The following is a 72,089-nucleotide window of genomic DNA, read 5'->3' as shown; positions in this document are numbered from 1 at the left end:
CTGCTCGGCCTCATCTTCCACTCCGTCTAGCAGTTCTTAGTGTGGTAAATAAAACTTCCTTTTTACGGCACCGTTGATCCTATGGCTTTGTCACTTTCTACCACAAGCAGTTTCTATTCACACAAGTTAGATCTCTCTCATACTGCATCTCATAACATGCCTAGTATATTCACTTATGCTTCACAAAGTAGATAGATTCCTCACTTGTACTGATCTCTGGATTCGTACAAATCTGGAACCAACTCCTTATCTATGAGTGAATGTCTTCGCACGATGAGGTCAATGTCTTCTAAACTGATTTATATTCAAAATCATCTGAGGATGCATATGACCTCTTCCCCTTCCCTCGCACCTTAATGCTGTCATAGGTACATGTCCGTGGGAGAATCCCTTGGTTCTCATAGTCTGCATTCATTTGCAGAATTCTTACAACATCATATAAATTCTCCTGAAGTAAGTTCCTGTTTGTCCAGTAAGAGAAAATCTTTGAAGCCTTTGAACGTGTTGAAGCCTTTCAGTTTAAAGTTCATGGCTTCAGAGAAATCAGCAAGGAAGGGTGGCAGAAAGCGTCATGGAGAAACATCTAGAGATCTACCAGATGACCTCTTAGAACTGTACAAGACAGATCCTAAAGAGGATTACAATCAGCGCAAGACCCGAATCCAATGGATTCGAAGATATTGGGCAGAACAATGGTTCAAATACCGATTTGTAACCCAGGAATATGCTGAGAAAAATGCCATCAAGAGACCGTAGGGAGACATCCTATACAAGAATCTTCAACCCAGGTCCAGAGATGAAGCCATTGAACAAGGCTTCTATCCCTGCATGGTCCGTGGGCCACAGCCTGTTGATGCACACCCATCGTCACTACTATGGTGTCGTGACGACATTCTGTTCAAGCGCAACTTCCAGTTTGCCCAGAACTCAGCGAAGCAAAACAAGAAGACATTGGGACTAGACTTCAACCCTGGTCCCTCAGCTCCAAGGGCTGATGGAACACGAGATGCAGAACCCAATGTCGTCGGTCCTTTCTACAACCTTGAAGGCCTCATCACCCATATCTTGGTTCAAGGGACTGCAGTGAATGAGCCTGCAGCTGACGCTGAATCAGATGAAGCGCCTGCAGCGCCGAAGCCAAAGAAGTTGAAGAAGCCTAAAGCTTCAAAGCCTGCCCCTTCACCAAAAATCTCACGAGCGAAGCCACTGGCAACTGCACCTCCTGAAGACAGTGTGCAGTCTGAAGATTTATCATGCATCTCCAAGCCCCAGAAGGTCAAGATGCCTCTGCCACACACCGGCCAAGAGCTAACAGCTGCTGCCATTCTGCGCAATGATGCCATTGATCTGTCAAGTGATGAAGATCTTGCAGATGACGCTCTTGAGCAACTCATCAAGAGCAAAGAAGAAGCAAAAAATTTCAATGATCTGCCTCTCTTTGATGTAACAATCATCCACAACTTCATTGATGAGTGGTTTGACACGCCAAACATCAGCTTCGAAGATCTGCAACTACCCATTGGCCTCAGTGTCGCCTTCCATGGCGCCATTGCTTCAGAACTAGCTATTGCCCAGCGCATTGTTGAACTGAAGCAGAAGATTGACTTTGAAAAGGCTCAGTTCAAGAAGCATATGGCCAAGCTCAACATGCAAGAAGTGAAGAACTTCAAGATTATGCTGCACGAGCTCAAGGAAGCCTTTCTAAAGAAACGTGCAGAAGCTTAGGGTTCGCGTGAGCGCATGAAGGTTCTGGCTGACAGATATGTGCAAGCCTACAATGAGGCTGAGAAGCGCAAGGCCCTTGGGTGTCCTGGCATCGACCGCAGGTTGGCCGCAAAGAAGAAGAAGAAGCCTGCTACGGCTGAACCTGACGCACCAAGGCAGGAAGCAGATCCCATTGTCTTCCCAACTAGAATGACTGGCTCGAAACCAAAAGGCCGGTCAACCGCTTCAGAGCTCAAGAAGACGAGGACTGCTGAGGCTGAAGCTAGGAAGAGAAAACATCCTGAAGCCTCTCCTATTGCCCCCTCCAAGAAGAAAAGGAAGACCAAGAAAGATCGGGCTGCTCCCACAGAGCCCTTGATTGTTGAACCCATTTCCATGGTTCACCCCGACGCCGATCCACAAGAACGTCAACTGACTGTCCATGAGCCTGCTTTCACAAAGGCTCATGAAGTTGAAGACTTTCCAGCAGCTGATCCCATCGCTGCTGAAGACATTGGTCAACATGACCATGTAGAAGATGGTGCAGTCCTTCCTCAGCTCGAGAACAGCGAACTCATCAGCATTGGTCGTCCTCTGATGCCAATCGCTCAGGATGCTTCATGGGCTGATCGCCCACAAGAGGAAGAAGACTTTGAGGCCCAGCCAACTCCAACTACACAGGCGTCGCCTGTGTTACGCAGGCTTCGCAAAGGACCTAGGCCTCCAGTCTCTGCGTCTGAAGCTGAAACTGCTGAAGACATTCCGGCTGCATCAGCCGATGAAGAAGTCCCACAAGCTGCTACTCCCCTGTCCCACCAAGAAGCAGTTCTCGAGGAGAACGTGATTGTGACCGACCCTCCAGCTCGTCAAGTGGAGGTTGAAAATCTTGAGGCTGCCACCACCACCACCAATGAAGCCACTAACGCTGTCATGGCTGAAGCTAATGTGGAGCCCTCCCCAACGGAAGAAGTCGGCGAAGCCACTGATCCCGCCACTTCTGTTCCTGAGTCTGCTACCGGTCCCAGTTCGACTATCATGTTGAGCACAGGCCTCAGGTACAGAAGCCAATCCCAAGATTGCCAAGGTTCCCAGGTCCTGCATCAGCACCTGGCTCCTTCAATATCAATGGCTTCAGAGCAGACAACATATTCTTCAATAACTCCAGGAACCCCTACTCAAGGGAAAGGATATCATCTGATCGGTTCTGGAGCTATCCGCAGCGAAGCTATTACTCCTGCATTCTATACAATCAAGGTCACATCTTCCCCCACAAGCGTCTTGACATTGAAGCTATAGCTGGTCTGCCCTATCTGGAAGAAGCTCTGGATTGCTTCAAAGAAGTTGGATTGTTGCCATTCGTCACTGACCAAGAGCATTGGAATGAAGAGTTGCTGCTCCAATTCTATGCCACACTTCACATCCGCGGGTATAACAGAGATCCGAAGACTTGGGTCCTGGAGTGGATGACAGGAAACGTTCATCACGAAGCCAAAGCCTTTGACATCATTGAGCTCACCGGTCTACCCACTCTCGGCGATCTCTACGAATCTGGCTGTCAACTTCACAGTGAAGCTGTGGAGAGCATCTTTCAGAAGCCTGAACCTAACATGAGTCAGATGCTCAGTATGATGAAGCCATTACCCCAAGATGCTGCATATCCCAAAGAGTTCTTTGTTGAAGACCTAGAGTATCTGCCAAGGACTATTTATCACATCATAAGGCGAACTCTCTGGCCCATCAAAGGGCACTCTCCACATGCCAAGCTTGAAGGTGAAATGAAGACTTTGGTCTTCTATAATCTTCATGGAAAATGCTTCAATGCACAGGACTTCTTCATTCGCCAACTTGCTGCATCAGGCTCTGATCTGTTTGGCTTGAAGTTCTACGCCCCATGGGTCATGCGGCTGATCAAACTTCACTCCACTATCTCATATCAGCCATCTGCTCGCAATCATCGGATTTTTCCGCCTGATGTGGATATGTCGATTGAAGCCATCTATCCTGAGCCTGCCAAGGAACCCCTAAGTCTTCAGAATGCAGAGCATTAGAGTTTTTCTCAGAACATTGAAGGAGTTGAAGCAGTCGCTCGTGTGTATCCTTTGGCTGGCACTACACGTGCACCGCATCCTGCTCTCACTGAAGCCACTGACAGTGCAACTGCTCCACGACCCAAGAAGCGCACTCGTGTTCTCAATGACCGAGAGCTTCTTGTGGCTCTTCATCAGAAACATGACAGGCATCATGACTGGCGGAAGCGTCAGATGCAAAGCCTCTTGGTGGATGTTAATCGCATTCGCAATCTTGCCACCAAGAATGCTTTTGTTGCCCATGAAACCTCTCGCCGCACGTGGAAAGGGCTAACGCTGATGTGTTCTGAAGATGATCTTCAAGAGGATGGCTTCACTGAGCGATTCAAGTTTGACTCCACACCTCCTCGAAGGGCAGTGGTGCGACGAACTCCATCCCTTGAAGACTCTGAGTTCTCTTCCTCTGCTGCAACTGTGAATGCCAGAGTGATCGAGGATGAAGACGATGCTACTTCACCGCCACCTCCTTCAGCACGCTTCGACTCTGCTCCAAGCTCTTCAGCACCGCCAAACACCACCAACGCCCCTGCTGCTTCACCTACTCCTCATGGGAACGAGTAGATGCTCTATGTCTTCAAACCTTTTTCGTCCTTACTGACAAAAGGGGGAGAAGCATATGAGGTTGATAGTCTTCAAGCGGGTCCATATGGGCGGGTGCTTTATATTTTGCTTCGTGCTTACAACTCTTGTTTTGCTATAGTTGGTTCTTTGAGTTGTAACACTTAAACTCGATGGTCGTCTGCTACGTATCTGCCACCTTGTGTTACAATGATAAATTCCGCACTTAGATCATTCTGCAGACGTCCATTTTCCATTATGCATGTCATTATCTTCATATACTTTCACATGCATAGTGGATTATCGTCATAAGTTGAAGTGGATCTCCACAAGTACAACCTGCCATGTGCATTTGCATTCCAAAAGCAAATTACTTATATGCACATCTTCAGGGGGAGCCCTTGCAACTTATGAAGACAATTCCTTATCCTTTACAATTTCACAGATTATATTCCCCGTTGAAAACTTCAACTAGTTTGTCATCAATCACCAAAAAGAGGGAGATTGTAAGTGCATCTAGTGCCACCCCTAGTTGGTTTTGGAGTATTGACGACAAACCTAGTTGAGGGACTAATGTGTTTGTGAGAATTGAAGGATAACACAGGTAGAAGTCCCTCATTGATTCGGTTTTCGTACCAGAGATGACCCCTAAAAATGTATGAAGACATTGAAGTCAAAGGTGGTATATGAAGATATTCACATTGAAGACTATGACAAGAGAAGACACCACATGAAGCCTATGGAGCTCGAAGACTTAGATCTTTCGTAGTTCTCTTTCTTCTGTGTTGAGTCATAGGAACCACCGTACTGCTAAGTGGGGTCCAAGAGAACCAGTCAGAATGACTGAAGTGATGCTTAAACAAAACCTATGTCTTCGAGTGAAGACTTTGAGAGCGAATCTTGTCCAGAGTCGGGCAAGTCAGCTTTGCTTGAAGCCCAAGTAAAGTTGCCATGTGAGTTTGAAATCTGACCGTTGGAACACGTGTTAGTTCCTTAGTGACCCAGGGTCATTTCGGACAAATCAGGTCGGGTTGCCAAGTGGCTATAAATAGCCCACCCCCTACAACCATAAATGGTTGGCTACTCAGATTCAGAGTACGGCTTTTGTCGTTTGTGAGCAACCCACCTCGAAGCCTTTGAGAGAGAATTCCTTGCGAGGATAAAGCCCTAACCACCCAGAGCCAAAGAGAATTAGGCATCACTTAAGTCTTCTTGTCTGTGTGATCTGAAGACTTATTACACTTGAGGACTGTGCATCCTCCAGCCGGTTAGGCGTCGCGTTCTGAGCATCCAAGAGACATTGTGGATTGCCAGTGAACGAAGTCTGTGAAGGTTTGGGAGTCTACCTTGAAGACTTACCTGAGTGATTGGGCGAGGTCTGTGTGACCTTAGCTCAAGGGGAATACGGTGAGGACTGGGTGTCCTGAGCTGTGTGTTCAGGACTGGGTGTCCGGGACTGTGTGTCCTAAGGTTTAAATACCTAGCCGCCCTAACCAGACGTACAGTTGTCACAGCAACTGGAACTGGTCCAACAAATCATTGTCTTCAGCGAGTCACTGGTTTCATCTTCCCTTCCCTTTACTTACTGTTACTCCTTGTGAAGTCATTGTATGTTCGCACTATCTTTTGTCTTCACTGAGTGACTGCGTGTTCTGTGTGGCTTCACAATATCTTCCTACCTGATCCTTACTACATTGCTGCTATCAGTCATTGTGCTTTCACTCTATTGAATACTTGACTATGGCTTGCCTAGTGTAGTCTACCTTCCGCTGCAGGGTAATAGGTTTATCTCTATCGTTTGTCTTCATAACTTCCACGTTTTGAAGACTTTCATAAAAATCGCCTATTCACCCTCCCTCTAGTCGATATAACGCACTTTCAGGGACTGTTGCGTTTGTGAGTGTACATAGGTCTATAAGTCTATGAGAAGTTTGATATTTACAGAGAAAGTCGACCCCTAAAAATGAAGTTCTTCGATTGAAGACTTTGGATTTCTGAAGACTTTGTAAGTGAAGAAATTGGTGCGACCTTGAAGACTTGGTATTCATTCGAGGAACATGGAGCGTGAAGAATTTTGTTTTCGTAGTTTCATTTTCTCTTTTTTGAGTCATAGTAAACACCGCACTGTTAAAGAGGGTCGAGGAAATACTAAGGAAAATTTTCCATGTGATGCTCAACTCAAAATCCTACACCTACCAATCCCTTCGAGTGAAGCCATTGAAATTCTCATACAGCTCAGTCAATTTCTTCAGTGACAGAGACGAAGTTCTTCTGATCTTTGAGGAATTTGTTCTGATTGAGGAGTTAGGAATTCGCCAGTGCGGATTGCCTACACAGTGAGGAACATGATAGCCCCGAGGAATTTGATACTCAAAATTTCGACCGTTGCTGTGCTATGTGCCAGCTGTCCCAAATTATCTACCCACCTAACGGTCATATCATTGAAGGGCATTTATGTCTTATCATGTCAGGCTGCTCCCTAGGCTATAAATAGCTGCCCCCTACAACCACTAGCTGGTTGGCTACTCCGAGAGAAACTGACACTTGTCATTTGAGAGCATCTCATCCTCCGAGGACTTTGAGTGAAAATCATCAAATTAGCAAAACCCAAACCCAAACACTTACAAACCCAAAGTGATTGAACATCACTGAAGAGATTGATCCTGCATGGATCCGACGCTTGTTACCTTTGAAGACTGTGCATCTTCCAGGCAGTTAGGCGTCATGGTCTAGAGCATCCAAGAGGAAATTGTGGATCGCCGAGTGACCAAGTCTGTGAAGGTTTGAAAGTCACCTGAAAACTTACCACGAGTGATTGGGCGAGGTCTGTGTGACCTTAACTCAAGGAGAATACAGTGAGGACTGAGTGTCCTGAGCTGCGTGTTCAGGACTGGGTGTCCGAGACCGTGTGTCCTCAGGTTTAAATACCTAGCCGCCCTAACCAGACGTACAACTGTCACAGTAATTGGAACTGGTCTACCAAATCATTATCTTCACCAAGCTACCTGGTTCCATTTCCTCAACCCTTTCATTTCCTCATTTCTGTGTTGTGTGCTTGTTCATATCTGTTTGAAGACTTTGACTGAAGACTTTCTCTATTTCCTCAGTTCAATTTCTTCAGTCTGTTTGTCTTATCCTATGTTATCCTGTGTTTACGCTTTCTGTACTATGTGCTTGTTTTCATTTCATCAGGAAGACCATGCTCATACAATGTTATGTTTACTTCTGAGTACTTATTCCGCTGCAAGTAGTTCTTCACTCAGGAATTTCCTCACCCTGAAATTCCTCAGTGAAGATTCATAAAAATCGCCTATTCACTCCCCTCTAGTCGATATAACGCACTTTCAGTTTTTCATGCAACGTTACCGAACTGAGATAAAGTTACAGGTCGAGAGTGATGGAGAGAAAATCGTTCGGGTGAAACCCCCGTCGGACCGAATGACGAGAGTGTGACACGGCAACGAAACGAGTCTCAAAATTCATACCAGAAAATCAGACGGGGATGAAGCAGTTCGGGCGGCGACGCCGCATACCAAACTCGTGTGAACTTATCATTTGGATAAAAATATGGTATTAGAGCATCTCCAACAGATTGTAACGCCCTCAATGCGGCTACTATATCTCCCATGTGTCGAAGCACGACTTAGAGGCATAACCGCATTGAAAGCAATGTCGCAAGTGAGGTAATCTTCACACAACCCATGTAATAAAATAGGGGAAGAAGATACATAGTTGGCTTACAATCGCCACTTCACCCAATTACATGAATAAAGCATTACATCAATCAGATACAATCAAGGCCCGACTACGGAGCCAAAATAAAAGAAGAACCCCAAATGCGACAAAAGGTCCCCCGATCGACCCCAACTGGGCTCCACTACTGATCAACTAGAAAGAAGGCAACACAAAAGGACAAGATCTTCAACGAGCTCCTCCTGAGTTGGTTGCGTCATCTGCACGGTCTCATCGGCACCTGCAAGCTGGTTTTGGAAGTATCTGTGAGCCACGGGGACTCAGCAATCTCACACCCTCGCGATCAAGACTATTTAAGCTTATGGGTAAGGTAAAAGGTATGAGGTGGAGCTGCAGCAAGCGACTAGCATATATGGTGGCTAACATACGCAAATGAGAGCGAGAAGAGAAGGCAAAGCACGGTCGATAAAAGTATGATCAAGAAGTGATCCTAACCAACCTACGTCAAGCATAACTCCAACACGTGTTCGCTTCCCAGACTCCGCCGGAAAGAGACCATCACGGTTACACACACTGTTGATTCATTTTAATTAAGTTAAGGTTCAAGTTATCTACAACCGGACATTAACAAATTCCCATCTGCCCATAACCGCGGGCACGGTTTTCGAAAGTTCAAATCCCTGCAGGGGTGTCCCAACTTAGCCCATGACAAGCTCTCACGGTCAACGAAGGAATAGACCTCCTCCCGAGACATTCCGATCAGACTCGATATCCCGGTACAACAAGACATTTCGACAGGGTAAAACTAAACCAGCAACACCGCCCGAATGTGCCGAAAAATCCCGATAGGAGCTGCACATATCTCTTTCTCAGGGCACACTCAGATTGTCCTAGGTACGGGTAGGCCAGCCCAGAGTTGCCCCTGGTGGTCACCGGCAGCTGACAGGTTGGACCAACACTCAGAGGAGCACTGGCCCGGGGGGGGGGGGAAAAAAAATAAAAAAGACCCTTGGGCTGGCCGACCCAAGGGAAAGAAAAGGCTAGGTGGCGAATGGTAAAACCAATGTTGGGCATTGCTGGAAGAGCTTTACTTAAGGCGAACTGTCAAGGGGTTCCCATAATATCCCAACCGCGTAAGGGACACAAAATCCGAGAACATAACACCGATATGACGGAAACTAGGGTGGCAAGAGTGGAACAAAACACCAGGCATAAGGCCGAGCCTTCCACCCTTTACCAAGTATATAGATGCATTAATTAAATAAGATATGTTGTGATATCCCAACAAGTAAACATGTTCCAACAAGGAACAACATCTCCATGTTCCAACAAGGAACAAACTTCAATCTTCACCTGCAACTAACAACGCTATAAGAGGGGCTGAGCAAAGCGGTAACATAGCCAAACAACGGTTTGCTAGGACAAGGTGGGTTAGAGGCTTGGTTCAACAATATGGGAGGCATGATAAGCAAGTGGTAGGTATCGCAACATAGGCATAGCAAAAGAGCGAGCAACTAGCAAGCAAAGATAGAAGTGATTTCGAGGGTATGGTCATCTTGCCTGAGATCCCGCAAGGAAGAAGAACGAGTTCATGAAGAAGACAAACGGACGTAGTCGAACGGGTCCTCACAATCACGACGTTACCGGAACCAACCCGAAGAAGCAAACACCGGAAAGAAGCACACAACATAGTAAACAACCACCACATAGACACGGCATGATGCGCAAACAAGTATGATGCATGTCCGGTTTAAAGAGGGCATGGCATGGCAAAGTGCAACAAGCAAAACTACAAATTAAGTGGAGCTCAATATGCAACGAGTTGCATATTGACGGAGCACCACATCAATTATTTAGTTCGATCTCGTTTATGTACCCAACAATATTAAATGTTGTTAAACATGGCAAGAGGGTGAAGCAAATGAAAACTACCTATCTAGGCAAGTTTAAATGAGGCCGGAACAACAAGCAACAAGTCCGGAAACTCCTCATGTGCATATTTTAGGTTTGGTGCTGTTCTGCCCTAAACCCAATTTTATAGTTGTTAAACATACAAGATGAGTGCACCATGTTAAACTAGGCAATTTTCTACCCCATTTACATATACAGTTTGTTAAAAACGGAGCTACGGTTATTTAGTTATGAATTAAATCATTTTAACATGGCAATAGGCAAATATAAGCAAACATCATTTTAAACATTTTAAACATAGATGAAAGTGGCATATTATGAAACTAGATGAAAAACTAATCATTTTACATATTTAAACCATTTTAAACCGATGCACGGTTCAAGAGTTATTAATGCATGAACATGGAGGGGTAAACTGTAAATATGCAGTTCTCTAGATAATAGGAAAATTCGTCCTAGCAGGAAAAAAACAACACGGGCCGAATCTATGCACTGTGCAAGCCCAGCAGCAGATGTGGGAGTGCAAAATAACAGAAAGAACTAAGCAAAAATTGGGGTGGCTGGGACTCGAACCCCAAACCCCTTGAATGGATAGAGGCTGCGCTGGCCACTAGGCTAGCTGATATGCTTGCTGTGGAACATAGTGGCAACTCTAAATAACCTCTACATGCCAGAACGGATCTAGGAAAAGATCGAAGCCTCGGTTATGGAGGAAGTTGCTCACAGCGGGAAAACAGAGGCCGGCGGCCATGGCGAAGCATGCGAGCAGAGGCGGGTCGAGGGACTTGGCAAAGCGGCGGTGGACTTGGGGACGAGCTAACTCCGGCGAGGGACTTGGCGGGGCGACGACTCCCTAATGGCGTTGTACAGCTGCAGAACTTGGCGCGGCGAGCATGGATCCGAGGCAGGGGACTCGAGGAGGACTTGGCGCTGGCCTCGTCCTCGAAGCAGAGGAAGCAGGTGCGCGACGGCACCGGGGACAGCAAGGAGGTGGCTCCGGTGGGTGGGTCGAGGGACTTGGCCGGCGGCGCGGCTTGGAGCAAATCGGGCGCGGGGATGGAGCTCCAGCGGTGCGCCTTGGGCTCCATGGAGGGCAGTGGCCGATGCTGTTGCCTGCTCGGCTTGGCCGGCGACGGCTGGCCGGAAGGAGGCGGAGATGAAGGGACACAGGGCCACGGGAGGAGCTCGAACGATTCCCTGCGAGAAGCTCGAGGGTTGCGGGGACGAAGGCGACCGTGGCTTGAGGCGCGTATGGACGACGGGGACGGGGCCGAGACGGCGGGATCCAGCGAAGCGGCGAGGTTCGGCAAGGACGGGGATGACGGGCTGCTCCGGTTGGCGGCAGCGAGGCGATGGAGCTTGTGCTCCTGGACGACGGGAGGCTCGGGGCATGAGCAGGGGAGGCTGGCGGCTGCGGTTGGTCGGCGGCGCAAATCCAGGGAGGTGGTCGGAGGTGCTGGTTGGGTGGAGAAGGATCGGGAGGGGATCCCGAGAGGATTTGGTTGAGTGGCGGCGCAGAATAGGAAGGATGGGACAGCTCCCTACGTTTTAGGGTTAGGGTCTACTTTATATAGCAAGGGGATTAGGGCAGGGGCTAAACCGTTCCTCCGATCGTAATCGGACGGTCAGGAAAAATAGGCTAGGGCGCCCAAATAAGAAAATGGAGACATTTTGTAGATGTTTGGGGATGATTCGGACACAACGGTAACGACTGTCCGGGTCGGGTTCGGGACAACTTTCGGACGCTCACGTGAGGGGTTTGATGCACTGTGCAGAGAGGGTTTCGGACCGTGCGATCGCATCGGGCAACTCCGGAAGCGAAGAGGGGAAGGAGGATGGACTAGGTGGGCTGTGCAGACGGTCTCGAGCTGAGAGAAGAGAAGAGAGGGAGGCCCGGCGACTGTTTCCGGAGACCGAAAACGTTCGACGTTAGACCGGCTACTATTGCCGCTATATTTATCCGTTGGGACGTCAAACGGACTCCGAATGCGATGAAACTTGGCAGGCGGTCTACTGACAACAAAACAACACCGCATGCCAACTTTCAACCCATTCCGAGAACATTTCCCGGCCACTTATAAAATAATATTTCGGACATGCCGCGGGCGCGTGCAAGTGGGGTTGGCTCAGAACGGACAACGGAGAGAAACTTAGAGAACCCGGACGAGTGCAAGTTTTGAAAACATGATAATGCAATGCACATGATGACATGATGAAATGCAACACGCAAGTAAATGACATGGCAACGATAGCGAATAACTGGAAGACACCTGGCACATCGGTCACGGGGCGTTACACAGACGCACAATATTAGCGTCGCGCCCAAAAAATCGCAAGTTTAGCGCGCGCAAAGTTAAAAGTAGCACTCCAGCGGACGCGGCATAATAAAGCACGCTGTAAAAAGTGTTGAGCGCGCCGGAAGAAACTGAACCGGAAGCTGGATATTTGGGGCGTGAGCTCCCGCGCACTGAACTTCTCCCGCGCGCTGAACTCCTCGCGTGCGCCTGCCGGTAGCCTCCTCGCGTGCGCGCGCCAGCCGGCCACGGGCAGGGCGGCGCGGCCACGGCCACGGGCGGCGGCGGGCAGGGGAAGAGCACGGGCGGCGCCACGGCGGGGCGGAGCAGGCCACGGCGGGGCGAGCGCGGGCGCGGCCACGGCGGGGCGAGCTCGGGCGCAACCACGGCGGGGCGAGCGCGGGCACGGGCGCGGCCACGACGGGGCGAGCGCGGGCGCAGCCACGGCGGGCGCATGCGCGGGAGCGACCACGATGGGGCGAGCAGGGGAGGAGCAGGCTACGGCGGGGCAAGCAGGTCACGGCGGGGGGGAGCGCGGCTGCGGGCCACGGCCACGGCGGCGAGCATGCCACGGGCGGCGGCCCGTGGCCATGACCATGGCGGCGAGCATGCCACGGGCGGCGAGCTGAATATGAGTGCGTGTGGTTAATTTTAGGCGTTTGCTGGAGATGTCATCTTTGCTAGCTGGGCAGTATATTTTTGGGCGTCTGTTGGAGATGTTCGGTCATGCGGCATGCTAAAACGCTATTTTGATGCTGTAAAAAAAATTTAGCGCGCGGCTTCGTTGAACGCAGGTTGGAGATGCTCTTAGATGTACTCACCAAAGAAAAAAAGTTCTAGGGATGCCCTTATCCTTCTCTAAAACGCCCACCCCGACTACCTCGCCACGGCCATTCGCTTTCTCGTCGTCGCGGAAATGCTCGTCGTCCCCCTTTCTCCGAGCTCACCCCTCTCCTTCCTCCCTGTCCCGAACCCCCGCCCTTTTGTCGTCTCCCCTCTTCGCCGCTACTGCCTCCACAAACACCACAAGCGCCGGCAATGCCGCGGTGGCAGTGGCCTACCACTCCACCTCCTCCACGCCGTCGCCAGGAGGCGAACGGGCATCGTGATCGACGTCGACGAGGTGAATGATATCGGCGACCGTGACCTCCCCGTGGACGTGTCATTCACTCGGAGGCTCCCGCCGGCGCTCACCCTCGTTGACGGCATTGCCGCACTGCGGCGGGCCGCCGAGGAGGTGAAGGCCAGCCCGCCTGCCGCCGGGAGCGGCGTGATCCGGTTCGAGGTGAGCGGGCGCAAGTTTGTGTAACCGAAACATAGGCTTAGGCGCGGTCGCTACGTGTAGTGTTCTTGGAATTCACTAGTTGATTCGGTCAAGAGCAGCGCTGCATTTTGATTGATTATGAAATATGAATATGACGATGTTTGTGAGGTTGAAAGACTACAAGCAGCTTCTCCCTAATTACGTTTACCAGCATTGTGAACCTGGTTGATTTCCCTTCACCTCCATGAACACACCAGCAGACCTAGAGGAGATGATTAATTGAACACACAAATGCTGCAGGTACTTGTTCCACCCAGTACGAAGGCACTCAAATGGTTATGCTCTCAGTTTAGGAGATCATCATTGTTCCCTCAGTTCTATCTATCAAGGAAGCTAAGCTCCAATCCGTCAGTTCAACTTGAAATATCTGGTGTTGGTTCTGCACTTTACTTGCATGGTTCCTCTTCTCAAGTAAAAGATGGATATGATATGATATCAAGGTGCCTCTCTCGTTCTCGTGCACAGATGCTCCCTTTCGCGAAGCATTCGACACCTTTTCTAACCAAATTAGACATTTTCGTTCCTGCAGATATATTTCATTTGATTCAGATTTGATGGGAGCTTATGGAGCAGTTGGCATGAAGTATAACGAGGAATTATTGTCAATAGAGGAGAAAGCTGGTTCATTTTACTTCTTTATTCCTCAGGTAATAACCTGCGCTTTTCCGTGGGTGCAGAATTCTTATTACCTTGGTGTGAGATACGCATTTCATGTAGAGGTCATTTGAAATTCAACAGAAAAATTCCTGCACTAGCAAGTTATGTGATATTATGTGTGTGACTAGATATTACTTGATCTCTTGTCCGTGATTAAAAGGTGGACGCTCAAGCACACTCACATGCCTGAATGCGTCCCCTTCAGACCAAGACTACAATTGACAGATGTCAGGATAAATCTGCGATCTCACAGAGTTCCTACTAAGGCCCACTCATGTGTGCAGAAGATGGGTTGGTTGAGCCTGTTAAGGCCCTGTCCGGTTCACGGGAAATGAAAACAAGGGAAGATAGAGAAATAGAGGAATAGGAAAGGAACGCTCCTGTAAAACAGAGGAATGACGAACATCGGAAACGGCAGAGGGAACCATGCGAAGGAGTGTTCGGGTTGATGGAAAAAAACACAGGAAAGCATCTTACGCGTGTACAGCTAAAAGGACATTGCTGCAGTTTTTTTTATTTGCCTTGCCTTTGACTAGACCTCAAACATCTCATCCCATGGAATATTTTATTAGGGCTTACATGCCAGCCGTGAGTGCTTTACCTCGGGCTTCCGCCAAAACATTGGCTTGGGCTGGATTTTTTCAATCCTCTGGTATCGGTGGGAATCTGCACGTGGAAGGATTTTTTCCTGCAAAATACTGTTCAACTTTCCTTTGTCCCAAATGCTGTTGATGATAACTTTCCAGAGGAAAGTGTTACCCGTGAAATTCCTGCAACTTTCCCGTGAACCAAACAGGGCCCAAGTATATTATATCTCCTCTACCTATCAAATTGGTCTTTTGGGATAGTTCGAACAGGGCCTAAGTATATCATATCTCCTCTACCTATCAAATTGGTCTTTTGGGATAGTTGGTTGATAGGAATATCTAACATGGTATCAGAGCTGAGGTCTTGGGTTCAAGTCTCAGTCCCTGCATTTTCCCCAATCGTTTATCCACATCAACGTCGGGAGTGGGGGGAGGTGTTGATCATTCCATATCCACATACGATGTGAATGGGGGGGGGGGGGGTGTTAAGTATATCATATCTCCTCTTCCTATTAGATTGGTCTTTTGGGATAGTGTCTCGGTTTCAAGTCTCAGTGTATATATATATATATATAAGTCTATTCATCATCTCGGGTGAAGAATAAGTAATTCTTCACCCTGGTGTAAACTCTCTCTACACATGGTTTCTTTTGAATGTTGTAATTTTACCTCACGCATGTCGTAATCTTACCTCACCGACATGTTGTAATCTTACCTCACATGCATTGAATTCTCACCCGCATGTTATAATATTTCTTCATCTCAAGCATGCATGTGGTAATCTTATCTCACACGCCTGACACATTTCTTTCTCACGGTGGGTGTTAAGAAGACCTTAACTACACACCATAATATTACCTCACATGCATTTTGGTTCTTACGGTGACTATAGGGTGCGTGAGAAGGTGGGGTGAGGAATAAGAATTCTTCACCAAGGGTATGTATGTATGTATATATATACATATACAAATGTTTCCTACAACCCGGTGGTAGTTACCACCACTTGAGTTTTGTATGCTGTATGTTGTATCTATCAAATCGGAGAGTATGTACGCGTAGTATGCTGTATGTAGTATATCATATCGGAGAGTATGTACGCGTAGTATGTAGTATATAAGAATGTTTAGGTAGTATACATACTACTTTTTTGGTAGTATGTACCGTATTTTGAGTATGCTCCTTTTTACGTACAAATATGTACGTATTTCACAAATATAATAAAAACCATGGGCCAACTTGCAATTTTTTCATGTAACTCACTTTGAAATATCTTATATATGGACACACTTACAATGAAAGTAGTATATATATATACTACTACATTTTTGTATATGAGACATGAGAGTAACTACCCCCAGGTGGTAGGATGTATTTTCCCTATATATATAACATCCTACCACGTGGGGGTAGTTACCCCACATGTCCCATATACTACCATATGGTACTATATATACTACTTTATCATTTTAAATATGTCCATATACTATATCTAAGATATTTTGAAGCAAGCTATACGAAAAAATTGCATGTGAGTCCATAGTGTTTGTATATTTTGAAAATACCTTCATATTCATACGTATGAAACAACATACTAAAAATAGTACATACTACCTAAAAAATAGGATATATACTACCCAAATATTCTTATACATGACATACTACATGTACATATTCTTGGTTTTGACAGATACTACATACAAAACTCACGTGAGGGTAACTACCACTGGTGGTAGGAAACATTTGTCCTATATATAATTATATATACACAAGTTACCACCACTTGCATCTTGTATGTTGTATATAGTACATACAAATCAGAAAGTATGTACGCGTAGTATGCAGTATATAAGAATATTTAGGTAGTATATATACTACTTTTTTGGTAATATGTATTGTATTTTGAGTATGCTCTTTTTTAGTACAAATATGTATGTATTTCATAAATATAATAAAAACCATAGGCCAACTCGCCATTTTTATGTAACTCACTTTGAAGTATCTTATATATAGTATATGAACATACTTACAATGATAAAGTAGTATATATACTACTCCCTCCGTTCCTAAATATTTGTCTTTCTAGAGATTTCAACAAGTGACTACATACGAAGCAAAATGGGTGAATCTACACTCTAAAATATGTCTACATACATCCGTATGTTGTACTCCATTTGAAATGTCTAGAAAGACAAGTATTTGGGAACGGAGGGAGTACTACATAATAGTATATGAACATACTTACAATGATAAAGTAGTATATTTTTATGGTAGGATGTGTTTTCCCATATATATAGTTTATGTAATGTTTGGCAATGGAACACATGCTCTGTGACCAAATTTGGCGATCGAGCGTTCATATTAGAGATCCTGATTCAGTGGCTGGGTCACTGGCTGTACACCATTTATTTATTGTACATCTGAAGTGCTAAAAACGGAAATCAGCTCTGATGAGGAACATGTAAAAGCTAATGAATCATTTTCCTTCGTGATGGGGGACATGTAAAAGCTAATGAATTGTGTTCCTGCACATTTATTTTCTGCAAACAATCCATATAACAGGCTCTGGCAATTTACAGAACTGTTTTTTGGGTATTATTTGCAGGCATCACATAGATATTTGATCTTGTAGCATTCGTGATGCTCAGCAACATTGAATTTACAGGTTGAGTTGACCGAATTTGTTGGCTATTCTGTGCTATCATCAACTATGGTTTGGGATCATTTTGTATCTCATACATTTGAGGATTCGGTTTGTTTGTTTGAATCTTGTTTCAATCAGGTATGTGAAACTAAGCACAATGATGATAGATCTTCTGCGTTGCTTAACGTTCTTAAAATCATAGAATGTCTGCATATATCTTCTTTACCACTGGACTTCTTTTTTGTGCACCTTCACCTTGTAGGTATGTGGTAGCTATGATTCTGCAGCTAGCAGCTGTTATGAAGGCATGATGACGAATTACATTGGAGAATCACATTTGTTAGAGACTGTGAATGCTCAGTTGGTAAATATCTCTGTATATTAACTACTTTGGTGATGATATAAGTACATACTCTTGCCTATTTATTTCCCATGTTAGTTCCTTCTGTCATGATGCCGCAGTCCTGTTAAATATTTATACCACCATTAGCTATTTCAGTTATTCCAATGTGCTAGCTCCTTTATCCTAATTAGTTCACGTGGCTTTGAGACTGAAATAAAATTTAGCTTCCTCATTTGAAGATAAGAAGGGCAGGGTCTTACTTGTTACCGCTATGATAGTACCTACTTATCGGTTGAAGTTTGCAATACTGATTCTTATTTATCTAAAGCTATCTCTTTCATCCATTCTTATGATCAAAAAACCTTTGTTGCAACAGAATTTTTGTTTGAAATATGAAGCGTCTGCATTTTAAACGAGAGATAAAACAAGCCGGCCTCCAATAATTAGCTTATGACCAATGCTAAAGTTAGTCGCTCATAACCTATGCAAACTTTTGGCCATTCATCTTGAACCAGTCTGACAGTTACTGCAGTGGTTATTGTATTTCCACAATACTCTAATATTCCTATTATCATATAAGACCTTAGTCTTAAGTTTGAATTTACTGGACCCGCCTTTCCAGGTATACTTGGATGGCGAAGTTCTTGTCAAAGTAGATGCTGAAATCAGCATGCAAAAGGTATCCTCTTAACCTTGGTAAGTTACTTGAAATTAACTATTTCTTGCTTTGGTTTTAAAATAACCTTTTCCTGTGTAAAAGATTATTGTGCTTCTTTCTTTGTGGCTTCTTGACGTTGTCCTTATCTTGCTGGAAAGTACATATCACGATTTTGCAATATTAATTCGGGATTAGGTTTTGGTCCTTAGACCATTGATATGGCTCCAAAGTATTTCTTCAGTTTAAAGACCCGTCAAATTTATAGATTTTATGAGTCATTAAGGTGGGAGCGGAACGAATTAGTAGGTGCCCCAGTGTCAGTATCTGTAAATAGACTTATTCCTGAAATTGGCAGACCAAAAAGGTAAAGTTAAGTTTACACCTAAAAATGAACACCGAAGTTGGGCAAACAGAATTTCTATATCAATTTTTCTTCCTTTTGAATTTTTCTGTAGTTTATACTCTCTGTTAAGAGTGCCTTTGAATTATTGTCCTGACCAGAACTGCCATTTGTTCTTTGTAGGAGAAATTTCTGATGTCCGAGCAGTCATTTATTCGCTTTTCACCACACTTCTTATTTTCTGCAAACATGGTAAATTTCTACCTGAGTCTCCTTTGCAACCAAACCGCCAATGAATTATCATTTGGAAACATAGCCTTGGCGTACTAACATTTTTTGTAGCAATTTTCAGCTCTGAGAAAGAACACCAAACATAATCATACAACTATACAATGACATAGACTAATTAGATATGAGAACTGCCATTTATTCTTTGTAGGAGAAATTTCTGATGTCTTAAGCTGTCGTTAACAAATGCTAAAACTGTTCTCTCGCGTCCTGTAGGACCTACGCTCAGAAAGCAACAAAACCGAATCTTCTATTAAGAGCTGCTCTAACATTAATTCGGCATGGGCATCCCTTATAGTTGAAGAGTGTGTCAGGCTTGGTTTCACGGTAATCTTAACACACTAAATAGTTTTGCCATGTCTACCATGCCTCTGATGTGCTTTGCCTTAGTACTTTTGTATAGCTCCAGGGTCAAGGTCATCCCCACTTGCACTTTCTGCCACAGGCCACCCTTTGACAACTTGCATATCATGTTATGATGAACGTTCACTTGGATTTCATGCTCTTGGCTATGGGAGAGGTTCTAGAAAGCCTGCAATAGTAATTACATCATCAGGAACTGCTGTATCAAATCTTCTCCCTTCGGTGAGTGGCATATTTCACTTTCCTAATTTCTTTTCTTTTCTTACTGCTGCCAGCTTTCTACATCATCAGGAACTGTTTATCATATCTTTTTTTATCGAACCATGCGCTACTGCCAACTTTCAGAAGCCCTCTGGCTAGAATGTATGGCTTATGAAGGCATACATATGATCCCTTTGTGCTAATACATGTATTGTATGCTGCATTTTTCAAAGAGAAAAAAAAAGTCTATAATATTACTAATATTCAGTCAAGTTTCCCATCTAGGTGGTGGAGGCGAGTCAAGATTTCGTACCAGTTATCTTGCTCACAGCTGATCGTCCTCCCGAGCTGCATGATACTGGAGCCAACCAAGCGATTAATCAGGTGCTTATGATCAATCAATGTTTAAATACAAATTTCTTGATGCCAGCTGCTCCTTTTCTAAAACTGCATGATTACTTCGGTATTTTGGCTACCTTTTGATAGCCTTAAATTACTTAAGATTTACCGAAAAAGGCTTTCGCCCGCTTTATATTATAAAGCAAACCGCCCAAGCCAAACATCCAACAAGGTCCAGACACACACACACACACACAAGTCTCACACACACACAAGGTAGCAAATAGGGTTAATGCTGAGGGCACAGCTCAACAAGCCCTGGAAACAAAACAACACACTCACACACAGCAACCCGAACAGCAGGTCTAATCGGGCTCCGGAGGAGGGGGCGGCAGCGGGGGCGCCACGTGGAAGGCCATCGAGCGAAGGTCGGCGAGGAGGGTGTTGATGGCGTCCCGGTCCCGGGAGCGGCTAAGCGGCCGCCAGAGTTGCAAGTAACCACACATTTTGAAGATCGCGTCAGTCGCACGTCGAAGAGGCGCTTTCTGAATAACAAGCTTGTTGCGAATAGTCCAAAGCGTCCAGGCGAGGACCCCAACGCACAGCCATCTAATATGGCGCTAGCGAGGGGGGGGAGGCGTGAATCTCTGCAAGCAAGTCGGGGAAGTTGGTGTTGCACCACTGTCCACCGACCGTCTCGCGAAAGTAGGACCACATGAATTGGGCTGTGGGGCAAGAGAAGAAGATGTGGTTAGCATCCTCCACCGTGCCGCACAGGGGACAAATCCCATCTCCTGGTCCATTACGCTTGAGGACCTCTACCCGAGAGGGAAGGCGTCCCCGGATCCACTGCCACAGGAAGATCCTGATCTTTAGAGGAAGGCGAATGTCCCAGATCAGGCTAAAGGGCTCAGGGGCCGATGAGGGTGCGATGGCCGTGTATAAGGACTCAGTGGAGAAGCGGCCGGAGGGCTCCAGTCGCCAAGAGATGAGAGTCAGGGGACCCTCGACGTCCATCGGAAGAAGAGCGATGTCCTGGAGGAGGGTGTCCCAAGCGGCCACCTCAAGGGGGCCGAAGGGGCGCCGGAAAGTGAGACGCCCTAAGTCAATAAGGGCCGTCTCGACAGAGACCCGAGGGTCAACCGCTATGGCGAATAGATCCGGGAATCGAGCGGCCAGGGGGGAGTCCCCTAACGAACGATCGAACCAGAACATGGTTGAGGACCCGGAGCCAACCGAGATGGACGTGCCGATGCGGAGCACGGGTAGTAGCTGAATCACAGCTTGCCAGAACTGGGAGCCACCAGAACACTGACAGAAAGCTAGGGGTTGGCTCCGAAGGTACTTATTTCGGATGATGGTAAGCCAGAGGCCTCCCTCCACATTGGCGATTCGCCAGAGCCATTGGGTCAGGAGAGCAATGTTCATGCGCCAAGAAGACAAGATCCCCAGACCACCCTGGTCCTTGGGTTTGCAAATATCGGGCCAGCTCACCATATGGTACTTCTGCTTGTCACCCTTGCCTGCCTAGAAAAACCTGGACTGGTATTTGGCGATCTCCTGATGGAGCGTCTCATGGAGGCTGTAGAAGCTCATGAGAAACCATAGGAGGCTGGCAAGCGAGGAGTTGATTAGGAGTACCCGGGCCGCCTTCAAGAGCCACCTCCCCTTCCAAGGCTCTACCCGGTGCTACATCCGGGTCACTGTCGGGCGGAGGTCAGCCACAGTGAGTCGCGAGTCACTAATGGGTATCCCCAAATAGGTCGTGGGAAAAGTTTGGTTCCGCGGGTTGGCAGCGGAGGCGCGCCCGTGTTTCCACAAGTTTGCCCTCAAGGATCTCGCGGGCCCGAATGGCCGCAATCTGCTTTAAGGGGGGTCCAACTTCCCCCCTGAAGATGATGGCCGAGTCAGTGGCCACCTTGGCGAGGTGGCCAAGGGGAATGGCCTCTAGCACGGAAAAGGAACAACTGGAAGAACTGGGGGGGGGGATGGAGTCTGCACCTGGCTCGAGGTTCCTGGCCACCGCCCGAAGCTCAACACGCTCGGGGACGGACGGGGCCGGGGAGTCCGTCGGACGGGCCGCATCGAGGCGGGCACTGCGGCGGGAGGCTGTCACCGGCGTCGAAGTGGAGCGGGGCCGCCGGGCGTACGCCACCGTCCGTGGGGGTGCGCAGTGACAGGGGTGGTCACGACGTCGGGCACCCCCACGACCAGTGGTCCTGGAGAGGCGAGTAGGTCGTCAGGGGCCACCAGGGGCCACCAGAGGAGGAGGCAGGGCGGGGGGCTCCAGGGTGCCCCCGGCCGAGTCCTCGGCGGGTGGAGGAGCAGGCGGAGTCGCGGAGAGCGGGCTATCACCATCGCCGCCCATGGGAGCTGAGGAGATCGGTCCAAGGGGGGCGAGGGCGGCGGGCTCAGCGGAGTCCGGTGCAGGGCGGAGTCGGCGGACGGGGAGCGGGGCGACGAGGGCGGGGGCCGAGCAGGCCCACACTGAGATGTCACTGGTCGCCTCCGACGAAGATGGAGAGGCCGGAGGAGGGGCGGCCAGCCGGAGAGCGGCCTCGAGGGCGGAGGCCCTCACCCGGGTGCGCCCGGCCCCGGAGCCACCACGACCCGGAGGTGGGTTAGATGGCTCCCGGGAGGGGGAGCGGGAGTGCTCCGACAGGTCGTCGTCGTCCTCCGGGTCGTCGTGGCGAGAAGGGCGAGGGCGCCGGTGGTGGGAGTCGTCGGCATCATCCGGCCCACCCCCCTGGTGACCATCATCGGAGAAGCGGGGGCGGCCGACATGGTTCGGTGGCTCGGGGCAGATCTTGAGGTCAAAACCCTTGTCGTTGAAGAACACGCGGACTGTGGCGCGGAGCTTGGAGGAGTCCAGGGATTTCACCTTCACCCGGATGTCCTCCTCCTTGCAAAGTGAGAGCCAAGCACAGAAAGATATGTCATGCTGTTTCATTCACAATATTATAATTAAATGCATTTCACTCAGAGGTATCAAGGACCATAGTGTCTGTTTTATCACATAGAAGTGAAACCCTATATATTGCAGAGAGTGTGAACTTGGACTCTTTTGAGTTATCAGGACTGCTATTGGAGTTTACGCATTTCAATTATTTTACTTTATTTACTTGCTTTCTTCGCATCCTGTTTGTACATAAATTCATGTTATGGTTGTATTTTTCAGTTATAATTGTGGACAACGCATCTCAACACCCCCCCCCCCCCCCCCCCCCCCCAAATCCATTTTGCAGGTCAATCATTTCAGTAACTTTGTAAGATATTTTTTTAATCTCCCTCCACCTGGTGATAAGATTTATGCAAGAATGGTTCTTACAACAATTGATTCAGCAGCCTACAATGCAATGCAAGCACCACAAGGTCCGGTGCATATAAACTGTGCTTTTAGGGAACCACTAGATCACAGCAATCAAAATTGGAGTTTTGATTGTTTGAGAGGATTGGACAGGTGGTTTAGAAATGATGAACCATATACTAGATACCTAGAAATGAAAATGGTCTCTGCATTTTGTAATTATTCTTGTTCAGTAATAGAGGTTCAAGATATCATAAAGAAGGCAAAGCAAGGGCTTCTATTAGTTGGAGCTATTCATAAAGAAGATGACATGTGGGCTGTGGCTTTACTAGCTAGACAACTTTCCTGGCCAGTTGCCGCTGACATTCTGTCTGGACTGCGAATGAGGAAAGTTCTAAATTCATTTCCAGGATTTGATAAGAGTATTTTGTTTATAGACCAAATAGATCAAATTCTACTGTCGGACTCTGTCAAAAGCTGGATAAATCCAGATGTTATTGTGCAGGTTTAGCTCCTCATTTGATTCTATTCCTCTGCACCACTTACATTATCTTTGCATTTCTAGGTATTATGTGATATATATTTTTTGTTCTAACTTTCTGAAGCTTGGTTTTGTTCAACTGGCAGATTGGAAGCCGGATTACTAGCAAACGCATGGAAATGTTTCTCGAGTCCTGCTTCCCATCTTCATACATCTTGATTGATACACATCCGTGCCGCCATGATCCTTCACATGTTGTCACTCACAGAATCCAGACTAGTGTAGCTGACTTTGCTGCTAGTTTATGCCAATGTAATTTAGAAAGGAAGACAAGCAGATGGAAGGATATTTTGATGGTTCTAAATTCAGCGGTATGAACCAGAACATGCTAACTACCTTGAAACGATGCAATGAAATAAATATGGTCATATAATGGATAGATAAGCATAGCTTCTCCATATGTACAATCAGTTCTCTATGGACTTCGTCGTTTCTTGCAATCCTTCACTCCAGCATGCTTTTATATGTTACATCTAGGCTATAACAATGAGTACTAGAGTTTGCCACTCGTTGAAGCTTGAAAATAGTATCGACACTTCATACGTTTTCTATATAAACTTTGTAGCTAACATGAAATAATTTAATATTATCACTCGAGAGATGAAAATGAAGTAAACAGCAGGCTGTAGTTAATTTAGTTCTGCCCATATTGAACAGAGCTTTTACTGGAGCTCCATCTCCCTGGAAATGACTAATAAACTTCTGATTGGTTTCAACTGCCTTTCGTTTTGATAACTGCTTCTTATTCCAGGTTTCACAGGAAATAATGTTTCATGTACATGCGGAATTCTCGCTTACAGAACCATATGTTGCACATGTAATTGGAGAGGCACTTTATGGTGATGCTGCCATGTTTGTTGGGAATAGCATGGTCATTCGAGACTTGAACATGTTTGGGAAGGGCTGGCTTGACCATACCACCAACGGAGATAACATGATGATGCATAATATTCCAGATTTTATTGGTGCAACAGTGTCTGGGAACCGAGGAGCAAGTGGTATTGATGGTTTGCTTAGCACAGCGATCGGATTCGCTGTTGGGTCAAACAAGCATGTAAGTCATTTGTCCAGCTCATGAAGCAGCATGAAAACTCCACAGATATCATGTGTGATTGAATTGGTTATATTAAATATGAAATGTGGAGTTTTCTGTACTAAACTAGGGATGAAGAGTGAAAGAAAATGTAACTCCCCAGAGATGATATTCCTAGTTATATCCTAGAGAGAAAGAGATAAATAACCTATCATAGTCAGCAGTCAGCAGTAGTTCTCAAACTATTCTGAATAGCTGATAATCTTTTCTCGTGCATTTTCTAGTCAACTTTGACATAACCTTAACATAAGGGTACTTCTCATAGTACTAAATTTGAGTGAACTGTAGCATCACATTCGTTCATTTGCTAAGACATTTATGCTGAACCTTTACTGGAGAATACCAAATGCCATTGTAGGCTTTCGGCAAGAACTTGACTATAGCTGCATTATTGCCAGGTATGCTGTGTGGTTGGTGATGTATCTTTTCTTCATGATACGAACGGATTGTCACTTCTCAACCAAAGGTTTGCAGTTTGAACCCTTCTCTGCACCAGTCCCTTTCCACCCTGCAAAGTTTGAACCTTTCTATCCACTATCGCAGCCAGTGTCCTTTCCACAATTTATGTTTCACGCTGGCATTCATATTCACTTTATCATTTACATAAAACCATAGATTAGTATTGACTATTGGTACAGAGGCAGACGTTTGGCTCTCGGGTGCCAGTGCACCCAAATTGCAAAAAAGGTTAAAAATTTCTGAAACATTTTGTAAACAAACATGATCAAGTGTTATTATCGTGTAAAAAGTTTCGCCAAAGAATGGTTTTCATGGTATTCTGGGTGAAAAAAAATCAACACTATATACAAGTTTCTATTCACACTTTTTGTCCTCGAAAATTTGTGTTTCGAAAAATCAACACATACTTCTAGTTTTTTTCCTTCGCGGAACTTTTTATATGAGTACAACAGGAGATCAAGTTTGTTTCCAAAAAGTGTCAGAAATTTTTGACTTCTTTTGCACTTTCCATATCAGGTGCACTGGCACCCGAGAGCCAAAGGGGTATTTTCCCTATTGGTATCTTTTTTAGCCAAAGCTAATTTTTATCATCATGTGCTTAAATTATATTCTTTCAGGATAGTGAAAGATATATTTATTTTTTATACTTCTTTGACATTATTGAAGGGCCCAGAGGAAACCCATGACAGTGATTGTAATCAACAACCATGGTGGTGCAATCTTCAGCCTTCTACCAGTTGCAAAAACAGCTTCGCCCCAAATTTTGCAGAAATACTTCTACACCTCACATGACATATCGATTTCTAAACTCTGTGATGCACACAGGTAAAAACAAGTGATTTAGTTGCAGCTTAGTTGCTTACTTGCATCATGGATGTGAAATTTTCAAGCGCTTTTCTTATTTATAACTAGATTTTGCTATTAGAACTACACTGTAACAATAGTTGGTCCTGAAGCTACATAGGATATACTATAGTTGATTCTGGAAGTTGATTATTGAATTTTGGGGGAAAATATCTGTCGTGTCTCCCCCTGGAGACCCTCTCCCTCTTATTAACTCTTTTCAGTTTAGACCCTGTACAACCAGAGTATTACACACACACACACCAACACTCCCCCTCAAGATGGGTTAAAGATGTCAACCATGCCCATCATCTTGCTACAGATTACAGCACCATCACTAGGTCCTAACCCTTTAGTTAGACAATCTGCTAACTGCTGTCCTTTGCACCGCCGACTGGGAGGGGTTGCATGGTGAATGCCACCTCCGGTGCCTCGCCTCAGTCGTCTCCGACCGCATCCCCTTGCTGCTCGATTGCTCGCCGATGCCGCCGGCACATCGCCGCTTCCGCTTCGAGGACTTCTGGACGCGCATGGACGGGTTTCATGACACCGTGGAGGCCGCTTGGCAGTTCGTGAGCGACGCCGACCCCTTCCGCCGCCTCATGCTGCGCATGCAAGCAACGACGCTCGGGCTCACAAGTTGGAGCGCCAAAACGGTGGGTAATGTGCGCCTAAATCTTGCGATCTCTCGGGAGCTCCTCAAGTTCGACACCGCGCAAGACTACCGAGCCTTGTCTCCTCATGAGGACTGGCTGCGCCGACAAATCAAGGCATCCTACCTCGGCCTCGCCTCGCTCGAGCGAACCATTGCCTGACAGCGCTCCCGCCTCGCCTCGCTCAAGGACAGGGATGCCAACACGTCCTTCTTCCACCGGCAGTGCACGTATCGGCGGCAGAAGAACAGGATCCACAGCCTTGTGGTCGGCGGACATGTGGTCACGGACCCCTGCGACATGGCCGCAGCGGTGTATGCGCACTTCGATGGTCTCCTGGGCTTTGCGCCACCCCGTGAGTGCGCTCTAGAGCTTGAGGCGCAGATCACGCCTGTCAACTTGGACGACCTCGAGGCTCCCTTCGACGCGAGGAGATATGGAACACCGTTAAGCTCTTGCCCGCGCGCAAGGCCCCCGGCCCCGACGGCTTCACCGCCGAGTTTCTCCGCACATGTTGGCCCACAGTTCAGCAGGATTTCATTGCTGTTTTCCAGCAACTCTACGAGTTGCGAGGGCGTGGATTCAGCTGCCTCAACCAGGCGCTCCTCACGTTGCTCCCGAAGCGCGCGGATGCCAGGGGCCTCGGCGACTACAGGCCCATAAGCCTCATCCACCTTGTCGCCAAGATCTTTGCCAAGGTCCTCTCGCTCCGCCTTGCGCCCAAGCTTAACGATCTCGTCAGCACCAGCCAAAATGCGTTCATCCCGGGAAGAAACCTGCATGACAACTTCGTCCTCGTGCGGCAGTCTTCGTGCCTGCTACATCAACTAGGCGCGCCACGCGTTCTGCTCAAGCTGGACCTGACTTGCGCTTTCGACTCGATCAGCTGGCCGTTCCTCTTCGACCTCCTGCGCCACTATGGGTTTGGCACCAGATTCCTGGGCTGGCTCGCGATCTTGCTCTCGTCGGCCAGCACCAAGGTGATCATGAACGGCGAGCCAGGCCCACCCATTTGGCACCGCCAAGGACTACGACAAGGTGACCCCATGTCGCCCCAGCTCTTCGTCCTCGTTGTGGACACACTAGGCCGCCTGCTCCGCCGCGCCACTGAGCTGCGCATCCTGCGGCAGCTCCATCCCCGGTGCCCGATCCCATCCGTCTCGCTGTACGCGGATGATGTGGTCCTGTTTTGTCACCCCACGTTGGGCAACACATCTGCCGTCAGGAGCATCCTGCAGCTCTTTGGGCGCGCCTCTGGCCTCCACGTAAATCTGGCAATGGTTTTTCTTTAACTGGGGCTAATAGTTTGGGTTTCTTCTCTGGGCTTGATTGGTTCGGGTTGTGATGGGCTCAGGCTGTTACAGTTTAGTTTGGTTTTGGTTTACGTTCGAACGAGTTGGGTATGGGTGGGTGTGGGTCTAATTGGTTTGGTTGTTGACAGTTACTAATCATGGTTTAGAACCGGTTCTTGGATTGATTTCGTCGTGAGCAGTCTTTCGGCTGCAAATCCCCTTCTTCCCAGCCTTCGAATTGGCCGTTTGGCCAGCCTCACCAGCTGCACGGCAGGGAGCAGCTCTCCACCTCCACGCACAGTCAATTCTCGGTCCCAACAGCAGCCGCAACCCGCTCCCATTGCCACCACCCGCCGGTACCAGCCCCAGCCCCCCCCCCCCCCCCCCCCCCCCCCCCCCCCCCCGGCGAACCCAGCTTCCCTCCTAACTCCAACGGTGCTGGCCGGGGCAGGCAGGGGCCCAAGCGGAAGAAGAAGAGAGGGCTGGGCCGCGGCAATGGCGCGACCCTGCCCACCTGTCCTCCGCACGACCCGACGACCACCGCGTCGGCCGCATTGCTCCCAGATGACCGCGCCGCCGACCTCGTCAAGTGCTTCAACTGCGGACTCGCTGGACACTCCCAGGTGGCATGTACCCGCTCCCAGTGCTGCTTTGTGTGCTCCGACCCCGACCATCCGGCTGCCCTATGCCCTGACGGCCGATGTCGGAGGAGTTGATGATGCATGGCCATGGGATCGAAGGCCTTGGCTTCTTCCACATCGAGGTGCCTGACATCCCCCCGCCCTCACCCTCGCTTCTGGCGATTGTCACTGTGCGGGATGGGGTGGCGTCTCCGTAGATGATCGAGACCGAGCTCAACCACCTCTACCACTGCTCCTGGGACTGGCAGGTCACTCTGCTGGTTGACAACCAGTTCTCGGTGGTGTTCTCTGACGTGGTCAGTGACGGCTATGGCACCCGCAGCGACGACATCACCCTCGCGCTCAACAAGCTCGTGGTGGACATCTCTGTGCCTATCCTAGACCCCTTGGCAGTGGCCGTCCTAGACACGACATGGATCCTCATCGGCGGCCTCCCCGACATCGCCCGCTCGGAGAGGGTCATTCGGAACATGTCCCGCATCCTCGGCAAGGTGGTGGTGGTGGATGAGCTCTCCCTCCGCAAGGAGGAGGAAGTGCGGGTCAAGGTCAAATCCCTTGACTCGTCCAAGCTTCGTGCCACGATCCGGGTGTTCTTCAACGACCAGGGTTTTGACCTCTGGATCTCTCCCGAGCCGTCCAACCACATCGGCCGCCCCCGCATCCCTGACGACAACCTCTTGGGGGTGGCCCTGGTGGTGGGGGCACGAGGGGTCATTGCAGCGAGCGTGATCGCCGCCACGGCCACGACTCTGGCTCGGAGGACGGCGATGAGGAATACCAGGACAGCCCCTGCCGCGAGCAGCCTCCTGTCTCCACCGCCAGGGGTGGCACAGGGGCCGGCCGCACTCTCTCGGCCCCTCCACTCCCCGCTGATGGCAGCGACGTGTCGGACATGAGTCTCCAGGTCTTCCCGGCTTCATCCCCGCGCTCCCCCGCTGGTGCTATCTCTGGCATCCCCACTGCGCCCTCTGCGGAGATCGACTCGCCGCCCCCTGCCCTGATCTCCCTGCTGCTCCTGCACTCCCCGAGGTGGAGGGGTGGGACCGGGACCCGCCACCCGCGACCCCTCCCACCGAGCCGACCCTGTCGGACCAGGGGGTGACTGATCCCCCCTGGTGCCGATTTGGCTCCGACCCCGCAGGCTCTGGTCATCGTCAGGTCCTTGGCTCCTCCAACCCTGCCCCCGAGCTCCACGTGCACCGCCCTAGGTGAGGAGTCGGCTGTGGTGACCACCCCTGTGGCCGCCCCCCACTCCCGCCTCGGACTGCGGCCTATTCCAGGCGAGGCAGATCGACCTCGTCCCCGGTGACGTCCTCTCGTCGCAATGCTCGGATCGAGGCGACCATGCCGGTGGGTAGCCCAGCTCTGCCTATCCCCGAGCGGGTAGAGCTCCGGGCCGCTGCCTGGAACCTTGAGGCAGGTACTCAGTCCATCCTAGCCACTCTTGCTACTTGCTTGTTCTCTGCTCTAGAGTCAGCTCCGCTCGGCCACCTCGTAAAGGTGGCAGCGGACTCGGCCATCGTGTTCAGGGGAGAGGTCGCGCCCCCATTAGTTCAGATTGAGGCAATTCGCGCGCGGGAGATTCTCGATGGGCGTCTTGCGAGACCCCCGCGCGCCATCAGTCCTCCTTGGGTGCCCCTGCCGGGGCTACCCCGAGCATCCAGCCGCGTGCGGCGGCCGATCTGGTGGAGATCCGGGGTCGTACCTGCTCCCGCACCGCAGCCCTCCGCGCCTAGAGTGCATCACGAGTCTTGGGGTCAAGCAACCTCTCGATGGATTCGTGATGCGGACCCTCTTCTAGAACATCCGTGGCTTCGGCCAAGACGGCCGACGCCGCCAACTGATAGAGTACATGCGGACTGAGCGAATTGACATTGTGGCCATCCAAGAAACGATGCGTACGGAATTTTCCCTGTCGGAGCTCGAGCATTTGAGCTCCGACCTATTTGCTTGGCACTGGCTCCCTTCTAGTGGGAGTACGGGCCACTCGAGTGGTATCCTTCTAGGGGTGAAGGATGCCACCTTTGAGGTTGGAAGCATGGACCGGGGCGAGCTCTTCGTTAGCATGGAGATATTCGAGCATGCCCTAAACTTCAAATGGGAGATTATTGCGGTGTATGGCCCGGCCGATCACCGCCGATCCGAGGCCTTCCTCGCTGAACTTCGTAGGAAGGTGGCAGCCGCCCAGCTACCGGTAGTGGTGGGCGGCGACTACAACCTCATCCGGACGGAGGAAGACAAGAGTAATAATTTGGTCAACTTCCCCCGGATGCAGATGTTCAATGACTGCATCGCGGACATGGGTCTTCGCAAGCTCGATAGAGTCGGGGCCAGGTTCACTTGGACCAACCGACAAGTGGAGCCGACCCGCTCAGTCCTAGACAGGGTCTTTGCTTCTCCTGAGTGGGACATTCATTGCCCCCTAGCATCGCTCCGGGCGACTACGCGGATTGGTTCCGATCACGTGCCCCTTCTCCTCTCTTCGGAGAACGAGTGTCCCCTCCTGCCGCCCCGCTTCCGCTTCAAAACCTTCTGGTTGCGCCAACCTGGGTTTGTCGCAGCGGTGGCCGCCCGATGGCGCGAGGCGCGTGATGCTCCTCATCGAGCCCTCTCGGCCGTCGACTCCTGGCACTTTTGTGCTAAGCGGTCACAACAATTCATGAAAGGATGGGGTGCTAACGCGGGTCGGGACAGCCGCGAGCGTAAGAAAGCCCTACTTGAGGCCATCCAATCCCTCGATCTGCGGACTGATGCCGCAGGCCTCTTAGCCGAGGAATGGAGGCTTAGGTACGACCTGGAAGACCAGCTCACGGTCATCTACACGGATGAGGAGGCTTACTGGCGCTTGCGGGGTACGCAGAATTGGGTCCTCAAGGGGGATGCCAATACCGCCTACTTCCAGGCCATCGCTAACGGCCGGCGACGCCGTAACTCCATCCCGCTTCTTTAGGACGGAGAGACCCTCCTGCAGCGGCCGGAGGACATCCGGGCCCATGTAGACGGCTTTTACAGAGACCTATTCTCTGCCTCCCCTCGAGGAGGTCTTGCCCTTGCGCAAGACATTTGGCCGGCCCACAGTTGTGTCTCGCATGCAGACAACGCAGCCCTTACGGCCCCGTTCTCCGAGGCTGAAGTGTGGGCGGCAATTAAGGGCATGAACCCCTCTTCGGCCCCCGGTCCGGATGGCCTCCCAGTGAAATTCTTCCAGACCTTCTGGGAGGTAATCAAGCCGGAGGTGATGTCCCTGTTTGAGGAGTTCTTTGTTGGGTCCATCGACCTCAATAAGCTGAACTTTGTGATAATCACCCTCATCCCCAAAGTGATCGGGGCTTCGGATATCCGCCAATTTTGGCCGATTACCGTGATTAATGTCATCTTCCGCATCCTCGCGAAGGGGTACGCCATTAGGGTGGCCCCCATTGCCGACCGGATCACTCACCCTGATCAGTCGGCATTTATCCAGGGCCGATATATCCTTGACGGAGTCCTGGTTTTTCACGAAGCACTCCATGAGGTTCACACCAAACACCTCAAGGCAGTCTTCCTGAAACTGGATTTCCACAAGGCATATGACACGGTCAGTTGGCCGTTCCTTCAGGAATGCTTGCTCGCGGGCCACATTAAGGGCATAGTCCCGCATCTTGCTGAGGGGAACGGGATCTCCCTTCTCCCTTCTCCAATATGCGGATGACACCATTATCATGGTGGAAGGCTCGGCGAGCGACATCATGAACTTGAAGTTCCTCCTGCTTTGCTTCCAGCAGATGTCTGGCCTCAGGATCAACTTCGACAAGAGTGCGGTGATGGTCTTGGGATACTCCCAAGACGAACGGCACAACATCGCGGATCGGCTTAATTGCCAGCTTGGGTGTTTCCCCACGACTTATCTGGGGATCCCCATTAGTGATCCGAGGCTCACGGTGGCAGAGCTGCGACCCACGGTGGAGAAGCTACAACACCGCATCGAGCCCTGGCAGGGCCGATGGCTCTCGAAGGTGGCCCGGACGATGCTCATTAACTCGTCCCTTGCCAGCCTGCTCTTATTCATCATGAGCTTCTACAGCCTTTCTGAGACTCTACATCATGAGATTGCCACAGTTCAGGGGCGCTTCTTCTGGGCCGGCGAGGGCGATAAGCAGAAATACCACATGGTTCGGTGGTCGGAGATCTGTATACCGCGCGACCAGGGTGGTCTCGGGATCATGTCCTCCAAACGCATGAACATAGCCCTCCTGACGCGGTGGCTATGGCGGATTGCCAACGGAGAGGGTGGCTTGTGGCTTCGCCTCATTCAGCAGAAATACCTCCGTGGCCAGCCTCTCGCCTTCTGCCAGCAGTCTGGGGGGCTCCCAGTTCTGGCAATCCATCATTCAGCTCCTTCCTGTCCTCCGCATCGGAACCTCGATCGCGGTTGGATCTGGCACCGCCACGAGGTTCTGGTTCGGTAGATAGGCTGGGGACATGCCCCTCGAGGCCTGCTTTCCCGACCTATTCACCATCGCGGTTGATCCGCGGATTTCTGTCGCAACGGCCCTTATTGACTTAGGGCAACTCGCGTTCCGGAGACCGTTTGGCCCGGCTGAGAACGCTGATTGGCAGGAGCTGTTAGACTGCATTGCGTTACACGAGCCTGATCTTGAGATAGAAGATGACCGTTCCAGGTGGTGTCTAGAGCCTTCTGGGCAATTCTCCACTAAATCTCTCTACCAGGCCATCGCCCCTTCGCTGGGCCATGAGGCGCTCACCACCATCTGGGAGATCCGGCTCCCCTTGAAGATTAGGATATTCTTGTGGCATTGGATCCGCGGCCGCCTCCCGTCCGGCGTGGAGGTCCTGAAACGCAACGGCGCCGGTGATGGGCGGTGTCCGCTCTGCGGGCCTGAAGAGGATTCGAACCATATCTTCTTCACCTGCGTGTCCGTGTAGTTCCTATGGAGCTGTTTCCGCAAAATAGAAGCTGGGACCACAACAACTTCCCCACTCTCTTCGCCGAACTCCAGGCATTAGCACCCTCGGTTCGCCACATTAGGTGGCTGATCATCGGGGTGCTTGCCTGGACGCTGTGGACTGTTAGGAATAAGCTTGTGATTCAGCGTATTCAAATGGTCTGGTTACTTGCAGCTTTGGCGGCCGCTTAGCTGTCCCCGGGAGAGAGATGCCATCACCTCCATCATCACCCAGCTTCGTGCGATGGCTCTCCGGATGGCCCCACCGCTTCCCCCACCACCACCGGAGCCGGATTAGATCTTCTCTACCTCACCACTGCCATTTGTGAGTTGTGCGTGTCGTGCGCTTGTGTTGGGCTTGTGCTGTGCCCACAGCTGAATCTGGGTTTTGTCCGTTTGCGTGTATGTTGGACCCTGCCTGCGGTGGCGTTGTGTGCGTGTGCGTGTGTTGTTCGGTTGGTACCTTGATAACTTTGTGCTCGGTGGTTGCTTTATTTATAAAGCAGGGCGAAAGCCTTTTTCGGTAATTCTCCCCCTCACCTCCAGCCATCATGGAGCAGCACTCCTCCACAGCCGCTGCGGCCACCACCTCTTGGAAACCTAGCTCCGATACCATATTGAATTTGGGGGGAAAATATCTGCCCCGCTCCCCCCCGCCCGCCCGCACACCCTCTCCTTTTTATTAACTCTTTTCAGTTTAGACCCTGTACAACCAGAGTATTGCACACACACACACACACACACCAACATTGATAAAATGGTGTCTGTTAAGACTTCTGCCAGTTTTACATAATTGGTTACGGAGTCAGCTTTGTTATATGATGAAGTACTTCCTAGTGTTGACTGCAAAATTTTGTGTCTCACCGATGTCACCGGTTGTGTTGCAGAGTGAAGCATTTTTTGGTTCAAACAAAAGCAGAACTTCATGATACATTGGTGAAGACCCATGCAGAACACCTTGATTGTGTGGTGGAAGTAGAGAACCAGATTGATGAGAATGCCAACTTTCATAGGTTTACATTCAAATCTGTTCTAACAGTAATTTAGTCTACCCTGTGAGTTTATATGTTTCTCCTTGTTCTGCAGAACTATAAGTATGTTCGTTGATAATACTGCAACCCACTATCTGGATTATCTTCTCGGGGATCCGTATTCTAGCACTACGAGTGATTTAGATCGCATGTACAAAACGAAAATTCATGCAATAGAGTACATGTTGTACAGGTATGTCTGTAACCAATTAATATGCAGCCCACTCATTCCTGGCATTACCCTCAAACCTTCTTTTGCACAGAATCCAGCTTTCTGCGCCTCGTACTTCAGGAATTTCAGATAGCAGTTGTTTCCATGAAGGCTTCATTCTGAAGCTACGTATGGATGACAACATTGTAGGATTTGGTGAGGTTTGTTTTTATCACCACTACAATTTATATGGCATCTTTTATTTATGCTAACTTAAGTTGCCATTTTGAGTTGCAATAACAACAAAGCCTTTCAGTCCCAAACAAGTTGGGGTAGTGTATGTTAGAGTTATATTATGTTTTATGTAGCCTGTATATTTTCTTCACACTGTATGAGGGGTTTCCTGCATATTTACCACATGCACATTTATATATATAGGTAAAATTGGATGTATCAATGTTGTCTTGGGAGCCTGTTAAGGCTCGTTGGATCATCTTATATTATAGGTGTGTATCAATGTGTGTGTATATATATAGGAGAAAACAAATCTATCAACCAATCGCTGGTTAACTGCTATCTTGGCCATTCAATGCTTTGAGATGCGCATGGAAATTCCACTTCTCTTCCCTTTCTCCATTTTCTGGTTACTGGCGCTCTCGCATCGAGACATCCCTGTCTCTGTGCAGTAGTCTGCTGATTGCAGCGGCTTGGTCGGCTTAGTGCGTCTCCACCTTGAATGGGTGGCACAAGCTGAATGACTCCCAAAATTAGTCTTAATAAACTGAATAATTCCCAAAATTAGTCTTAATAAACTCCAAATAATATTCCAACATTTTTCCAACTCTTTTTATTTTGAACAAGTTATATTATCTTCTCTCACTAATTTTCTTCAGTGAAAAATATCTGAATATTCTGAAAAAATTCAAAATGTATTGAAACCATGGTACGCAATAAATGATTCTATTAACATCCTAATTTATAAAATGGGATGTGACAACCTTCCTATTTTACATCTTACAGAGTAAGGTTATTCGAGTTAATGCCTTTTCAGTTTTTTTTGTACTAAAGTTGTACAGCTGTGACGAGTAATATGGATCGGAGGGAGTACTTCAAACTTAAGTATCTTTTATACATTTCATATAACAGGTTGCACCAATCGAAATTCACCAGGAGGATATAATAGATGTTGAAGAGCAACTTAGGTTTCTGTTTCACAGAGTGAAAGATTGTGAGCTAGATGTTGTTCCTTTGTTGAGAGGGTCTTTCTCCAATTGGATATGGACAAACATTGGGATTCCTGTAAGATAACCCGAGAAACTTGGTGACCATTCATGTCTGACATCTCAAGAGATTGAACTCCTCTCTTTCTTTTTCCTTCTCAGCCTTCTTCTGTATTTCCAAGTGTCAAGTGTGGCCTGGAGATGGCCATTCTTAATTTGCTGGCGTCACAGCGGAAATGTAGATTATCTGAAATTCTCACTGGTTCCAACCCCTTACTAAGAGATCAGAGTCTGGTGGAATATAATCAGAACAGTTCTGCAGGCATACATATCTGTGCACTCTTAGACTCCGACGGTACTCCGATGGAGGTAGCACTTGCTGTGACTAAACTTGTTGATGAAGGCTTTACCACAGTGAAACTGAAGGTAGTTCTTCCACTTGTTTAATTGAACTTTTTTCTGTTTCAAAATATTATATCTGCTAATCAAGCAATATGAAGAAAATTATTTCTAAAATCTCTTGTGAAGGTTGGACGTCGTGCAAGTCCCGTTGAAGATGCAGCTGTTATTCAAAAAATAAGAGAGGTTGTAGGATATAAGATCAATATCCGTGCCGATGCAAATCGAAAATGGACATACAAGCAAGCAATTGAATTTGGATCCAGAGTAAAAAGCCTTTGTTTGCAATACATTGAGGTAACCTACACTTTATTCATCTGCTGTATTAGAAACTTCAAAATAGAGAAAATGTGAAACTCGACTTCCTTTTGCTGCACCTTATTATTATAGAGCTCCCATTTCCCAAGCGACATTCATCTTGTTCTTTCTTGGGAATCTTCATGTTTCTTACTTGACAGGAACCAGTGAGCTCTGTACATGATCTCATCAAGTTCTGTGAAAACAGTGGTTTGCCTGTTGCTTTGGACGAGAGTATCGACAACCTTAAGGGGGATCCAATCCAAAAGCTTCATCAATTTGTACATCCAGGGATAGTTGCTGTTGTAAGTATAAACTCTGTGAGCTATTTCTCAAGCTTCTCCTTTCATTTCTATATTTCACCTTGTTTCCATCTTGATGGTCAGGTTATAAAACCCAGTGTTGTTGGCGGCTTTGAGAATGCAGCTCATATAGCAAAGTGGGCTCACATGCATGATAAGATGGCTATCATCAGTAGTGCGTACGAGAGTTCTGTAGGTTTGGCGACCTACATACAGTTTGCATATTATGTTGACAGGCAACATGACCTAATCTCCAGACTAAAGAGATATGATTCATGTGGAACTGTGGCTCATGGGTTTGGAACATATCAATGGTTAACAGAAGATGTATCAGAACAAAAGTTAAAAATTCTTGTTCCCCCGCTTGGTGATGGAATGGGAGCTTCAGTGGAAAATGCCCATGGCTATCTCCACCACTTAAATATAAATGATGAGAAGATTGAAAAAACATATAGTGAAGAAAAACTAAACTCATATTCTATCCAAGTCGATGGGGATCATTTTTCTTATGTAGTTAAGGTTCAAGAGGCTGGTGATTGTACAAATGTAAGTATCGCTCAACTTACTTAAAAGAATGTGGTTTATGTGCCTACCTTGTTGTACAAGATATACTGTTTCCCCCTAGGAGATAGGATAGTGCTGCTGCAGTAACCAGTGCCATGATTTAACCCATGTAGGATAAGGTTATTCTTTTTCTTCATGGATTTCTTGGCACAAGTGAGGACTGGACTCCCATGATGAAAGCTCTCTCTCCCAGTGCACGGGTCATCGCCGTTGATCTTCCTGGCCATGGAGAGTCCCAAATTCTGCAGCATGATGATGAAAATTTCAATCAAATCTCTCTTACAATTCAATCAGTTGCAGACTTGTTGCTGAAGTTGATATGCAATATAACTGATGGAGAGGTGGTTGTTGTTGGCTACTCAATGGGTGCAAGGATTGCACTCCAGATGATACTAAATGAAAATCTAAAGGTAATCTTGTCAAGATTGCAGCTTGTTTGTTTCATTCTTTATTTGAATGATCCTAAGGTAGTCTTGTCAAGACAGATTAGTGGAGCTGTTTTGATATCGGGGAGTCCTGGATTGAGACATGAAGCAAGTAGAAGACGACGTACTGCTATTGATAAATCACGAGCTCAATTCCTGTTGACTTATGGACTGGAATGTTTTATCAAGACATGGTACTCTGGAAAAATGTGGACCAGGTGGAGGAATTAACTTATTTGATTTCTTGACTCTACGGTAGGAAGAAATTTTGCATAACATGTACTAGTATTTGACATGCCTTTTCTTTTTGGAACCTTTTCTGTTGCAGTCTAAGAGAACACCCACAGTTTGATTCCCTAGTGAGGACACGCAGAAAACACAGTAACATCACGGATCTATCGAAGGTTCTGGCTGACTCGAGCATAGGGAGACAAAAGTAAGATTAGCTTCTGCTCTCAGTAAGATTTCCATTTAGCAATATTCATGTGGCCATAAGATATTCAGTTTATCAGTACCGATGAATTAGTAAAACATGGCGCACTGATAGCATAGGTGACAAACATTTTCATAGGTGCATTGCATTGCATTTTGCATGAGAAGAAATGCAACCTCATGTAAGTTTCCATGTATCAGGTCCCTGTGGGAAGACCTGAAACACTTGGAGAAGCCTGTCCTCATCATTGCAGGTGAGAAGGACGTAAAATTTAAAGAGATAGCAGAGCGAATGTGCAGCGAGACAAGAGAGTACGGCGAACGTGAAGCTGATTGTCGTAGCAATCAGGAGCTATGTGAAATGATCGTTGTCCCGGAAAGTGGCCATGCTGTGCATGTTGAGAATCCTCTCCCCTTAGTTAGAGCCCTGAGGAAGTTCTTGGTAAGGCTACACCAGCCTTAACGCTTTAGTATCCGGGATTACAAAGCAATAGAGTCTGAGAAATTTTTGAACTACCAGCTTGGCAGGCTGAGTGGTCGGATTATATTTGTGGGCTATAAATGTTGCCGGGAGTAAGGGGTTTTCTTTGTGTCTCAGTCTGCTGTTGCGTAGGGGTTGTAAGTTTGTCACTCGGTTGTTGGTGGCAGCCCGTGCTAAGCGTCGTACCTTGTATTTGCGCGAGTCATGAGCCCACGGGAATTACAGGAGTAATTGGTCCGTCACTCAACAACGGCAACAAGATTAAGAAGATAGTGGTCCCAGGAGTAATGCTACATATACGGGTTGTTTCTACAGAAGATTACGGAGGAGGTGATTTAGAGACATGCTATTAGTTGGGGGATGGCCCCCCACCTGAAATAGGGGGGCAGAGAGATTTTTGACGAATCACAAACTGAGAGATTTTTGACGAATCACAAACTGGCTCGCCCGTAACAACCCCGTAAAGCCCTGTATGTCGATTATTGGTGGTCCCAGCCTATTAGAACTGGTACTCGCATTATTTTTTATTTATTTTGGTCCTTTCGGCGATGTCGGTTCAGCAGGAGGATACATTTCCATTTGTAGAGAATTATTTGGTGCATCAATAATTATTGATCGTGCACTAGGCACATATATATATAGGTACAAGGGGTGCGACCGTGTCTTGTCTTCCAAGATATAAGTATATACAGGGGGAGAGAGACACTACAGGTGCAGCATACAAAACCCAGACCTACGTACATGTACACACATGTTCACCCCCGCACCCCCCCCCCCCCCCCCCCCGCAGTCGAAGTGTCGCCGGTGACGCAGAGAGTGGATCGAAAGCCCTCAAACGTCGAGGTGGGTAGTCCCTTCGTCATGACATTGACGAATTGCTGATCAGTGGGCACATGGAGAACTCGAACACGACAAAGTGTGGCGTGCTCCCTGACAAAGTGAATGTCGAGCTCAATATGCTTCGTTCGTCGATGATGGACAGGATTGGTAGCGAGATACACCGCGGAGACGTTGTCACAATAAACAAGCGTCGCCTTGGTAACCTCGCATAGCAACTCCTGAAGTAGCTGTCGTAGCCAAGAGCACTTCGCGACGGCGTTGGCCACAGCCCTGTAGTCAGCCTCGGCGCTTGATCGTGAGACCGTGGGTTGTCGTTTAGACGACCACGAAATCAGAGAGGGCCCAAGGTAGACACAGTAGCCGGAAGTGGAGCGGCGAGTGTCGGGACACCCAGCGTAGTCGGCGTCGGAGTAGGCGACAAGGCTCAGGTGATGCCGTCGGGGTGAGACCCATAGCTGTGGTGCCACATATGTACCGAAGAATACGTTTCACCAGAGCCCAATGAGTGTCGCGAGGAGCATGCATATGAAGGCACACCTGCTGGACAGCGTACTGAATATCCGGACGCGCCAATGTGAGATACTGAAGCGCACCGATGATGGAGCGGTAGAAGGGAGCGTCCGACGCCGGAGAACCCTCGATGGCGGACACCTTAGCCTTCGTGTCGACAGGCGTAGTAGCAGGCTTGCAGTTAAGCATGCCCGCTCTCTCCAGAAGCTCGTAGGCGTACTCTTGCTGGTGCAGGAAGAAGCCAGTGGCCTGGCGCACAACCTCAATGTCGAGGAAGTAGTGGAGAGCCCCCAAGTCCTTGAGGGCGAACTCGGTGCCGAGGCGAGCTGTAATCTGCTGAAGGAGCGCTAGCGAAGAGGCAGTCAGGATGATGTCGTCGACGTACAGGAGGAGGTACGTGGTGGTGGGACCCTGGTGATAAACAAACAGGGAGGCATCGGACCGTGTGGACCGGAACCCCTGCTGCTGAAGGAAGGCCGTGATCCGCTGGTACCAGGCCCGAGGCTCCTGCTTCAACCCGTAAAGAGAACATGAGAGCAAGCACACGTGGTCCGAATAGTCGGTGTTGACGAAACCAGTAGGCTGCTGATAGAACACCTGCTCGTCGAGATGGCCATGCAAGAAAGCATTAGACACATCGAGCTGGTGGACCGGCCAGGCGCGAGAAACAACGAGCTGGAGAACAGCGCGAATCGTGCCCGGTTTGACAATCGGGGCGAAGGTGTCGGTGAAGTCCACGCCGGCACGCTGGCGAAAGCCGCGCAGCACCCAACGCGCCTTGTAGCGCTCAAGGGAACCGTCGGGGTGAGTCTTGTGGCGGAAGACCCACTTGCCAGTGATGACGTTGGCACGGGGAGGCCGCGCAACAAGCTGCAACGTACGGTTGCGCTGCAGGGCGTCAAACTCCTCACGCATCGCAGCTAGCCAGTTCGGATCCTGAAGGGCTGCGCGAGCGGAGGTGGGTAGCGGAGACGGTGCCGAGGTGGACGCAGCACATGCATACTCGTCCGACGGGTAGCGCATGCTGGGACAAAGTCTCCCGGTCTGAGCCCGAGTGACCACACCGGTGAGGGGTGCGGCCGCAGCGACAGGGGCCGCGGCGGGGGCTGCAACAGGGGCCGCGGCGGGGGCGGCCAAGGAGGCCGCGGCATCAGGGGCTACGGCGGGAACGAGGGCCACCGGGGGGCCGCGGCGACGGGGCCCGCGGGGGCCGCGGCAGGGGCGGACGAGGGGGCAGCGACAGTGGCCGCGGCGACAGGGGCCACGGCAGGGGCTATAGCGCCAGGGGCCGCCGGCGCAGGGAGCGCGGGTAGGGCCGACTCCGGGGCGCGGCTGGGCGGTCCTCCAGAGGTGGGGGTAGGGGCGAACCTGGGCGGTCCTCCAGAGGTGGGGGTAGGGGCGAACCGCGTCGCTGGAGATGTCGAAGGTGACGGTACCTGCTGAAACGGGAACACCAGTTCATCAAAGTGCACATGCCGCGAAGTGAAAACGCGGTGGGACACTGGATCATAGCACCGGTAACCTTTGGTGTTGGGAGGATAACCAAGAAAAATGCAAGGAAGTGACCGGGGTGCGAGTTTGTGAGGAGCAGTGGACGCGGTGCTAGGGTAACAGAGACACCCGAAGATGCGAAGACCATCATAAGATGGAACCGCACCGAAGAGGAGCTGGTGAGGAGTGTAGTTCTAGCGGGAACGACAGGGGCGAATGTTAATGAGGAGGCTGGCGGTCGCAAGCGCGTCCGGCCAAAACCGAGGAGGCACGTAGGAGTGGAAGAGCAACGTGCGGACACATCTATTAAGAGTGTGAAGGACGTGCTCGACGCGACCGTTCTGTTGGGACGTGTAGGGGCATGTGAGGCGAAAGATGGTGCCGTGGGACACAAGTAAATTGCGGACGGTGACGTTGTCAAACTCCTTGCCGTTGTCAGTTTGCAAGGTGAAAGTGCGTTATATCGACTAGAGGGGGGGGTGAATAGGCGATTTTTATGAAAGTCTTCAAAACGTGGAAGTTATGAAGACAAACGATAGAAATAAACCTATTACCCTGCAGCGGAAGGTAGACTACACTAGGCAAGCCATAGTCAAGTATTCAATAGAGTAAAAGCACAATGACTAATAGCACCAATGTAGTAAGGATCAGGTAGGAAGATATTGTGAAGCCACACAGAACACGCAGTCACTCAGTGAAGACAAAAGATAGTGCAATCATACAGTGACTTCACAAGGAGTAACAGTACGTAAAGAGAAGGAAAGGATGAAACCAGTGACTCGTTGAAGACAATGATGTGTTGGACCAGTTCCAGTTGCTGTGACAACTGTACGTCTGGTTAGGGCGGCTAGGTATTTAAACCTTAGGACACACAGTCCCGGACACCCAGTCCTGAACACGCAGCTCAGGACACCCAGTCCTCACCGTATTCCCCTTGAGCTAAGGTCACACAGACCTCGCCCAATCACTCTGGTAAGTCTTCAAGGTAGACTCCCAAACCTTCATAGACTTCGTTCACCGGCGATACACAATGTCTCTTGGATGCTCAGAACGCGACGCCTAACCTGCTGAAGGATTCACAGTCCTCAAGTGTAATAAGTCTTCAGATCACACAGACAAGAAGACTTAAGTGATGCCCAATTCTCTTTGGCTCTGGGTGGTTAGGGCTTTATCCTCGCAAGGAATTCTCTCTCAAAGGCTTCGAGGTGGGTTGCTCTCAAACGACAAAAGCCGTATACTAACTCTGAGCAGCCAACCATTTATGGTTGTAGGGGGTGGGCTATTTATAGCCACTAGGCAACCCGACCTGATTTGTCCGAAATGACCCTGGGTCACTAAGAAACTGACACGTGTTCCAACGGTCAGATTTCAAACTCACACGGCAACTTTACTTGGGCTACAAGCAAAGCTGACTTGTCCGACTCTAGACAAGATTCGCTCTCATAGTCTTCACTCGAAGACATAGGTTTTGGTTAGGCATCACTTCAGTCATTCTGACTGGTTCTCTTGGACCTCACTTAACAGTACGGTGGTTCCTATGACTATAAAGAAGAAAAATCACTACGAAAGATTTAAGTCTTCGAGCTCCATAGGCTTCATGTGATGTCTTCTCTTGTCATAGACTTCAATGTGAATATCTTCATATAGCACCTTTGACTTCAATGTCTTCATACATTTTTAGGGGTCATCTCTGGTAGGAAAACCGAATCAATGAGGGACTTCTACCTGTGTTATCCTGCAATTCTCACAGACACATTAGTCCCTCAACTAGGTTTGTCGTCAATACTCCAAAACCAACTAGGGGTGGCACTAGATGCACTTACACAAGGCGAGAATGGGACGACCGAACTGTGTGGTGACATATGAATAAAAGGCTGTGAGTGTGGCAAGAGCGTCGGACTTGCGACGGAGAGGGAATGTCCACACATAATGAGAAAAATCATCCAATATCACCAGATAGTATAAATAGCCCGTGTTGCTAGCAACCGGGGACGTCCAAACATCACTATGCAATAGCTGAAACGGAAAGGTGGAAATGTTTGTAGACTCGCTAAAGGGAAGACGAAAGTGCTTGCCAAAACGGCAAGCCTCACAAGTATGATTGTCGACCTTATTACATGAGAAAGAAAAACTCTGAAGAATCTGACGCATAACGGTGGAGTTGGGATGACCAAGACAGGCATGCCAAAGATCGACATTGGCGGCGAAGGCGACGGGACGACGGGTGGTGGTGGCGCCGGAGGGGTGCACTGGGTAAAGCTCGTCCGGGCTGTCACATCGGTGGAGTACCTTCCGTGTACGGGCGTCCTTCACAGAAAAACCGATATCGTCAAATTCAACGGTGATAGGGTTCTCACGAGCAAGGCGACGAACAGAAACAAGATTAGTAACTAAGTCAGGAGACACAAGAACATTAGACATATGGACATGAGTAGAAGTAGACGGAAAAGACATATGACCGACATGTGTAATGGGTAGGGAGGAACCGTTACTAACGGTGATACGGGTGGGAGTATGAACGGGAGTGGCAGACGTGAGGTTACCGGGATGAGCATTCATGTGAGCGGTGGCGCCTGAGTCCATGTACCAGTCACCACCGCCACCATAAGATCTCGGTGACAGGGCGGAGTGCAGGCGGCGAGCAGGGCCGAGTCCTACGGCGGCGGTACCTGCACCGAAGGCTGACGCGGCAGTGGCGCCATAGGCGGGCGCGACCCCGTAGGCCGACGCGGACCCGTAGGCGGGCGCAGGCGGGGGGGGGGCACCATAGCCGCTGTAGGGAGTGGCGTTCTACGCGGCGAAGAGAGCCTGATAGCCCGCCGGGCGAGGCCCAAGGATGCCCGGAGCAGGAGCCCGAGGAACCGGCATGGAGTACGCATGGACGACGCCGGTCCACGGGTTGGTGACGTACGTCTATGGGGGAGTCACTTGCTGCTGCTGTTGACGAGGGCCCCCCGACACTTGTTGCTGCTTGCGGCCGCCCCCGCGGCGGTTGCCGTGGCGTCCGCCGCCCGGCTGCTGGGGGGCAGCGGGAGGGGCGGGAGGCACGGGTGGGAGGGGGAAATACCCCGGAGGCGCGGGGGGGGGGGGGGGGGGGGGGGGGCGCGGGGGGGGGGGGGGGGGGGGGGGGGGGGGGGAAACCCCCGGGGGGGGGGGGGGGGGGGGGGGGGGCTGCTAGCGCGGCGTGGGTGGGGCGGCCTGTGGAGGGGCACCACGTGAGGTGCTGGCGGCGAGGGCGTGATGCTGCACACGCTTCTTGACCCCCTTCATCCGGCGCTCCTCCAACCGCAAGTACGCCACAAATTTGGGGAAGGAGGGCTCCGGCATCAAGGTGAGGTTGGAGGCGGCGTTGCCGAAGTCCTCGTTGAGGCCGGCGGTGAGCGTGCTGAGGAGGAGGTCGTCATCCACCTTGGCTCCAATGTCACGGAGCTCATCCGTCAATGTCTTCAGACGGCGGCAGTAGTCATCAATGGACCGTTCATCATGGTGACAATCAAAAAATCCCTGCTGCAAAAAAACGCGGCGCCGAAGCTTGTTGTCGGTGAAGAGGCCGTTCAGCTTGACCCACAAGGCACGGGCGTCGTCGCCGGTGCTCACGACTGTGTGGAATAAGTCCTTGGAGATGGTGGTGAAGAACCACCGGATGATCGTGGCGTCGATCGCGGTGCACTCGGCGTCGTCCACCATGGCGCGGGAGTCTATGGTGCCATCCACATGATCCACGAGGTTGTTCTCGCGAAAGAACAGCGAGAAGTACGCGTTCCACATGAAGTACGTGGAGTTGGAGGCGTCGAGGACCACGGAGACGCGTGCATGGACGTTGATGTCACGGATCTCAGCAGGGTCGAAGACGAAGGGGTTGGAGTAGGTGGAGGCGTTGGACGATATGGCTGCGAGGTCGTGGGGAGGGAGGCGGCGCGGCTTGGGGAGAAGCGGCGCGGCGGTGCAGGGCGGGCGGCGCGGTTTGGGGAGAAGCGGCGCGACAATGGAGGGTGGGCGGCGCGGTGGGAGAGCGGCGCGGCGTGGAGGGGAGGGCGTGCGGGGAGGAGAAGGCACGGGGGGAGGAGGGGCGGTGGCGTGAGGCGGGGGCCCGAGGCGGCGGCTAGGGTTAGCGGAAGCGGGAGGATCGACTTGCGATAGTTACCATGTAGAGAATGATTTGGTGCATCAATAATTATTGATCGTGCACTAGGCACATATATATAGGTACAAGGGGTGCGACCGGTGTCTTGTCTCCCAAGATACACGTACATACAGGGGGAGAGAGACACTACATGTGCGGCATACAAAACCCAGACCTACGTACATGTACACATGTTCAACACCGTCGACTACGAAGACATCTGTGATGATTTCGTTAATTTCAAGATGATGTGCTGGTTTAGTCTAGAAGGTGCTCATAAGGGTAGAATATATGTGCTTGCTTTCATAGAAATAAGTGAATATACGTATGTATGAGCGTTTACGTCTATACTGTATTAAAAAGAATGGCAAAACCTTAGTCCCAAACAAGTTAGTTAAAAACCCATAAAATCTCGAAACTAACTCATAGTTCTAGAACATGGATAGTTAAGTTCCACGCATCCTTATTTATGACTAGTTCTTTGGTAATATTTCAGTCCTTCAGATCTCTCTTTATGGACTTGTCCTATGTTAAATTTGGTCTATGGCATTTACAGTGGCAGCAGAGGAAGAGAACTCAGAGTCTTCAAGAGATGGAGTTCGTCGCAGCACTGCCCTTCGAGGAGGTGTGGAGTCAAACTTAAAGCGCTCAGAGAAGCCATCCTCTTGAAGATCATCTTTAGAACACATCAGCGTCAGCCCTTTCCATGTGCGTCGAGAAGTTTCATGAGCAACAAAGGCATTTTTGGTGGCAAGATTGCGAATGCGATTAACATCCACCAAGAGGCTTTGCATTTGACGCTTCAGCCAGTCATGATGCCTATCCTGTTTTTGATGAAGAGCCACAAGAAGCTCTCGGTCATTAAGAACACGAGTGCGCTTCTTGGGTCGTGGGGCAGTTGTACTGTCAGTGGCTTCAGTGAGAGCAGGATGTGGTGCACGTGTAGTGCCAGCCAAAGGATACATACGAGTGACTGCTTCAACTCCTTCAATGTTCTGAGAAAAACTTTGATGCTCTGCATTTTGAAGATTTAGAGGTTCCTTGGCAGGCTCAGGATAGATGGCTTCAATAGACATATCCACATCAGGCAGAAAAATCCGATGATTGTAAGCAGATGGCTGATATGAGATAGCGGAGTGAAGTTTGATCAGCCGCATTATCCATGAGGCGTAGAACTTCAAGCCAAACAGATCAGAGCCTGATGCAGCAAGTTGGCGAATGAAGAAGTCTTGTGCATTGAAGCATTTTCTATGAAGAATATAGAAGACCAAAGTCTTCATTGCACCTTCCAGCTTGGCATGTGGAGAGTGCCCTTTGATGGGCCAGAGAGTTCGCCTTATGATGTGATAAATAGTCCTTGGCAGATACTCTAGGTCTTCAACGAAGAACTCTTTGGGATATGCAGCATCTTGGGGTAATGGCTTCATCATACTGAGCATCTGACTCATGTTAGGTTCAGACTTCTGAAAGATGCTCTCCACAGCTTCACTATGAAGTTGACAGCCAGATTCGTAGAGATCGCCGGGAGTGGGTAGACCGGTGAGCTCAATGATGTCAAAGGCTTTGGCTTCGTGATGAACGATTCCTGTCATCCACTTCAGGACCCAAATCTTCGGATCTCTGTTATACCCGCGGATGTGAAGTGTGGCATAGAATTGGAGCAGCAACTCTTCATTCCAATGCTCTTGGTCAGTGACGAACGGCAGCAATCCAACTTCTTTGAAGCAATCCAGAGCTTCTTCTAGACAGGGCAGACCAGCTATTGCTTCAATGTCAAGACGCTTGTGTGGGAAGATGCGACCTTGATTGTAGAGAATGCAAGAGTAATAGCTTCGCTGCGGATAGCTCCAGAACCGATCAGATGATATTCTTTCCCTTGAGTAGGGGTTCCTGGAGCTATTGAAGAATGTGTTGTCTGCTTTGAAGCCATTGATATTGAAGGATCCAGGTGCTGATGCAGGACCTGGGAACCTGGGCAATCTTGGGATTGGCTTCTGTACCTGAGGCCTGTGCTCAACATGATAGTCGAACTGAGGACCGGCAGCAGGCGCAGGAACAGAAGCAGTGGGATCAGTGGCTTCGCTGGCTTCTGGTGCTTTTGTTGGGGAGGGCTCCACATTAGCTTCAGCCATGACAACGTCAGTGGCTTCAGTGGTGTTGGTGGTGGCAGCCTCAAGATTTTCAACCTCCACTTGACGAGCTGGAGGGTCGGTCACAATCACGTTCTCCTCGAGAACCGCTTCTTAGTGGGACGGGGAGTAGCAGCTTGTGGGACTTCTTCTTCATCGGCTGATGCAGCCGGAATGTCTTCAGCAGTTTCAGCTTCAAACGCAGAGACTTGAGGCTTTGGTCCTTTGCGAAGCCTGCGCAACACAGGCGACGCCTGTGTAGTTGGAGTTGGCTGGGCCTCAAAGTCTTCTTCCTCTTGTGGGCGATCAGCCCATGAAGCATCCTGAGCAATTGGCGTCAGAGGACGACCAATGCTGATGAGTTCGCTGTGCTCGAGCTGAGGAAGGACTGCACCATCTTCTACATGGTCATGGTGACCAATGTCTTCAGCAGCGATGGGATCAGCTGCTGGAAAGTCTTTAGCTTCATGAGCCTCTGTGAAAGTAGGCTCATGGATTGTCAGTTGGCGTTCAGCGTCAGGACGAACCATGGAAATGGGTTCAACAATCAGGGGCTCTGTGTGAGCAGCCCGTTTCTTCTTGGTCTTCCTCTTATTCTTGGAGGGGGCAGTAGGAGAGGCTTCAGGATGTTTCCTCTTCCTGACTTCAGCCTCAGCAGTCCTTGTCTTCTTCAACTCTGAAGCGGTTGACCGGCTTTTTGGCTTCGAGCCAGTCATTCTAGTTGGGAAGACAATGGGTCTGCTTCCTGCCTTGGTGCGTCAGGTTCAGCCGTAGCGGGCTTCTTCTTCTTCTTTGCAGCCATTCTGGGGTCGATGCCAGGACGCCCAAGGGCCTTGCGCTTCTCAGCCTTATTGTAGGCTTGCACACATCTGTCAGCCAGAACCTTCATGTGCTCACGAGAACCCTGAGCTTCTGCACGTTTCTTGAGAAAGGCTTCCTTGAGCTCGTGCAGCATAATCTTGAAGTTCTTCACCTCTTGCACGCTGAGCTTGGCCATATGCTTCTTGAACTGAGCCTTTTCAAAGTCAATCTTCTGCTTCAGTTCAACAATGCGCTGGGCGATAGCTAGCTCTGAAGCAATGGCGCCATGGAAGGCGACACTGAGGCCAATGGGTAGTTGCAGATCTTCGAAGTTGATGTTTGGCGTGTCAAACCATTCATCAATGAAGTTGTGGATGATTGTTACATCAAAGAGAGGCAGATCATTGAAGATTTCTGCTTCTTCTTTGCTCTTGATGAGTTGCTCAAGAGCGTCATCTGCAAGATCTTCATCACTTGACAGATCAATGGCATCATTGCGCAGAATGGCAGCAGCTGTTAGCTCTTGGCTGGTGTGTGGCAGAGGCATCTTGACCTTCTGGGGCTTGGAGATGCATGACAACTCTTCAGACTGCACACTGTCTTCGGGAGGTGCAGTTGCCAGAGGCTTCGCCCGTGAGATTTTTGGAGCAGAGGCAGACTTTGAAGCTTTAGGCTGCTTCTTTGGCTTCGGCGCTGCAGGCGCTTCATCTGATTCAGCATCATCTGCAGGCTCATTCACGGCTGTCCCTTGAACCAAGATATGGGTGATGAGACCTTCAAGGTTGTAGAAAGGACCGACGACATTGGGTTCTGCATCACGTGTGCCGTCATCCCTTGGAGCAGAAGGACCAGGTTTGAAGTCTAGTCCCAATGTCTTCTTGTTCTGCTTTGCTGAGTTCTGGGCAAACTGAAAGTTGCGCTTGAACAGAATGTCGTCACGACACCATAGCAGGGACGATGGGTCAGCATCCACAGGCTGTGGTCCACGGACCATGCAGGGATAGAAGCCTTATTCAATGGCTTCATCTCTGGTCCTGGGTTGAAGATTTTTGTAGAGGATGTCTCCCCATGGTCGCTTGATGGCATTCTTTTCAGCATATTCCTTGGTCACAAATCTGTACTTGAACCACTGTTCTGCCCAATAGCGTCGAATCCATTGGATTCGCGTTTTGCGCTGATTGTAATCCTCTTCAGGATCTGTCTTGTACAGCTCTGAGAGGTCATCAGGCAGATCTCTTGAAGTTTCTCCACGACGCTTTCTGCCACTCTTCCTTGCTGATTTTTCTGAAGCCATGAACCTTAATCTGAAAGGCTTCAATACGTTCAGAGGCTTCAAAGGTTTTCGCTTGCTGGACAAACAGGAACTGGCTTCGGGAGAATTTATATGATGCTGTAAGAATTCTGCAAATGAATGCAGACTATGAGAACCAAGGGATTCTCCCACGGACATGTACCTGTGACAGCATTAAGGTGCGAGGGAAGGGGAAGAGGTCATATGCATTCTCAGAAGATTTTGAAGATAAGTCAGTTTAGAAGACATTGACCTCATCATGCAAAGACATTCACTCATAGATAAGGAGTTGGTTCCAGATTTATACGAATCCACAGATCAGTACAAGTGAGGAATCTAACTACTTTGTGAAGCATAAGTGAATATACTAGGCATGTTATGAGATGCAGTATGAAAGAGATCCAACTTGTGTGAATAGAAACTGCTTGTGGTAGAAAGTGATAAAGCTATAGGATCAAAGAGGCCGTAAAAAGGAGGTTTTATTTACCACACGAAGAACTGCTAGACGGACTGGAAAAGGAGGCCGAGCAGTTCGATCGTCCGTGCCCTAACTTGGCGACGGAGGACACCTACGGCGACGACGGAGAAGGCGATGTCCGCGGTCGGCGTGAAGACGGCGTCGGAGAGGTTGCGGCAGCGAAGCGCTTCGTCGCTGGCGTCGTCGAGGGCTAGCGGTGGCGCTAGGGTTCGTGCGAGAGTGGAAGAAGAGATAATGACTGCTGTGAGGTGTGTATTTATAGGTACAGGGGCGGCACTGCGTTATTACACAGGTGCCCCTGGCGACTCGCTTCTGAGGAACACGTGGCCATCATGCAGCATATTGGGATTTTTTCCACGTCCCACACACGCCTGGATTGTCGGGTGGTCATTCCCACTTCTCAGGGTTTCAGGTGGAGGAATGAGCATTGAAAACGGACTTAATGGTTGTCTCTGTATCTTCTGCTGACAAGGACGCAGAGAAGACATTCGACAGTTTCAATAGAATGCATATGATTTGGAGAGATAGAGTTTGAGATAGAAAGCATAGAGAGGTTAGGGTCCGATCACATTCACTTAGTTCAAAAGATTCAACAAGAAGACATAGCTATAAATGAATGCTGTAGAGGACAGAACACTAGTATATTTATATATATTCAACATAGTGAAGATAATCATGAAGATATGTCGAGATTTAAGCCAAACCAAATGTGAAGACATAGCAAATGTAACACCATGAGTGAAACACTTCAAACAGAACATTTGGTGGTGGCGTTACCCACCGTATAGGAAGTATTAGACCCAGACACGGCGCACAATTATCATGGCGCTCCGAAGTCAAATTCCACATTAATGTATTCACACTTAGAATGTATGTCTTCATTGATTGAAGATATACTTTACTTCGTGTGTTGCACATCTAAGTCATCAATATGCATAAGTGTTAAGATTTGTGCCTGATCACAGGACATTTGAGGATTCTAAGATATTTAGCTCACACCGTAACTTGCAAAATCTCTTCTCATCCAAGGGCTTGGTGAAGATATCTGCCAATTGCTCTTCAGTGTTGACGTGTATGATATTAATGTCTTCCTTCACAACATGATCTCTGAGAAAGTGATGACGAATTTCAATGTGCTTTGTCTTCGAGTGCTGAACTGGGTTGTTGGCAATCTTGATGGCGCTTTCGTTGTCGCAGTAGAGTGGCACTTACTTCAGATGAATGCCATAGTCCTTGAGTGTTTGCTTCATCCACAGAAGCTGAGCGCAGCAAGATCCAACAGCAATGTATTCAGATTCAACAGTGGAGAGAGATACATAGTTCTGCTTCTTTGAAGACCAACATACAAGTGATCGTCCCAGAAAATGACATGTGCCCGATGTAGACTTGCGATCCACCTTGTCACCAGCATAATCAGCATCCGAGAATCCAACCAGATCAAACTCTGAGCCCTTTGGATACCATAATCCTAGAGTTGGGGTGTGAGCCAAATATCGAAGAATTCGCTTCATAGCTAAGTGATGCGACTCCTTTGATGCCGCTTGAAATCGAGCACACATGCAAACACTAAGCATAATATCTAGCCTAGATGCACATAGATATAGTAAAGAATCAATCATGGAGCGGTATACCTTTTGATCGAACTCTTTACCATTGTCGTCGGGAGCCAGATGATGTTTGGCTGGCATTGGTGTCGTGAAGCCTTTGCAGTCTTGCATACCAAACTTCTTCAGGCAATCTTTGAGATACTTCTCTTGAGATATGAAGATGCCGTTGTGTTGTTGTCGTATTTGAAGACCGAGGAAGAATTTCAGCTCTCCCATCATGGACATCTGATATTGCTCTTGCATCATATATCCAAACTCTTCACTGTACTTCTGATTGGTGCAGCCGAAGATAATGTCATCCACATATATTTGGCACACAAACAGTTCACCATCATATGTCTTCATGAAGAGAGTGGGGTCGAGGGAACCAGGTATGAAGCCTTTGCTCTTCAGGAAGTATTTGAGTGTGTCATACCAAGCCCGAGGGGCTTGTTTGAGGCCATACAGTGCCTTGTTGAGCTTGTATATCATGTCAGGATGTTTTGGATCTTTAAAGCCAGGCGGTTGTGCAACATACACTTCTTCTTCAATCTTGCCATTGAGAAAAGCACTCTTCACATCCATTTGATATAGAAGTATGTTATGATGATTTGCATAGGCCAGCAGTATGCGTATGGCTTCAAGTCGAGCGAGAGGAGCAAATGTTTCATCGAAGTCAATGCCTTCCACTTGAGTATACCCTTGAGCAACGAGACGAGCTTTGTTTCTGACAACTTGATCATGCTCATCTTGCTTGTTGCGGTATATCCATTTGATGCCAATTATGTTGTGCTTCCGAGGATCAGGACGCTTAACAAGTTCCCATACATTATTCAGCTCAAACTGTTGAAGCTCTTCTTGCATAGCTTGAATCCATTCAGGTTCCATGAAGACTTCTTCAACTTTCTTGGGTTCTGTTATTGAGACGAATGCGAAGTGCCCACAGAAATTTGCCAGCTGAGTCGCCCTTGAACGAGTAAGCGGACCAGGTGCATTGATGCTACCAATCATTCTCTCAATCTGCACTTCATTGGCAACACGAGGATGTACAGGGCGAAGATTTTGCTCTTGCTGATCATTGTCAGTGTTAGTGGGATTGTCTTTAGGCTGAGCATTGTCTTCAGGTTGATCAGGTGCGGAGATGATAAGTTCCTCTTCTTCAGGTTGAGCTTCAGAGGGTATGATTTCTCCAGTTCCCATTAGCTTGATTGATTCGCTGGATGGAACTTCATCTAGCACATTTGGCAGGTGCTCTCTTTGTGAACCGTTAGTCTCATCAAATCGCACATCCACTGTTTCAACCACTTTATAAAGAAAGAGATTGAAGACTCTGTAGGAGTGCGAATCCTTTCCATATCCAAGCATAAAACCCTCATGTGCTTTTGGTGCAAATTTTGAAGTGTGATGTGGATCCTTGATCCAGCACCTGGCACCAAATACTCTGAAGTAACTGACGTTTGGCTTCTTGCCAGTAAGGAGCTCATAAGATGTCTTGTTCAAAAGCTTGTGAAAATAAACACGATTGATTGTATGGCATGCAGTATCAATGGCTTCAGGCCAGAATTTTCTTGGAGTCTTGTATTCATCAAGCATCGTTCGGGCCATCTCAATGGTGTTCTGTTCTTGCGTTCGATGACACCATTCTGCTGTGGCATGTATGGGACTGAGAATTCATGTGTGATGCCCAAGGTATCAAGATATGTATCAAGGCCAGTATTCTTGAATTCAGTGCCATTGTCACTTCTGATGTGCTTTATCTTGGCGCCATAGTTGTTCATTGCTCGATTGACGAAGCGTCTGAAGACATCCTGCACTTCAGTCTTGTAGAGAATTATGTGCACCCAAGTATATCTAGAATAATCATTAACAATAACAAAGCCATAGAGGCAAGCAGTAGTAGTAAGAGTTGAGTAATGAGTGGGACCGAAAAGATCCATGTGGAGCAGTTCGAAGGGTCGAGTGGTTGTCATGATTGTCTTCGAGGGATGTTTGGCCCTTGTCATCTTCCCTGCTTCACAGGCACCGCATAAGTGATCTTTCTTGAACTTGATGCCCTCGATGCCTATGTCATGCTTCTTCTTTGCAAGGGTGTGGAGGTTCCTCATGCCAGCATGCCCTAGCCTCCGATGCCAGAGCCAGCATTCTGAAGCCTTTGCTAGAAGACATACGACAAGCTGTGGTCCTGCCGAAAAATCTACCACGTACAAATCATTTTTTCGATACCCTTCAAACACTAGAGACTTGTCAGATTCCATTAGTACAAGGCAGCGATATTTTCCAAATATTACGATCATGTTCAAATCGCAAAGCATTGAGACAAACATTAAGTTGAAGCCAAGGGATTCAACAAACATGACTTTATCCATGTGTTGATCCTTTGAGATTGCAACTCTACCTAGACCCAACACCTTACTTTTACCAGTGTCAGCAAATGTGATGTGACTCTTGTCGGATGGATGTAAGGTTGAGTCCATAAGAAGGCTTCTTTTGCCAGTCATGTGGTTGGTACACCCACTATCAATAATCCATTCTGAAGACGCTGGTGTCGTACCCTACAGTGCAGTTAGGGGGATAGGCTTCACGAAGAGAATTGTGAAGCAAAAACATTTGACGAACCAGTGGGTTATGAAAGCTTAGATCCAGATTAGGATTGATAGGAAGAGTAGCAAGCGATTCAGGAACGAAGTACATAGTAAGACCATTCGGGCATTTGATCTTGCGCCCTACAAGATGTTTAAGGTCCCCAGCAATAGCGTCAGACGATTTTGGTTTTCTGCTGGAGACCTTTCCCTGCAAAAGAGAGTTAAGCTTTCTTAGCCACCCACATCTTCAAGGGTGGCTTAGAAGCAATAAGTCTAAGTGCAGCGTCTGAGAACTTTGGCTTTGGAGCCCTAGCAAAAAGTCTTGCAGGCGGACAATAGTACTCATAAGGATAAGCAGAATAGTTCTTGGTCTTATGAACATGGCGGTTTGATGAACCGCGCTCATATTCATAGGCCTGAGTATGGTTTCCCTACAAAACATTTGCGTTAGTGCGACTCAGGTGAGTCCTCTATCTGTATGAAGCCTTTGGACTGTATGAAGCCTGTGGTCTAAGGTTTGTCTTCTTCACGTGTGGTGTCATGATGACATTCACAGGAAGATTCTCCAGACACATTTTTGGAACCCAGATCTTCTTCATAGACGGTCCATTCCTGCAGTTAGTACCAATGTACCTGGCAAACACTTCACCATTCTGATTCTTAAACAGTTTATAGTTTGCATCAAAGGAATCATCAATGACAATGGGTTTGCACAAGTGAAGCCAGATAGATTGGATAGATCTGCTGAAGATTCCTTTGCAGCAACCCATGTGGTTTTGGGGTACTGCTCAGGTTTCCAGTAAGAGCCATCAGCATTCATTTTTCTTACGAACCCAACACCCTCTTTCCTCGGGTTTCGGTTCAAGATCTGCTTTTTGAGGACATCACATAGTGTCTTATGCCCTTTAAGACTTTTGTACATCCCTGTTTCAAGCAATGTCTTCAACCTAGCATTCTCATCAGCAATAGCAATGGAATCCTCAGCAGAGGGGTTAGTTCCCACATCAACAGTTGAAGATATTGCAACAGTAGCAGCAGTAGAACATTCAGCAATAGTAGTAGCATTATCACGCTCAATGCACTTAAGACATGGTGGTTCAAATCCTTCCTGAGCGGAACTGATCTGTTTGGAGCGAAGTGACTCATTTTCCTTTTGAAGATCTTCATGAGCCGCTCTCAATTTCTCAAGATCTTGCTTCCTTTGAAGATAATCATAGGAAAGCTTTTCATGAGTTGTTAAGAGCGTTTCATGACGACTTTCAAGTTCCTCATACTTAACGTGAAGATTTTTTATGTCTTCAATTAAGGACTCAGAACGAGTCATTTCAGCGCCTAACAGATCATCGCTTTTGTCTAACAGTTTTTGAATATGTTCCATGGCTTTCTGTTGTTCAGTTGCAATTTTAGCAAGTGTTTTGTAGCTGGGTTTTGAACCACAATCAGAGTCATCGTCACTAGATGTTTGATAGTGAGTAGTGCGTGTGTTTACCTTGGCACCGCGTGCCATGAAGCAGTAGGTAGGAGCGGAGTAGTCCTTGTCATTTGCATCGGCGTCGGTGATGAGGTCATTGTCTTCAGTGTTGAAGATGGACTTGGCAACGTATGCTGTAGCCAGACTTGCGACGCCAGAATCAGACTCCTCCTCAGACTCCACCTCCGCCTCCTCAGAAGCGGACTCCTCCTCTGAATCCATTTCCTTGCCAACAAACGCACGTGCCTTGCCAGATGAGCTCTTCTTGTGTGATGAAGACTTTGAAGAAGACTTGGAAGAAGAATTTGAGTATTTCTTCTTCTTCTTGTTATCAGAGTCATATTCCTTGCTCTTCTTCTTCTTTTTGTTCTCATTGTCCCACTGCGGACACTCAGAGATGAAGTGGCCAGGTTTCTTGCACTTGTGACATGTTTTCTTCTTGTAGTCATGAGCAGAAACTTCATCATTCCTTGAGCTTGATCGGGAAGACTTTCTGAAGCCTTTCTTCTTGGTGAATTTTTGGAACTTCTTCACAAGCATAGCAAGTTCCCTTCCAATGTCTTCAGGATCATCAGAACTGCTGTCAGATTCTTCTTCAGATGAGGAGACAGCTTTTGCCTTCAAGGCACGAGTTCGCCCATAGTTTGGACCATAGATATCTCTTTTCTCAGAAAGCTGAAACTCATGCGTGTTGAGCCTCTCAAGTATGTCAGACGGATCGAGTGTCTTGAAATCAGGACGTTCTTGAATCATCAGGGCTAGGGTGTCAAACAAACTGTCAAGTGATCTCAGTAGTGTCTTGACGACTTCATGCTTGGTGATCTCAGTAGCGCCAAGGGCTTGAAGCTCATTCGTGATGTCAGTGAGTCGATCGAATGTGAGCTGGACATTCTCATTGTCATTTCTCTTGAAGCGGTTGAAGAGGTTGCGAAAGACACTGATTCTCTGATCTCTCTAGATTGAGACGCCTTCGTTGACCTTGGAGAGCCAGTCCCAGACTAGCTTAGATGTTTCCAAAGCACTCACGCGGCCATACTGTCCTTTGGTCATATGACCACAGATGATATTCTTGGCAGTAAAGTCCAGTTGAACGAACTTCTTGACGTCAACAGCAGTGACACCTTCTCCGGCCTTGCGAACGCCGTTCTTGACGACATACCATAGGTCGACGTCAATGGCTTCAAGATGCATGCATATCTTATTCTTTCAGTAGGGATATTCAGTTCCATCGAAGACGGGGCACGCAGCGGAGACTTTGATTATCCCTACAGTCGACATAGCTAAAACTCCAGGTGGTTAAACCGAATCACATAGAACAAGGGAGTACCTTGCTCTGATACCAATTGAAAGTATGTTATATCGACTAGAGGGGGGGTGAATAGGCGATTTTTATGAAAGTCTTCAAAACGTGGAAGTTATGAAGACAAACGATAGAAATAAACCTATTACCCTGCAGCGGAAGGTAGACTACACTAGGCAAGCCATAGTCAAGTATTCAATAGAGTAAAAGCACAATGACTAATAGCACCAATGTAGTAAGGATCAGGTAGGAAGATATTATGAAGCCAAACAGAACACGCAGTCACTCAGTGAAGATAAAAGATAGTGCAATCATACAATGACTTCACAAGGAGTAACAGTACGTAAAGAGAAGGGAAGGATGAAACCAGTGACTCGTTGAAGACAATGATGTGTTGGACCAGTTCCAGTTGCTGTGACAACTGTACGTCTGGTTGGGGCGGCTAGGTATTTAAACCCGAGGACACACAGTCCCGGACACCCAGTCCTGAACACGTAGCTCAGGACACCCAGTCCTCACCGTATTCCCCTTGAGCTAAGGTCACACAGACCTCGCCCAATCACTCTGGTAAGTTTTCAAGGTAGACTCCCAAACCTTCACAGACTTCGTTCACCGGCGATCCACAATGTCTCTTGGATGCTCAGAACACGACGCCTAACCGGCTGGAGGATTCACAGTCCTCAAGTGTAATAAGTCTTCAGATCACACAGACAAGAAGACTTAAGTGATGCCCAATTCTCTTTGGCTCTGGGTGGTTAGGGCTTTATCCTCGCAAGGAATTCTCTCTCAAAGGCTTCGAGGTGGGTTGCTCTCAAACGACAAAAGCCGTATACTAACTCTGAGCAGCCAACCATTTATGGTTGTAGGGGGTGGGCTATTTATAGCCACTAGGCAACCCGACCTGATTTGTCCGAAATGACCCTGGGTCACTAAGAAACTGACACGTGTTCCAACGGTCAGATTTCAAACTCACACGGCAACTTTACTTGGGCTACAAGCAAAGCTGACTTGTCCGACTCTGGACAAGATTCGCTCTCATAGTCTTCACTCGAAGACATAGGTTTTGGTTAGGCATCACTTCAGTCATTCTGACTGGTTCTCTTGGACCCCACTTAACAGTACGGTGGTTCCTATGACTCAATAAAGAAGAAAAATCACTACGAAAGATCTAAGTCTTCGAGCTCCATAGGCTTCATGTGATGTCTTCTCTTGTCATAGACTTCAATGTGAATATCTTCACATACCACCTTTGACTTCATTGTCTTCATACATTTTTAGGGGTCATCTCTGGTAGGAAAACCGAATCAATGAGGGACTTCTACCTGTGTTATCCTGCAATTCTCACGGACACATTAGTCCCTCAACTAGGTTTGTCGTCAATACTCCAAAACCAACTAGGGGTGGCACTAGATGCACTTACACAAGGCGAGAATGGGACGACCGAACTGTGTGGTGACATATGAATAAAAGGCTGTGAGTGTGGCGAGAGCGTCGGACTTGCGACGGAGAGGGAATGTCCACACATAATGAGAAAAATCATCCAATATCACTAGATAGTATAAATAGCCCGTGTTGCTAGCAACCGGGGACGTCCAAACATCACTATGCAATAGCTGAAACGGAAAGGTGGAAATGTTTGTAGACTCGCTAAAGGGAAGAAGAAAGTGCTTGCCAAGATGGCAAGCCTCACAAGTATGATTGTCGACCTTATTACATGAGAAAGAAAAACTCTGAAGAATCTGACGCATAACGGTGGAGTTGGGATGACCAAGACAGGCATGCCAAAGATCGACACTGGCGGCGAAGGCGACGGGACGACGGGTGGTGGTGGCGCCGGAGGGGTGCACTGGGTAAAGCTTGTCCGGGCTGTCACATCGGTGGAGTACCTTCCGTGTACGGGCGTCCTTCACAGAAAAACCGATATCGTCAAATTCAACGGTGATAAGGTTCTCACGAGCAAGGCGACGAACAGAAACAAGATTAGTAACTAAGTCAGGAGACACAAGAACATTAGACATATGGACAGGAGTAGAAGTAGACGGAAAAGACATATGACCGACATGTGTAATGGGTAGGGAGAAACCATTACTAATGGTGATACGGGTAGGAGTATGAACGGGAGTGGCAGACGTGAGGTTACCGGGATGAGCAGTCATGTGAGCGGTGGCGCCCGAGTCCATGTACCAGTCACCACCGCCACCATAAGATCTCAGTGACGGGGCGGAGTGCAGGCGGCGAGCAGGGCCGAGTCCCACGGCGGCGGTACCTGAGGAGGGTAAAACCCTCCGTAGGCCGGCGCGGGAGCTGCACCGAAGGCTGACGTGGCGGTGGCGCCGTAGGCGGGCGCGACCCCGTAGGCCGACGCGGACCCGTAGGCGGGCGCAGGCGGGGGGGGGGGCACCGTAGCTGCTGTAGGGAGTGGCGTTCTGCGCGGCGAAGAGAGCCTGATGGCCCACCGGGCGAGGCCCAAGGACGCCCGGAGCAAGAGCCCGAGGAACCGGCATGGAGTACGCATGGACGGCGCCGGTCCACGGGTTGGTGACGTACATCCATGGGGGAGTCACCTGCTGCTGCTGTTGACGAGGGCCCCCCGGCGCTTGTTGCTGCTTGCGGCCGCCCCCGCGGCGGTTGCCGCGGCGTCCGCCGCCCGGCTACTGGGGGCAGCGGGAGGGGCGGGAGGGGGAAATACCCCGGAGGCGCGCGGGGGGGGGGGGGGGGGGGGGGGGGGGGGGGGGGGGGGGGCTGCTAGCGCGGCGCGGGTGGGGCGGCCTGTGGAGGGGCACCACGTGAGGTGCCGGCGGCAAGGGCGTGATGCTGCACACGCTTCTTGACCCCCTTCATCCGGCGCTCCTCCAACCGCAAGTACGCCACAAATTTGGGGAAGGAGGGCTCCGGCATCAAGGTGAGGTTGGAGGCGGCGTTGCCGAAGTCCTCGTTGAGGCCGGCGGTGAGCGTGCTGAGGAGGAGGTCGTCATCCACCTTGGCTCCAATGTCACAGAGCTCATCCCGTCAATGTCTTCAGACGGCGGCAGTAGTCATCAATGGACTGTTCATCCTGGTGACAATCAAAAAATCCCTGCTGCAAAAAAACGCGGCGCCGAAGCTTGTTGTCGGTGTAGAGGCCGTTCAGCTTGACCCACAAGGCACGGGCGTCGTCGCCGGCGCTCACGACTGTGTGGAATAAGTCCTTGGAGATGGTGGTGAAGAACCACCGGATGATCGTGGCATCGATCGCGGTCCACTCGGTGTCGTCCACCATGGCGCGGGAGTCTACGGTGCCATCCACATGATCCACGAGGTTGTTCTCGCGGAAGAACAGCGAGAAGTACGCATTCCACGTGAAGTACGTGGAGTTGGAGGCGTCGAGGACCACGGAGATGCGTGCATGGACGTTGATGTCACGGATCTCAGCAGGGTCGACGACGAAGGGGTTGGAGTAGGTGGAGGCGTTGGACGATATGGCTGCGAGGTCGTGGGGAGGGAGGCGGCGCGGCTTGGGGAGATGCGGTGCGGCGGTGCAGGGCGGGCGGCGCGGCTTGGGGAGAAGCGGCGCGACAATGGAGGGCGGGCGGCGCGGTGGGAGAGCGGCGCGGCGTGGAGGGTAGGGCGTGCGGGGAGGAGAAGGCACGTGGGGAGGAGGGGCGGTGGCGTGAGGCGGGGGCTCGAGGCGGCGGCTAGGGTTAGCGGAAGCGGGAGGATCGACCTGCGATAGTTACCATGTAGAGAATGATTTGGTGCATCAATAATTATTGATCGTGCACTAGGCACATATATATAGGTACAAGGGGTGCGACCGGTGTCTTGTCTCCCAAGATACACGTACATACCGGGGGAGAGAGACACTACATGTGCGGCATACAAAACCCAGACCTACGTACATGTACACATGTTCAACACCGTCGACTATGAAGACATCTGTGATGATTTCGTTAATTTCAAGATGATGTGCCGGTTTAGTCTAGAAGGTGCTCATAGGGGTAGAATATACGTGCTTGCTTTCATAGAAGTGAGTGAATATACGTATGTATGAGCGTTTACGTCTATACTGTATTAAAAAAGAATGGCAAAACCTTAGTCCCAAACAAGTTAGTTAAAAACCCATAAAATCTCGAAACTAACTCATAGTTCTGGAACATGGATAGTTAAGTTCCATGCATCCTTATCTATGACTAGTTCTTTGGTAATATTTCAGTCCTTCAGATCTCTCTTTATGGACTTGTCCTATGTTAAATTTGGTCTATCGGATCTCACTTCACATTATCAGCACACTTTAATGGCATGTGTTGTATATGTCTAAACCACCTTAGATGATATTGAACAAATTTATCTTCGATCGATGCTATGCCAACTCTCTCATGCATATCATCATTGTGGACGTGGACCTTATCTTTTCTTGTGTGGCCACACATCCATCTCAACATGCATGTCTCCTCTATGCCTAACTACTGAACATGTCACCTTTTAGTCGACCAACACTTAGCGCTATACAACATTGTGGGCGAATTGTCGTCTTATAAAACATGCTTCTTAGCTTTTGTGGCACTCTTGTCACAGAGAATGGTAGATGCTTAGCGCCACTTCATCCATCCTATTTTGATTCGATGATTCACATCTTCGTCGTTATCACCATTTTTTCTGCAGCATTGACCCCAAATATCGGAAGGTGCCCTTCTCAGGTTCTGTTTGCCAATCAAGGCTAACCTCCTCCTCCTTGTGCCCAATAGTATTGAAACCGCACCCCGTGTGCCCAGTTTCTCAGTTTTAGTTCTACTAAGCCAAAAACTTTTGGATTTCAAAGTTTTCCTTCATAGCTTTAACTTTTTATTAAACCTCGCCCGATTATCATCGACTAGCACCACATCATCCACAAAGAGCATACGCCATGTGATATATCCTTGCATATCCCTTGCGACCTCATCCATCATCAAAGCAAAAAGATAAGGGCTCAAAGCCGACTCTTGCTGCAGTCCTATTTTAATCGAGAAGTCATCAATGTCGGCATCACTTGTTTGAATACTTGTCACAATATTATCATACATTTCCTTGATGAGGATGAGGGTGATGTACTTTGTTGGGATTTTGTGTTTTTCTATGCCCCGCCACATGACATTCCATGATATCTTATCGTAGGTCTTCTCCAAGTCAAGGAACACCATATCGTCCTTCTTTTGCTCCATGTATCTCTCTATAAGTTGTCGTACCAAGAAAATGGCTTTCATGGTCGACCTTCTTTTGCTCCATGTATCTCTCTATAAGTTGTCGTACCAAGAAAATGGCTTCCATGGTCGACCTCAGAAGCATGCAACCAAACCGGTTTTTGGTACACTTGTCAAATGGTGCTCAATGACTCTCTCCCATAGCTTCATTGTATAGCTCACCGACTTAATTTCACAGTAATTGGTACAACTTTGAACATTCCCCCTGTTCCTGAAGATCGGTATTAATATACTCCGCCTCCATTCTTCTCGCATCTTGTTTGCACGAAAAATGAGGTTGAAAAGCTTAGTTAGCCATAGTAACGCTATGTCTTCAAGGCTTCTCCGCACCTCAATGGGGATACAATTAGGGCTCATATTCTTACCTCATTTCTACATTTTTAAAGCCCCTCTACCTCATACTCTTGGATTTGTTGCATAAAATGCATGCTGGTATCATCAAAGGAGTCATTTAGCTCAATCGTAGAGCTCTCATTCTGTTCATTGAACAACTTGTCAAAGTACTTCCGCCATCTATGCTTAATCTCCTTGTTCTTCACCTGGAGTTGATCTTCCATCCTTGATACATTTGACTTAGTTGAGATCCTTCGTCGTCCTTTCTCGGATCTTGGCCATCTTATAGATGTCCCTTTCACTTTCCTTCATGCCTAAGCTCTAGTAGAGGTCTTCATATGCCCCACATCTTGCTTCATTCATAGCTCGATTTCCTGCCTTCTTTGCCATCATGTACTTCTTTATGTTGTCTATACTCCTATCTAGGTGTATGTTGGGGAACGCATTATTTCAAAAAGTTTCCTACGATCACACAAGATCTATCTAGGAGATGCGTAGCAATGAGAGGGCGAGAGTATGTCTACGTACCCTCGTAGACCGAAAGCGGAAGCGTTTAGTAACGCGGTTGATGTAGTCGAACGTCTTCGCGGTCCAACCGATCAAGTACCGAACGCATGGCACCTCCGCGATCTACACACGTTCATCTTGGTGACGTCCCTCGCACTCTTGATCCAGTTGAGGCTGAGGGTGGGTTGCGTCAGCACGATGACGTGTTGACGATGATGATGAAGTTACCGACATAGGGCTTCGCCTAAGCACTACGACAATATGACCGAGGTGAAAAATAGTGGAGGGGAGGCACCGCACACGGCTAAAGATCAACTTGTGTCTCTATGGGGTGCCCCCTTCCCCTGTATATAAAGGAGGGGAGGAGGAGGAGGGCCGGCCTCAAGGGGCGCTCCTAAAGGGGGATTCCTACTCCTAGTAGGAGTAGGTTTCCCCCTTTCCTAGTCCAAGTAGGAGAAGAAGGAAGGAGAGGGAGAGGGAGAAGGAAAGAGGGGGGCACCGCCCCCTCCTAGTCCAATTCGGACCAGCCCATTGGGGGCGCGCTGCCACCCCTTGAGGCCCTTCTCTCCTTTCCTGTATGGCCCATTAAGGCCCACTACTTCCCCCGGCGAATTCCCGTAACTCTCCGGTACTCCGAAAAATACCCGAATCACTCGAAACTTTTCCGATGTCCGAATATAGCCTTCCAATATATCAATCTTTACGTCTCGACCATTTCGAGACTCCTCGTCATGTTTGTGATCTCATCCGGGACTCCGAACAAACTTCGGTCATCAAATCACATAACTCATAATATAAATCATCATCGAACGTTAAGTGTGCGGACCCTACGGGTTCAAGAGCTATGTAGACATGACCGAGACAGATTCTCCGGTCAATAACCAATAGAGGAACCTGGATGCTCATATTGGTTCCTACATATTCTACGAAGATCTTTATCGGTCAAACCGCATAACAACATACGTTGTTCCCTTTGTCATCGGTATGTTACTTGCCCGAGATTCGATCATCGGTATCAACATACCTAGTTCAATCTCGTTACCGGCAAGTCTCTTTATTCGTTCCGTAATGCATCATACCGTAACTAACTCTTTAGTCACATTGCTTGCAAGGCTTATAGTGATGAGCATTACCGAGAGGGCCCAGAGATACCTCTCCGACAATCGGAGTGACAAATCCTAATCTTGATCTATGACAACTCAACAAACACCATCGAAGGCACCTGTAGAGCATCTTTATAATCACCCAGTTACGTTGTGACGTTTGATAGCACACTAAGTGTTCCTCCGGTATTCGGGAGTTGCATAATCTCATAGTTATAGGAACATGTATAAGTCATGAAGAAAGCAATAGCAATAAACTAAATGATCATAGTGCTAAGCTAACGGATGGGTCTTGTTCATCACATCATTCTCTAATGATGTGATCCCGTTCATCAAATGAAAACACATGTCTATGGTCAGGAAACATAACCATCTTTGATTAACGAGCTAGTCAAGTAGAGGCATACTAGTGACACTTTGTTTGTTTATGTATTCACACATGTACTAAGTTTCCGGTTAATACAATTCTACCATGAATAATGAACATTCATCATGATATAAGGAAATATAAATAACAACTTTATTATTGCATCTAGGGCATATTTCCTTCAGTCTCCCACTTGCACTAGAGTCAATAATATAGTTCACATCGTCATTTGATTTCATACCAATAGTTCACATCTTTATGTGATTAGTTCACATCTTCATGTGACTAATATCCAAATGGTTTACTAGAGTCAATAATCTAGTTCACATCACTATGTGATTAACACCCAAAGAGTGATCATGTTTTGCTTGTGAGAGAAATTTAGTCAACGGGCCTGCCACATTCAGAGCCGTATGTATTTTGCAAAAAAATTATGTCTACAATGCTCTGCACGAAGCTACTCTATCTAATTGCTCTCACTTTCAATATGTATCCATATTGAGACTCGGAGTCATCCAGATCGGTGTCAAAACTTGCATCGACGTAACTCTTTACGATGAACTTTTTGCCACCTCCATAACCGAGAAACATATCCTTATTCCATTAAGGATAATTTTGACCGATGTCTAGTGATCCACTCTTGGATCACTATTGTACCCTCTTGCCAAACTCTTGGTGAGGTACACAATAGGTCTGGTACATAACATAGCATACTTTATAGAACATATGGCTGAGGCATAGGGAATGACTTTTCATTCTCTTTCTATTTTCTGCCGTGGTCGGATTTTGAGTCTTTACTCAACTTCGCACCTTTCAACACAGGCAAGAACTCCTTCTTTGACTGTTCCATTTTTGAACTACTTCAAAATCTTGTCAAGGTATGTACTCATTGAAAAATATATCAAGCGTCTTGATTTATCTCTACAGATCTTGATGCTCAATATGTAAGAAGCTTCTCTGAGGTCTTTCATTGAAAAATTCTTATTCAAGTATCCTTTTATGCTATCCAGAAATTCAATATCATTTCTAATCAACAATATGTTATCCACATATAATATCAGAAATGCTACAAAGCTTCCACTCACTTTCTTGTAAATACAGGCTTCACCGCAAGTCTGTATAAAACCATATGCTTTGATCACTTTATCAAAGCATATATTCCAACTCCGAGATGCTTGCCCCAGTCCATAGATGGATCGCTGGAGCTTGCACACTTTGGTAGCACCTTTAGGATTGACAAAATCTTCTTGTTGCATCATGTACAACTCTTCTTTAAGAAGTCCATTAAGGAATGCAGTTTTGACATCCATTTGCCAGATGTCATAAAATGTGGCAATTGCTAACATGATTCAGACAGACTTAAGCATCGCTATGAGTGAGAAAATCTTATCGTAGTCAACATCTTGAACTTGTCGAAAACGTTTTTGCGACAATTCGAGCTTTGTATATGGTAATACTACTATTAGCGTCTGTCTTCCTCTTGAAAATCCATTTATTCTCAATGGCTTGCCGATCATTGGGCAAGTCAACCAAAGTCCACACTTTGTTCTCATACATGGATCCCATCTCAGATTTCATGGCCTCAAGCCATTTTGCGGAATCTGGGCTCATCATCGCTTCCTCATAGTTCGTAGGTTCGTCATGGTCTAGTAACATGACTTCCAGAAAGGATTACCGTACCACTCTGGTGCGGACCATACTCTGGTTGACCTACGAGGTCCGGTAGTAACTTGATCTGAAGTTTCATGATCATCATCATTAGCTTCCTCACTAATTGGCATAGAAATCAGTAGAACTGATTTCTCTGATGAACTACATTCCAATTCGGGAGAAGGTACAATTACCTCATCAAGTTCTACATTCCTCTCACTCACTTCTTTCGAGAGAAACTCCTTCTCTAGAAAGGATCCATTCTAAGCAACGAATATCTTGCTTTCGGATTTGTGATAGAAGGTGTACCCAACAGTCTTCTTTGGGTATCCTATGAAGACCCATTTCTCTGATTTGGGTTCGAACTTATCAGGTTGAAGCTTTTTCACATAAGCATCACAACCCCAAATTTTAAGAAACGACAGCTTAGGTTTCTTGCCAAACCATAGTTCATATGGTGTCGTCTCAACGGATTTACATGGTGCCCTATTTAATGTGAATGCAGCTGTCTCTAATGCATAAACCCCAAAACGATAGTGATAAATTGGTAATAGACATCATAGATCGCACCATATCTAATAAAGTACGGTTATGACGTTTGGACACACCATTACGCTGTGGTGTTCCAGGTGGCGTGAGTTGCGAAACTATTCGACATTGTTTCAATTGAAGGCCAAACTCGTAACTCAAATATTTCGTCTCCGCGATCAGATCATAGAAACTTTATTTTCTTGTTCCGATGATTCTTCATTTCACTCTGAAATTCTTTGAACTTTTCAAACATTTCAGACTTGTGTTTCATTAAGTAGATATACTCATATCTGCTCAAATCATCTGTGAAGTACAGAAAATAACGATACCCGCCGCGAGCCTCAACACTCATCGGACCGCATACATCGGTATGTATTATTTCTAATAAGTCAGTGGCTCACTCCATTGTTCCGCAGAACAGAGTCTTAGTCATCTTGCCCATGAGGCATGGTTCGCAAGCATCAAATGAATCATAATCAAGTGATTCCAAAAGTCCATCCGCATGGAGTTTTTCATGCGCTTTACACCAATATGACCTAAAAGGCAGTGCCACAAGTATGTTGCACTATCATTATCAACTTTGCATCTTTTGGCATCAATATTATGAATATGTGTATCACTACGATTGAGATTCAATAAACCATTTATATTAAGTGTATGACCATAGAAGGTTTTATTCATGTAAATCAAACAACAATTATTCTTTAACTTAAATGAATAATCGTACTGCAATAGACATGATCCAATCATATTGATGCTCAATGCAAACACCAAATAACATTTATTTTAGGTTCAACACTAATCCCGAAGGTAAAAGAAGTGTGTGATGGTGATCTTATCAACCTTGGAATCATTTCCAACACACATCGTCACCTTGCCCTTAACTAGTCTCTGTTCATTTTGCAACTCCTATTTCGAGTTACTAATCTTAGCAACTGAACCGGTATCAAATACCCTGGGGTTACTATGAACACTAGTAAAGTACACATCAATAACATGTATATCAAACATACTTTTGTTCACTTTGCCATCCTTCTTATCCACCAAGTATTTGGGATAGTTCCGCTTCCAGTGACCATTCCCTTCACAGTAGAATCACTCAATTTCAGGCTTAGCTTTGGGCTTCTTCACGGGAGTGACAACTTGCTTGCCATTCTTCTTGAAGTTCCCCTTCTTTCCCTTGCCCCTTTACTTGAAACTAGTGGTCTTGTCAACCATCAACACTTGATGCTTTTTCTTGATTTCTACCTTCGCCAATTTCAGCATCACGAAGAGCTTGGGAATCGTTTCCGTTATCCCTTGCATATTATTGTTCATCACGAAGTTCTAGTAACTTGATGATAGTGACTAGAGGACTCTGTCAATCACTATCTTCTAGAAGTTTAACTCCCACTTGATTCAAGTGATTGTAGTACTCAGACATTCTGAGCACATTCTCACTAGCTGAGCTATTCTCCTCCATCTTGTAGGCAAAGTACTTGACAGAGGTCTCATACCTCTTAACACGGGCATGAGCCTGAAATACCAATTTCAGCTCTTGGAACATCTCATATGCTCTATGGCGTTCAAAACGTTTTTGAAGTCCTGGTTCTAAGCCGTAAAGTATGGCGCACTAAACTATCAAGTAGTCATCATACCGAGCTTGTCGAACGTTCATAACATCTGCATCTGCTCCCGCAAAAGGTCCGTCACCTAGTAGTGCATCAAGGACATAATTTTTCTGTGCAGCAATGAGGATAATCCTCTGATCACGGATCCAGTCCGCATCATTGCTACTATTATCTTTCAACTTATTTTTCTCTAGGAACATATCAAAAATAATTAGCGAGCTATAAGCGAGCAATTGATCTACAACATATATATGCAAATACTATCAGGACTAAGTTCATGATAAATTGAAGTTCAATTAATCATATTACTTAAGAACTCCCACTTAGATAGACATCCCTCTAACCATCTAAGTGATCATGTGATCCATATGAACTAAACCATGTCCGATCATCACATGAGATGGAGTAGTTTCCAATGGTGAACATCACTATGTTGATCATATCTACTATATGATTCACGCTCGACCTTTCGGTCTCAGTGTTCCGAGGCCATATTTGCATATGCTAGGCTCATCAAGTTTAACCCGAGTATTCTGCGTGTGCAAAACTGGCTTGCACCCGTTGTATGTGAACGTAGATCTTATCACACCCGTTTATCACGTGGCGTCTCGGCACGACGAACTATCGCAACGGTGCATACTCAGGGAGAACACTTGTACCTTGAAATTTAGTGGGAGATCATCTTATAATGCTACCGCCGTACTAAGCAAAATAAGATGCATAAAGAGATAAACATCACATGCAATCAAATAAGTGATATGATATGGCCATCATCATCTTGTGCCTTTTGATCTCCATCTCCAAAGCACCGTCATGATCACCATCGTCACCGGCTTGACACCTTGATCTCCATCGAAGCATCGTTGTCGTCTCGCTAACTATTGCTTCTACAACTACCGCTAACGCATAGTGATAAAGTAAAGCAATTACACATTTCATACAATAAAGTGACAACTATATGGCTCCTGCCAGTTGCCGATAACTGTGTTACAAAACATGATCATCTCATACAACAATTTATATAATCACATCTTGACCATATCACATCACAACATGCCCTGCAAAAATAAGTTAGACGTCCTCTACTTTGTTGTTGCAAGTTTTACGTGGCTGCTACGGGCTTAGCAAGAACCGTTCTTACTTACGCATAAAAAACCACAACGTAGTATAGTGATTGCTTTTTGATCTTCAGAAAGAACCCTGTTCATTGAAACCAATTCAACTAAAGTTGGGGAAACAGACACCCACTAGCCACCTGTGCGCGAAGCACGTCGGTAGAACCAGTCTCGCGTAAGCGTACGCGTAATGTCGGTCTGAGCCGCTTCATCCAACAATACCGCTGAATCAAGAATCAACTAGTGACGACAAGCAATATGTATATACCCACGCCCACAACTCCTTTGTGTTCTACTCGTACATATAACATCTACGCATAGACCTGGCTCGGATGCCACTGTTGGGGAACGCGGTATTTCAAAAAAATTCCTACGATCACGCAAGATCTATCGAGGACCGAAAGGGGGAGAGTATGTCTACGTACCCTCGTAGACTGAAAGCGGAAGCGTTTAGTAACGCGGTTGATGTAGTCGATCGTCTTCACGATCCAACCAATCAAGTACCGAACTCACGGCTCATCCGTGATCTGCACACGTTCAGCTCGGTGACGTCCCTCGTACTCTTGATCCAGTTGAGGCCGAGGGTGAGCTGCGTCAGCACGACGGCGTGTTGACTATGATGATGAAGTTATCGACGTAGGGCTTCGCGTAAGCACTACGACAATATGACCGAGGTGAAAAACAGTGGAGCGGGGGGAGGGGGCACCGCACACAGCTAAAGATCAACTTGTGTCTCTATGGGGTGCCCCTTTCCCCGTATATAAAGGAGGGAGGAGGAGGGCCGCCCTCAAGGGCGCGCCCAAAGGGGGGATTCCTACTCCTAGTAGGAGTAGGTTTCCCCCTTTCCTAGTCCAAGTAGGAGAAGAAGGAAGGAGAGGGAGAGGGAGAAGGAAAGAGGGGGGCGCCGCCCCCTCCTAGTCCAATTCGGACCAGCCCATGGGAGGCGCGCTGCCACCCCTTGCGGCCCTTCTCTCCTTTCCCGTATGGCCCATTAAGGCCCACTACTTCCCCTGACGAATTCCCGTAACTCTTCGGTATTCCGAAAAATATCTGAATCACTCGAAACCTTTCCGATGTTCGAATATAGCCTTCCAATATATCGATCTTTATGTCTTGACCATTTCGAGACTCCTCGTCATGTCCGTGCTCTCATCCGGGACTCTGAACAAACTTCGATCATCAAATCACATAACTCATAATACAAATCGTCATCGAATGTTAAGCGTGTGGACCCTACGGGTTCGAGAACTATGTAGACATGATCGAGACACATCTCCAGTCAATAACCAATAGCGGAACCTGGATGCTCATATTGGTTCCTACATATTCTACGAAGATCTTTATCGGTCAAACCGCATAGCAACATACGTTGTTCCCTTTGTCATCGGTATGTTACTTGCCCGAGATTCGATCGTCGGTATCAACATACCTAGTTCAATCTTGTTACCGGCAAGTATCTTTACTCATTCCATAATGCATCATCCCATAACTAACTATTTAGTCACATTGCTTGCAAGGCTTATAGTGATGAGCATCACCGAGAGGGCCCAGAGATACCTCTCCGACAATCGGAGTGACAAATCCTACTCTCGATCTATGACAACTCAACAAACACCATCGGAGACACCTGTAGAGCATCTTTATAGTCACCCAGTTACGTTGTGACGTTTGATAGCACACTAAGTGTTCCTCCGGTATTCGGGAGTTGCATAATCTCATAGTTATAGGAACATGTATAAGTCATGAAGAAAGCAATAACAATAAACTAAATGATCATAGTGCTAAGCTAACGGATGGGTCTTGTTCATCACATGATTCTCAAATGATGTGACTCCGTTCATCAAATGACAACACATGTCTATGGTCAGGAAACATAACCATCTTTGATTAACGAGCTAGTCAAGTAGAGGCATACTAGGGACACTTTGTTTGTCCATGTATTCACACATGTATTAAGTTTCCGGTTAATACAATTCTAGCATGAATAATA

At 48.1% G+C, this 72,089-nt stretch overlaps 1 protein-coding gene across 5 annotated transcripts; it reads left to right on the top strand.

Moving 5' to 3' along the window:
* The first annotated feature begins 13,107 nt into the window (after positions 1 to 13,107).
* Positions 13,108 to 39,181, top strand: LOC125512485 (protein PHYLLO, chloroplastic). 5 transcript variants are annotated; one of them, XM_048677578.1, is made up of 27 exons: positions 13,108 to 13,532; positions 13,812 to 14,011; positions 14,101 to 14,218; positions 17,478 to 17,594; positions 17,719 to 17,820; positions 18,422 to 18,478; positions 18,981 to 19,049; positions 19,302 to 19,412; positions 19,476 to 19,670; positions 19,935 to 20,033; positions 23,234 to 23,800; positions 23,923 to 24,147; positions 24,588 to 24,890; positions 25,328 to 25,395; positions 26,055 to 26,213; positions 34,651 to 34,776; positions 34,850 to 34,987; positions 35,058 to 35,166; positions 36,092 to 36,244; positions 36,328 to 36,591; positions 36,694 to 36,861; positions 37,023 to 37,166; positions 37,248 to 37,709; positions 37,841 to 38,137; positions 38,213 to 38,370; positions 38,481 to 38,588; positions 38,786 to 39,181. In XM_048677578.1, exons 1-27 carry the CDS (start codon positions 13,164 to 13,166, stop codon positions 39,045 to 39,047), a joined length of 5,148 nt encoding a protein of 1,715 aa, XP_048533535.1. In that variant the 5' UTR covers positions 13,108 to 13,163; the 3' UTR covers positions 39,048 to 39,181. The 5 variants fall into 5 exon arrangements, with proteins under 5 accessions (XP_048533535.1, XP_048533536.1, XP_048533537.1 ...); XM_048677579.1 differs by lacking the exon at positions 23,234 to 23,800; XM_048677580.1 differs by lacking the exon at positions 13,108 to 13,532 and having other exon boundaries at positions 13,993 to 14,011; positions 17,418 to 17,594.
* The last annotated feature ends 32,908 nt before the right edge of the window (positions 39,182 to 72,089 follow it).

The sequence above is a fragment of the Triticum urartu genome, chromosome 6 (assembly GCF_003073215.2).
Source record: "Triticum urartu cultivar G1812 chromosome 6, Tu2.1, whole genome shotgun sequence".
Lineage (NCBI taxonomy): Eukaryota > Viridiplantae > Streptophyta > Magnoliopsida > Poales > Poaceae > Triticum > Triticum urartu.
This window is presented reverse-complemented; position numbering and strand designations above follow the sequence as displayed.

What these genes read in the sequence shown, in the direction of transcription:
- LOC125512485 (XM_048677578.1), top strand. Translation starts at nt 13,164, where the DNA reads ATGCTCGTCGTCCCCCTTTCTCCGAGCTCACCCCTCTCCTTCCTCCCT. An exon ending in CTGAAATCAGCATGCAAAAG is followed by an intron (nt 18,479 to 18,980) that starts GTATCCTCTTAA and finishes TGTTCTTTGTAG; the next exon opens with GAGAAATTTCTGATGTCCGA. An exon ending in TACTAAATGAAAATCTAAAG is followed by an intron (nt 38,138 to 38,212) that starts GTAATCTTGTCA and finishes TTGTCAAGACAG; the next exon opens with ATTAGTGGAGCTGTTTTGAT.